This window comes from Nicotiana tabacum, chromosome 4 (genome assembly GCF_000715075.1).
Source record: "Nicotiana tabacum cultivar K326 chromosome 4, ASM71507v2, whole genome shotgun sequence".
NCBI lineage: Eukaryota > Viridiplantae > Streptophyta > Magnoliopsida > Solanales > Solanaceae > Nicotiana > Nicotiana tabacum.
The window spans coordinates 130,685,770-130,757,858 of record NC_134083.1 but is presented as its reverse complement, the minus strand read 5'-3'; the positions used below and the strand labels follow the sequence as shown (position 1 = coordinate 130,757,858).

At 39.8% G+C, this 72,089-nt stretch overlaps 3 protein-coding genes across 3 annotated transcripts; 1 reads left to right on the top strand and 2 right to left on the bottom strand.

Annotated features, from left to right (window-relative positions):
- The first annotated feature begins 21,980 nt into the window (after window positions 1-21,980).
- On the top strand, window positions 21,981-54,556 carry LOC107779180 (actin-like). The gene is made up of 3 exons (XM_075251044.1): window positions 21,981-22,120; window positions 53,665-54,169; window positions 54,491-54,556. The coding sequence occupies exons 1-3, from the start codon at window positions 21,981-21,983 to the stop codon at window positions 54,554-54,556; spliced, it is 711 nt and encodes a 236-aa protein (XP_075107145.1).
- A 2,040-nt stretch (window positions 54,557-56,596) lies between these two features.
- LOC107779181 (protein STIG1) lies at window positions 56,597-57,203 on the bottom strand. Its single transcript, NM_001425819.1, has one exon. It carries the CDS (start codon window positions 57,195-57,197, stop codon window positions 56,757-56,759), a length of 441 nt encoding a protein of 146 aa, NP_001412748.1. The 5' UTR covers window positions 57,198-57,203; the 3' UTR covers window positions 56,597-56,756.
- Window positions 57,204-57,907: 704 nt separating this feature from the next.
- On the bottom strand, window positions 57,908-61,143 carry LOC107779178 (uncharacterized). The gene is made up of 2 exons (XM_016599545.2): window positions 60,617-61,143; window positions 57,908-59,256 (listed from the first exon to the last, which is right to left on the bottom strand). The coding sequence occupies exons 1-2, from the start codon at window positions 60,947-60,949 to the stop codon at window positions 59,167-59,169; spliced, it is 423 nt and encodes a 140-aa protein (XP_016455031.1). The 5' UTR covers window positions 60,950-61,143; the 3' UTR covers window positions 57,908-59,166.
- Window positions 61,144-72,089: the final 10,946 nt, after the last annotated feature.

The window sequence follows — 72,089 nt, the reverse complement described above, 5'->3', positions numbered from 1 at the left end:
GTGACTTGGATGTGATCAACTACCTATTTTTACAGATAGCAACTTGCACTTGATCAGGCAGAATCAACAAAGAATCTAGAGAAGCTAAAGCATTAGTTTTCTTGTATTCCTTCTTAAGCACATACTGAATAGTCACATCACCGAGCCATACCGTCAATGTTTTTATCATAATCATGATATGGGCATAGTTCAAGTTTCTTGACATCGTAACTACCAAAAAGCTGATTGATCACTAACTAGGAGTCACCAAAGACTTGCAATTAAAACGGCTTCATATCGATAGCCATTTCAAGTCCAAGTATTCATACTTGATATTCAGCAACATTGTTGGTGTAGAGTTGTGTCAATGTAAAAGAGTTAGGCAACACCTCTCCTTGAGAAGTTACAAATACTATGCCAACACCAGCTTCATCGCGATGTGTAGAACTATCATAGTACATCTTCCATGAAGGTTGAACTTTAACGACCATTGAATCCTCATCAGGTAGTTCGTCAGTTAGCTCCCAATCATCAAGTATAGGGTGATCTGCCAAGAAGTCCACCAATGCTTGTCCTGTTACAACTTTTTGAGGAATGTACACAATCTCAAATTATTGATATTGGAGGTACCATCTTGCTAATCGGTCGCTAAGGACTAGTTTTGACATCACAAACTTGATGAGATTTGCTTTAGAAATAAGACAAATGACATGATCTTGAAAGTAGTGCTTCAACTTTTGGATTGAGAAGACTAGAACCAAACATAACTTTTTAATTGGCGGATAATTCAGCTCATTTGGTGGCATCATCCTGCTCAAGTAGTAAAGGGAATTTTCTTTCCCCTCGTTATTCTCTTAGGCCAATAACACTCCGACAAACCTTTCTTGTGCCGCAATATATAGTGTTAATGGATTTCTAGGTATATGGGCAGCTAGAACTCGAGGCTTCATCAAGTAAGATTTAATATTCTCAAACGCATTGCTACACACTTGGTCCTATTTGAATAGAGCACCTTCTTCATAAGGCGACTGAACGGTTAGCATCTCTCAGCTAGATTCGAGATGAATCTCCTAAGATAAGCAATATTTACTTGCATACCTTTTAACTCATGAATATTTTGAGGCTCGGGCATTTTCAAAATTGCATCAACTTTGACTTGAGCAATTTCAATCCATCGATGTCGAACAATAAATCCAAGGAACTTGCCGGAAGTAAATCCAAAGGCATATTTCAATGGGTTCATTCTAAGTTGATATCTCCGCAGTAGCTCGAACACCGTCTTCAATTCTTGTAAATGGTCGTTCCTCCTTCTTGACTTCACTACCAAGTTATCAACATAGCATTTGACATTCTAGTGAAAGATGTCATCAGAGTTTGTGTATCAGCTCGCAAGTGGTTGTACAAGACTGCATAGCCCTTTGATAGGTAGCACCAGCTTTCTTCAAGCCAAAAAAACATTACCTTGTAGCAATAAATACTCTTAGGGGTGCAAAATGCAGTAAGCTCTTCATCTTTTGGTGCCGTGCAAATTTGATTATAGCCTGATGAACCGTCTATGATTGACATTGCCTCGTACCCAGTAGTGTCAATCATAAGCTCCGGAATAGGTAGCGATAAATTCATCTTTAGGGCATGCATTGTTGAGATCCCTAAAGTCAACACATACTTGAATTTAGTAATTCTTATTTCTCATAGGGACAATACTTGAAACCCATGTTAGGTCTTTAACTTCACAAATAAAGCAAACTTCAATGAGCTTGTTAACTTCACTTTCAATCAAGGAAACCAAGCCCGGTCTAAAGCTCCTTTGAGCTTGCTTAAGAGGACTAGCGCCATTCTTGATTGCAAGGCGATGGATTGCTACTTTGGGGTCTAAGCCAGGGATTTATTTGTAACTCCAAGAAAAACTATCTCTATACTCTTTGAGTAGCTCAACATAAGCACTTTCCTCATCAATTGCTAGTAGAGCACTCAAATAGGTAGGCATCAATTCTTCATCAGTGCCAAGATTAACTTCTTTCAAGGCATCAATTGTGACTTGACCCCTTCTTCAAGTTATGGCGGAGCATATTCAACATCTTCATCTTCTTGGGGATTACTATTGTTGAAATATATGTGGTAACACCAAGCAATATCCTCTAATTTTTCGTCAACCTCGATTGGAGATGAAATATATTGCTTGCCTTCTACAGTGATGTGATATGAAGATCCCACTCTTTTTTTAATATTTGTCACATTGTTTGGTGTCGACTACGGTGTGTAACTTTTCTTTTAGTACCTACTCACATGAAACTACAAGTTTGCTTTTTTGCCTCATTCTATAAGGAATCAGACTTTGAAATCCTTCGAGATCTTATGGATTCTAGGCAAAGCGGGTGTTCTTATATATTGATAATTTCTCTGGAACTCTTTTCTCTTCTTCAATGGCCCTAACCTCTCAAATACGGAAGTTCTCATTGTTGATTTTCCAATTCAATCAAATATGGAAGACCTATCGGCATATTCATATTCTATAGTTTTATAGTTATTACTTGCCCTTCTTATGGAGCTGCAAACTGGTGAGGGTTGCTTGTATCCCAAACCTTCACGTGGTTGTCTTGTAGTAGCTTCTGATAAAAGCTTTCCTAACTTTGATGGCTCTTTGGGGTTATATCCAGCCTTTGTGAATAGCTTGTAAGCATTAAGAGCAAAACCTTCATCCATACGCTTCATAGGAAGTACCATATTTTGCAAACGATTTTAGGACAGGAACCCTTCATGCAGCTTTGTAGACAACTTTATTGCCTCAATTTGTTTGATCGGAAGAGTTAATCCCTTTAGCAAGTTAGTTTGGAGGTTGGATAATTTTCCTTTCGTTTTTTTAATCTTTGGGACATAACAAAGTACATGAGCTACCTTCTTGCGAGAAAAAATGATGCTCCCTCTATGAGATTTATTCGGATTAGGGTGTGCCACCTTAGCAACGACTTTAACCTTTACCAATAGTCACTTCAGCTTTTTTAGTGGTGAACTTGTCATTTTTGCTCTTTGTGATATCATCAGCTTTTAGCTCCTTCACAGCGTGGCTCTTCAAGTAGAACTTGCATCAGCGAAGTGTGACTCAACCTTGGTGAATGGCTTGTCATCAGCAACTATCTTCTTCTTGACTCCACACTCGTAGTACTTCAAACATTTATCATAGGTGTATGGGATCACTTTATTCTCATGTATCCAAGGCCTTCCAAGCAAGACGGTGTATGAAGTCTATGCATCCATCACATGCAATCATGCACTTAATTGCATACCTCCAATGGTGAACCTTAATTTGATTGCACATATGGCTCTTTGTCCTTCTTGGTTGAATTCTTGAATCATTTGCTTTCTGAGAGTTATTCCACGGGAATGCTAAGTTCCTTCATGGTGCGAATTGGCAAGTAATCACTGAGGATCCTCCATCAATCAAAATTTTATTTATCCTTTCATTGCGCATATAGACAACCATGTATAATGGGCGATTATGAGGTGTATCACCTAGTAGAAGGTCATGATTAGTGAATATGATTTTTTCACACAAGCATTAACTTCATGAAGAATGGACTTGATGCACTTTTTTGTAGATGACGCCAACGGTAAGTCATCACTCTTTTCTCTCCTTTATCAATATTACAACAAGAGACATCGATACCATCATGGAAAATCTTTGTATGGAACCAACTTGGCAAGAACTTCTCTAAGGTCACTAGATGTCGTGGATTTTGAGGGTGGTGCACCTCGACTTTTTCTCTCTTTAGATGCTTAATTGGATATTATTTCCTCGATCTTTTAACCCTCATTTTTTGTGTTGGTTGTTCTATTGATTTTTTTCATGACACCAAATTCCAACCTTCATTATCAGACTGATCAGCTTCTGCTTTGTTGTTCCCTAGTAATCTTCATCGTTGCTTTCTTTAAAACTAAATAATTCATCTGGGCTGAATGAGCCAAAGGTGATAGAGACTTATTTTATACTTGCCTTCTTATCTTGAAGCACGATCTACATTTCACGAGCCAAGTCCATAACTCTTTCCTTAAAGACAAAGTACTTCTCAAGAGGGTGAATCACAAGTCAATGATATTATAATTTGGGTCATTAGATTTCTCAGCTTCACTTGGTTGCTTCATCTCTGGAAGCTTAATTAGCTTTAACTCGAGGGGTTCTTCGAAAATTGCAGGCATATCAGAATCCAGAAATGGGTACTTATTTTCTTGCATTTCTTTTAGAGTCAACTTTTCACTTGGCTTATCTTGAAAAGAAGTGGATTTCATACTGTTCTTTTTGCTCACCTTTGTTGTGAACTGCATAGGTCATGTGTTGACACTCATAGCTTTTTTTCTTTCAGACTTGGGTACGAACTTGTTTCATTTCTTGACTTCTTGCTTGTCGTTCCCTTTGCAAAAGCTCAAAGATAGATATCCTTTCGCTTCCAGTGGAGGCTATGCTCAATTCCATGTCATGGGAACGAGTTGAATATCTTCAAATGTGCTAGGCTTGACACCTTGCAAGATATAGAAAAATCCCCAATGCATACTTTGGATGCACATCTCTATACCAGAAGCTTCATTAAGCCTATCTTTGCAGTTGAAGCTTGCATACCTCCAACGATTGATAAAGTTAATAACTAGTTCATCATTCCATTGACCAGTATTTATAAGTTATAACATGCTCACAATACATCTCGTACTATAAAAGCGGTTGAGGAACTCTTGCTCTAGTTGATCCCAGCTATAAATAGATCCAACCTCAAGATCTGTATACCAATCTAAAGCATTTTCTTTTAGCGAGTGGACAAACTATTTGACGAGGTAATATCTATAAGTTCCAGCATTGTTGCACGTCTCAACAAAATATGCCACATATTTCTTTGGACTTCCTTTGCCATCAAAATATTGAAATTTTGGAGGTTGATAGCCAATAGACACCTTCAACATATCGATTGCAGTGTATGGCTTTGTGTATGTAAGGAAGAACTTGGAAGAAACTTCATACTTATTTTAATAGTCCCTTCAATGAACTCTTTTAGTTGACTGATTGGAATCATCCCTTCAGAAGAGACAAGAATTTCCTTAGTGGATGCTACTTGTCTTGGGGGAGGATCAATCTCTTGAACTTCTGGGAGCTTACCAGGTGCATGGCTGGATTCTCCGTCCATCAAGACTTCTACCCTATTCGTTAACCAATTAATTCGAGCATCTTGACTTTACGTGCACTTGGTCAAGCCAGCTATTCTGTCAAGTTTGCTAATTTCTCCTCCACAGATATTCGTCACCATTGCTTGCATGACTGTTGTGGATAACGGAGAGAAATATAAATTTTCACATATATTGATCCTCGATTGAATCATGCTATGCGGCATAAATGGGCAGGCGTCACTTGAAGTACCATCATCTTCCTTCACAGCATAGTTATGGGGCTAAGCAGAGCTAGAGACTCCTTAATCATTTCAGCAACATTGTTTCCTCCTTTAGGTGGATTCGTAGAGGATTTTGTTCATTTTGAGGATGAAGATCCGAAAACATGAGTTGATGCGGTCGACACTTGAAGTGTCCAGTGGTTCCTCTGATACTTCTTTAAACAAATTTAAGGGCTTTTGAGCTTGATCTTGAATTTGATTTAACCGTCACGAACACCTTGATGGTCGCCACGAACAGTGATTCTATCAAGAACAAGTAGCCTTGATCTTGAACCTTGGATTTGATTTGATTTTTTTCTTGATCTTGAATACTTGAAACTTGTGTTGGAGTGCTTAAATGCTTGAACACTTGCAATTTGTAGAGATTGTGGCTTTTAATCCACAAGCTCCCTAGTGTCTTCTTGTTAGACTTTAGCTTATCCTCACTCAAATGAGAGAAGTGACCTATTTATATAGTGTCACGACCCAAAACCTAACCCGTCGTGATGGAGCCTATCGTGATACTAGGCAAGCCGACCTTTCCAAAACACTTTCAAAATTTAACAGAAATGAATTAAGACATTTATAATAACCGGAGTTTTCATAAAAACGGAGGTAAAATCCAAATAAAACATAAGTGCAAAAAAATAGCCCGACATCGGGGTGTCACTAAGTCATGAGCATCTAATAACTAATCTAGAAAACAGAGTCTACTACAGTCTGTGCCAAATGCCAACACAAGAGAGATAAGATTATAAGAAAGGAGAAACAAGGACTGCGGACGCCAGCAGCTACCTCGTAAGTCTCTGATAATCAGCCCGGGCATGAACTCAGCGACCGCTAGAACCGTACACACCTGGATCTGCACATGAAGTGCAGGGTGTAGCATGAGTACAACCAACTCAGCAAGTAACAGAATTAAACAAGGAACTGAGAAGCAATGACGAACTATAATAATACAGATCATTTCAAAAGCTTTCAGTAAAGAGTGAACATGCTTTCAAATCCGGTGGTATAAGTCAAATCAGTTCGAGCTCAAGTAAAACAGATATGAATCTTCCAGAATTTCACAACGACATTAAATAGCAACTAAGTGCAACAATAAATAAAAGCAAGTACAACCTCTCAAGGCAGCAATCACTCAACTCATCTCATCGGCTCATACTCTCAGCCCTCATTACGCGCTCTCAATAGGTACCTGCGCTCACTAGGGGTGTACAGACTCCGGAGGGGATCCTTCCAGCCCAAGCGCTATATCGTTGCGGCGTGTAGCCCGACCCTATCATATAAGTATCCATAAGGCTCGTTGCGGCGTGCAACCCAATCCACAGTCCATAAGTAGCCATAAGGCTCATTGCGGCGTGCAACCCGATCCATATACCCTCACATAGCTCACAGCTCGGCATTCAGGCCCTATCTTAGTCACTAACCTCTCCAGTCCCTCGGACTCACAGAATATCATAATAATCGACCCAAACAGAGAATACAACAAGTCTCAACAAGAAATGAGAGGGAACAGAGATATAGCAAACAAGTAAGATTGTGACTGAGTACAAGACAACAATTAGCAGTCAACTCAATAAGTATACGACCACTGCGGGTCCCAACAGTGAGGTCATATGGCCTAAGCATGGTTTTGTAACATGAAAGGCAGTCAATTGCTCAAAGATAAAGAAAACAAGTAATAACAATGGCTATTCGACTTTACAGTCTCACGGGACTGATCAAGTCACAATCCCTCACGGTGCACGCTCACACGCCCGTCACCTAGCATGTGCGTCACCTCCAAACTCTCACATCATACCAATCCTCGGGGTTTCATACCCTCAAAACCAGATTTAAAACTATTACTTACCTCAACCGCACAGAAATCCTACTTCGCAATGCCTTTGCCCTTCAAATAAATCACCAAACGCCCTGAATCTAGCCACAAGCAGTACGATATAATTAATATAGGCTAAAAGAATCAATTCTACAAGAGAAACACAAAATTATAAGTAAAAATCTGAAATAGGCTCAAATCGGCCCCAAGGCCCACGTCTCGAAATTTGACAAAAGTCACAAAATATGAACACCCATCCACTCACGAGTCCAACCATACAAGAATTACTCGAATCCAACCTCGAATCATTTTCCAAAACTCAAAAATTTAGCCTATGAAATTTCTACCATTTTCCCCCAAATTTACAACTCCAATCCCTAATTAGATGATAGAGAAAGCCATAGATTCACGAAATTTAGACCAATCCGGGTTAGAATTACTTACCCCAACGTTTTCCTTGAAAATCCTCGAAAAATCGCCTCTCACGAGCTTCTCAAGTCCAAAAATCGAAAATCAAAGTCCAACCCTCGAGCTGGTGTTTTTCTGCCCAGAAATACCGCACTTGCGGTCCTCTTGTAACTTCTGCGATACCGCACCTATGGAAATTCCATCACAGGTGCGGATTTCACTTAAAAATCCTGACCTCGCTCCTGTGGCCTCAAGACCGCATCTGCACCTATCGCAGGTGCGAGAATCCATAACACATGCGGCCATCCTTCGCACCTACGCCCAGCTGCCCGCATCTGTGACACTCGCAGGTGCGGGAAAAATCTTCGCACCTACGGCTCCTGCCCAGCTCCTTCTTGGCCGCATCTGCGGCTCCTTCTTCGCTTATACGGACTCGCAACTGCGGTTCCCACTCCGCAGGTGCGGTTACACCAGTAGCAGCAACTTCAGCTACATTTCCTTAACTCTCATCAAGCCGTTAACCACCTGAAATCATCTCGAGGCCTCCGGAATCTCAACCAATCATACCAGCAAGTAATAAAACCCCATGCAAACTTAGTCGAACCTTCGAATCACTCAAGACAACATCAAAACACCAATTATATCCGGATTCAAGCCTAAAGAACTTATAAAATTTTAACTTCCACAAACGACGCCGAAACCTACCAAACCACGTCCGTTTGACCTCAAAAATTACACACAATTCAAAAATAACACCACGAACCTATTCCAACTTCTGGAAATCCAATCCGACCCCGATATCAAAATTTCCACTGCCAGCCAAAATCGCCAAAGTTCCAACTTTCACCAATTCTAGCCTAATTCTACTACGAACCTCCAAATCATATTCCGGACGCGTTCCTAAGTAAAAAATCACCTAACGGAGCAAACAGAACCATAAAAATTCAAATCCGAGGTCGTTTTCCCACAAGACGACATCCGGTCGAATTTTCCAACTTAAGCTTCCAATTAAGAGACTAAGTGTCTCAATTCACTCCAAAACCACTCCGGGCCCGAACTAACTAACCTGGTAGGATTAATACAGTTGTAAAGAACAAAAGAAGCAGAAATGGGAGAAATGGGGCTATAACTCTCGAAACGACCGACCGGGTCGTTACATCCTCCTCCTCTTAAACAAACGTTTGTCTTCGAACGAGTCTAGAAACATACCTGGAGTCTCAAATAGGTGTGGATATCTGCTCTACATCTCCCGCTCGGTCTCCCAAGTGAACTCCTCCACAGGCTAACCTCTCCACTATACCTTCACTGAAGCTATACCCTTTGACTTCAACTTCCGAACCTGCCGCTCCAAAATGGCCAATGGCTCCACATCATAAGTCATATCACCATCCAACTGAATCGTGCTGAAATCCAAAACATGGGATGAATCACCGATATACTTCTGGAGCATAGAGACATGAAATACTGGATGCACACTCGACAAGCTAGGTGGCAACGCAAGCATGTAAGCCACCTCTCTGATCCTCTGAAGTACCTTAGAAGGACCTATGAACCGAGGGCTCAACTTGCCCCTCTTCCCAAACCTCATAACACCCTTCATGGGTGATACCTTCAGCAGAACTTTCTCCCCGACCATGAAAGACACACCACAGACCTTCCTATCAGCATAGCTCTTCTTTCTAGACTGCGCCGTGCGAAGCTGCTCATGAATCAATTTCACCTTGTCTAATGCATCCTGGACCAAGTCTGTACCCAAGAGCCTAGCCTCACCCGGCTCAAACCATCCCACCGGAGATCTACACCGTCTCTCATATAAAGCCTCATACGGAGCCATCTGAATGCTCAATTGATAACTGTTGTTATATGCAAACTTCGTGAGTAGAAACTGGTTCCATGAACCCCCAAAATCAATGACACAAGCGCGTAACATGTCCTCCAATATTTGGATAGTGCGCTCGGACTGTCCGTCCATCTGAGGGTGAAAGGTTGTGCTCAACTCAACCTGAGTACCCAACTCTCACTGCCCGGCCCTCCAAAACTGCGATGTAAATTGTGTGCCTCTATCCGAAATGATGGAAATCGGGACACCATGAAGCCGAACAATCTCTCGAATGTAAATCCCAGCCAACCGCTCTGAAGAATAAGTAGTACCAACTGGAATGAAGTGTGCGGACTTGGTAAGCCGATCCACAATCACCCAAATAGCATCAAACTTCCTCGAAGTCCGTGGGAACCCAACTACGAAATCCATGGTGATCCGCTCCCACTTCCACTCTAGGATCTATAACCTTTGAAGTAAGCCATCCGGTCTCTGATACTCATACTTAACCTGCTAACAGTTGAGACACCGAGCCACAAACCCAAATATATCCTTCTTCATCCTCCTCCACCAATAGTGTTGTCTCAAATCCTGGTACATCTTCGTGGCACCCAGATGAATGAAATACCGCGAGTTGTGGGCCTCCTCGAGAATCAACTACCAAAGCCCATCTACATTGGGCACACATATACAGCCCTGCATCCTCAACACGCCATCATCACCAATAGTCACATCTCTAGCATCACCTCACCGAACCCTGTCCTGGAGGACAATCAGATAGGGATCATCATACTGACGCTCCCTGATACAATCATAAAGAGAAGACCTAGAGACCACACAAGCCAATACCCGACTCGGCTCCGAAATATCCAATCTGACAAGCTGGCTAGCTAAGGCCTGAACATCCAATGCCAAGGGTCTCTCTGCTGCTGGAAGATATGCTAAACTCCCCAAACTCTCCTCCCGGCGACTCAAGGCATCGGCCACTACATTGGCCTTCCCAGGATGGTATAAAATGGTGATATCATAGTCCTTAAGAAGTTCCAACCACCTCCGCTGATGCAAGTTAAGATCCTTCGATCGCATAAAAGTAATTCAATTCACTACCGAGGCGAACAACCCAAACCCATAAGAGTAGAGAATTTTACCTCGCTCGCGGAAGTACATGCGAGTCAAGAAGACACAGATTCATAGTTCATCAAATATTTCCCAAGTTTTCCAAAGTAAGAGGCTAAATCGGTATCTCTATTCAAATCCTCAATCTCCGTCATAATCAAGAAAATCAATACACATGATATATACAAATAGCACAATTAAAGGCGTGATGTGAATCTAAGTCTACCTGGATATATCATGAATATAGCTATGTACGGACTCTCGTCACCTCGTGCATACGTATCTCCCCACAACAAGTAGCACACAACAATTAACACACCTAAGGGGATAAGTTATCTCTTACAAGGTTAGGCAAGAGACTTACCTTGATTCCAAGTCCTCAATCCGGCTCTTCAACCTCACTAGAGCTCCTCAAACGACGCTGAGGACTCTGAAACTAATCAAGAGTCGTATAAACTAATAAATATATGCTCAAAAGTTCATGATTTAGCTATTAAACTAATTTCCCAACCACATTCGGGAAGTCCATAAAAATCACCCTCGAGCCAACATATGTGGATTCTAAAAATTTTTTAATATAAATATTACCCATGACCTCACGAACTCAAATATATAATTTATTTTCAATTCCATAATCAATTTTGTGGTCAAATCTTATTTTGACCAAACCCTAGGTTCCAACAAAATCCCATAATTTTCCCCTTAATTTCATGTTAAATCTACTCAAAATTCATGTATTTAACTCAAGAATTGATAGGGATCAATTACCTCTTGATGTTGATGAAAATCCCCCACAAAATACGCTCAAAATCATCTAATACCAAGTGGAAAATGAGAGAAAAGACACTAAGTCCAGTATTAAAATTCAAGTCTGCCAGGTGATCCCTTCTTCGCGATCGGGGAAAATGCCTCACAATCGCGAAGGTCAAAATTGCCACTGCCCAAAAACCATACTTGCGTTCGCGGCCGGGTGGTCGCATTTGCGATGCATCACTGCCCGGCCTTCAGCGTTCGCAATCCCCAAGTCTATGGAGAGTTCCCTGCATCTGATTGACTACCAGTTGATAGTCACTTTTAATCATGATTTGCTCTATGGAGAATTCTTGTGCTAGTTCCAAACCTGCAATTACAGCTTCATGCTCTGCTTCATTGTTAGTAATAGGGTAACATTTAATTGCTTGTCTTATACTTTCATGTGAGGGTGAGATTAAGACAATACCTAAACCGGCTCCTTTGACATTTGAAGAGCCATCAGTAAATAAAGTCCACGTACCTGGATTAGCTCTAGTGAAAATTTGTAATTCCTTTTCTACTTCAGGAATTATTTTTGTATTAAAATCTGCGACAAAATCTGCTAAAACTTGAGATTTTATTGTTGTTCTAGGTTGATAAATAATGTCATATTCACTTAGTTCTATTGCCCACTTGGCTAGTCTACCTGACAATTCTTATTTATGCAAAATATTCCTTAATGGATATGCAGTTACTACGGAGATAAGATGGTATTGAAAATATGGTCTCAATTTCCTAGCTGCCATGACTAATGATAAAGCTAGTTTCTCTAGATGAGGATATCTCGTTTCAGCATCTAATAAAGATTTACTAACATAATAAATAGGAAATTGTTTACCTTTGTCCTCCCTTACTAAAACTACACTTACAGCTACTTCTACAACTGCAAGATATACAAATAGTCTTTCTTCATCCCTTGGTTTAGACAGTAGGGGAGGATTTGTTAAGTATGCCTTCAAATCTTTAAGGGCTTGTCAGCATTTCTCAGTCCATTCAAACTGATTTTGCTTCTTCAATACTGAAAAGAATTTAAAGGTTTTCTCTGAAAATCTTGAAATGAATCTTCCTAGAGCTGCAATCCTACCTGTCAATCTTTGTACCTCTTTTTTGCTTGTGAGTATATCAGGTATTTCTTCAATAGCTTTAATCTGTGCAGGATTTACTTCAATTCCTCTATTAGATACGAGAAAGCCTAGAAACTTACCTGAAGCTACACCAAAAGCGCACTTTTCTGGGTTCATTTTCATATTATATCTGCGGAGGATCTCGAAGGTAAATGAAAGGTTGAAAATGATCTTCCGCTTGTGTAGATTTGACCAACATATCATCAATGTACACTTCCATCGTCTTCCCCAGGTGTTCTTGGAACATCTTGGTCACCAACCTCTGATACATGGCTCCAGCATTTTTCAAGCCAAAAGGCATGACTTTGTAACAATAAGTCCCCATGTTTGTAATAAATGAAGTATTTTCTTCGTCTAAGGGGTCCATTTTTATTTGATTATAACCAGAATACGCATCTAGAAAGATTAATAATTCGTGGCCCGTGGTAGCATCAATCAATTGATCTATATGTGGTAAAGGGAATGAATCCTTCAGGCATGCTTTATTTAAGTCAGTGTAATCTACACAAACTCTCCATTTACCGTTCATTTTCGGAACTACCACAGTATTGGCTAACCAATTAGGATATTTTACCTTGCGTATTGAACCTATCTTTAAGAGTTTCTGTACCTCTTCAATGATCACTTGATTTTTGAATGATCCTTGCTTCCTCTTCTTTTGTTTGACAGGTATGAATGATGGATCTTCATTTAATTTATGAGTCATCACCTTTGGAGGTATACCTGTCATATCTGAATGGGACCATGCAAAACAATCCGCGTTAGCTTTTAAATATTCAATTAACTTACCTCTCCTTTCTAGGTTTAACCTTGCTCCGATATGAATTCTTCGATCTGGCCATTGTTCAAATAGTGGAACAACTTCAAGCTTATCGTTGTTTTAATGTTTTCGTTCTCCTCTAGCTCTTGAATTACATCTGGTATGGAGTCCACGTCTATTTGTTTTGATACAATTTTTGTTGAAATTTGATTTACCGCATCTTTCTCACTTGCACCCGCATCTTTTTGACGTGCACTCGTATCTTTTTGACTTAGCTGTATCACCGAATCGATGCTCCTTGAAGTTTGTTGATCTCCTTGAATCTGTTGAATTCCCCATTTTGAAGGGAATTTGATAACCTGATGTAATATAGATGGCACAACATCCATATCATGAATCCACAGCCTCCCAAGAATCACATTATGGGCCATATCTTTGTCTATCACTTGAAATTTTGTTCCTTTGATGACCCCTTCTGCGTATGTGCTTAGTTCAATCTCGCCATTTGTAATAACGGTTGAGTTATCAAACCCAGATAAGGAACGTGCTTTTGGAACTACATGATCGCCCATCAGCATTTCGTTCACCACTCGTAATAGAATGATATTCACAGAGCTACCTGGGTCAATCAAAACTCGTTTTACATTAGTATCATGTATAAGTAAAGATATTACCAGTGCATCGTTGTGAGGAATCATTAATCCATCGGCATCTGCATCATCAAAGGTTATGTTGCCGTCTTCCAGAGCTTGGCGAGTTCGCTTCCCGTGAGTTATTATGAACTTTGTTATTTTTCTCGCGGCTGTATAGGTTACGCCGTTGACTTCTTCTCCGCTGTTTATCACATTTACTGTTCTCTTTGGAGACGGAGGTTTTGGGGGCTCTTGCCTATTTTTCATGTAAGCTTGTTTGCCTTTCTCGTTGAACAATTCCGTCAGATAGTCCTGCTTTAATAAATATTCCACCTCACCTTGTAATAATCTGCAGTCTGATGTTCTATGGCCGTGATCATTATGGAACTCGCACAAAAAGTCTGGGTTTCTTCTATTTGGATTTGATCTCATCTCTTTAGGCCATCATACCTTATCCCACATGCTTATTAAAACAGCGACCAACTCGGAGGTACTCACGTTAAAATTGTAGTCCCCAATCCTTACGGTTGTATTAGCATCTCTGCTACGTTCACCTCGATCTTTTCTGAATCTCGACGATGACGAACTTGAATCTTTATTTGCGAACCTGTGATCAGCCCACACGTTTTCGAATTTGGAATGAGCTTCTCGCCCCGAAGGTCCTATATAAGGCTCGTACCTATTCTTACCGGACCTCTTCTCAGATTCTGACCGCCTCGAACCTGTTTTTTCTTCAACTCATGACTGAGCTATCTTCTTCGATCCGTAACTTGGTACTGTACCTATTATAGACATCATTCCATGTCATGGCAGGGAATTCTCGTAGGCTCTCTTTAAGCCTCCTCTTAGCTTTTGAACTTTTCTCGTTTAAATTGCTTGCAAATGCCATAGCTTCCCAATTGTCAGGTACTCTTGGTAGCAACATTCTTTCACGTTGGAATCTGTCTACGAATTCTCGAAGCAATTTTGTATCTCCTTGCTTTACTTTGAATATATTCTCCATTCTCTTTTCAACTTTTTGTGCACCCGAGTGTGATTTTATAAATAGATCTGCAAGCTCAGCAAAAGAACCAATAGAATTTTCAGGTAAAAGAGAGTACCATGTTAACGCTCCTTTGGTACGTGTTTCCCCAAACTTTTTGACCAGCACAGAGTCAATATCTTGCTTGGTTAAATCATTGCCTTTTACTCCCGTGGTGAATGCAGTAACATGGTCACACGGATCAGTCATTCTATCGTATTTCGGGATGTCAGGTATTTTGAACTTTTTGGGAATTGGTAATTGAGCTGCGCTTGGTCGTTCCATCGTATTTCGGGATGCCTTTCCGCTCACTGCATCTATCATGCTGCTATGTGAGAGTACAAGAATTCATCATAACCCCTGTACTACTAGTAGAATAAACACTTCATTGGCTAGAACCCTTTCACTTAACTTATTTCAGAAGAACCATTGCAATACACAACTAAATTCCCATAACCGAAGAAAATACAAACCTCAAAGTTGTGGTCTAAATCGTCACAACTCTTCCGGGATCCATTTACACATAACAAGGCCATTAGAATCAAATACATCCCAAATCAATCAAATTATGGTGGCTGTCAAGCCCGCATGTATCGCCACAAATCACCCGTATAACTTACACACCGAAAAAACTGATCATTGCCACAATCATGCTGGTTCAAACCATTATCCGACCTAACTTCTTCCAATTTACTCTTGACTTGTCTTAGAAGTAATAATAGCTCCATTCAAAAACATAACGAACTCAATCAGCACTTATCCCGAGTGACCCGAATCACGAGACCACATTGACTCGATCATCATAAACTGTCTCATACCCTCATCAAGAGCACAATAGCATCTCTAACTGGTACACCCATTCTGCAAGACCTTCCGCAAATCTGAAGCTATTTCTCCCATTCCTACAATACTACCTCGTAGACCTGATGATAACATAGAAAATTCCCCGAGTATTCTTCACACTATTCTACAAGATCCCAGTCTTCAGTAACCTAACAAACCCAAAAATCCTTAAATACCGCGCTTACATTCTTGAACCCATTAGAGCCGCTGTGGAGAGTCACCCATTCTGACTTGGTCCCGAATATATAACCTAACTCTAGTGTGCTGATAGCACATGAACACTTCCAAAGAAACAACCGTCTGAATTATTTTCCTTGTACCTCACATCCACAAGAAGCATAAACTCCGAGTCTTCCCAAAACTGCACATGAATCGATAAGGCGAAGTATAACACACATTCATCAAGTTCTCCGCTCGAATTTCCCCTGATGTTTTATTTTCTTAGTCATAGTAACCCACCAATGCACCGATAACCAAAAACGGCACAAGCAGACAACCACACGATCTAATTGTAGATGGTGGGCTCCCCCACTTAGCTTTAAGCTACCATCACATAATGTAGAACCCACAAAGATTCCTCCTTCTCAATTACCATGATCTCACACTGCCAACCCGCCAAATTTTCTCGTAGTCTCTTGTTAAAAGTTTCATTATCATTCCAAATTATTAGCCACAATCGTATATTCGACCTTTTGCCGAGTAGTAAGTAGAACTCTTCGTAGAAACTTTATCAAAATCACACAACCGCTAACCTACTCACAGGAGATAACCCACCTGTGATATTCCAAGTCGACATCCTCCAACGACGCTACACCGGATATAACTACCACGAGTTTAGTAAACTCACCTGAGCCCATGCTCGTCCACCAGCTGTACAAGTCTATTCCTTCCCCATTGACATCAACTGAAAATCCAACAATACCTTCCAAACTCAAAGTCATGTTGCATCCGAAACGATAATCAAATCTTCACACCCCTCTTAATTTTAAGCAAACTCCTTTCTGCCATATTCAATCTTTCTCCATACAATAACCACCATTCCAATTATAATCCGTGGACCTAGTCACTTTCCACCATGCCTCCCAAATCGCTCTAATCTTCCTCAAGGTATGTGGCTATCCTACCATAGAATCCATATACAACTCTGCCACTCCCACTTCGGTCAAACCATCTCCTTTAAGAAACTTCTCGACCTCCGCTTTTCATACTTGAACTGCTAGTAATCCAACCACCGCAAGACACCTCCCGCCATGTCCTTCCTCATACTCCACTGCCCAAATGTTGCCTCAAATCAAATCCATACCTGTAGCACCGGGACTAATGAATTGCTACCAACTCTAAACCTCCTAAAAGATCATCTTTCTCGATCCATCAATACTAAAAACACCAATTCGATTCTAAAACCGCTACTCTCTGCTATCACTGACAACCGCTTCTTAGGCGCCACTTCCCAACATCCTGTCCCGAAGGTAAATCGAAGAAGACCATAACACCGGAGAACCTTAATGCGTTCCAACAAGGACGACGATATCACATCACAAATAAGAATTCTACCACGCTTGAAAATACCAAGTCTCGTCACTTCATCAACCAAGGCCTGAACATCCATAGTCTGATTGCCTTTCCTCTGCTGGAATTAAATACCGAACCTCTAAACCATGCACTGAGAAATCCACCTTTCGAGCCATTCACTGCCTCGACACATAAACCAACACCCTATCATTACACCAACACTGTGCGATAACAATGCATGAACATTATAATAATCTAAGCATAGCCTCAAAACCATAGTAAATACAGATACTAGGCTAAAACGACTGAACACCCTTCTGCAAGGCGACGATAATAGCCTAGCCGAATACGCAGGGAGAAACATCCTGCACCACGTCTGCAATACCACTACAACTCCTCGATGCCCAATTGATAACAAGCGCTCCACGTCGCACAAGATTGAGTAGGAAGGAAATAAAGGCATAAGCCTCAAAGGAATCAAATCGTACAAAGAGGAATCAAGAAGGGAAGTGCTCCTAACAGCACTGTAGCTTCTCGAAGATAAGCACAAACGTCTTTGTACCGATCCGCAAGACTCTACTAGACTTGCTCATGACTCGTGAGACCCAAGTGAATCTAATGCTCTGATACCAAGCTGTCACGACCCAAAATCCATTATAGGTCGTGATGGCGCCTAACGCCATCGTCAGTCAAGCCAACGGTAATTGATCAATTTAATTACTCCGTTCATTACTTTGAAATTATAATTTTTATTAATAAAATAGTATGAAATATAATTTATAGGTAAATAATAATATTTACATGAACTACAATAATGAACAACCCGTAGGAACCCCCAAAACCCCATGTCATAAGTGCATGAGCATCAACTAGGAAATATAATAAAATACAACATCTGTCTGGAATATAAATTAGATAGGAGAATATAAAAAACTCTGATGGAGACTCTGCAAGCTGCAGATCATAACATGGAATGCAACTCACGATGAAGTCCTCACAATAGCCGCGCCTTTGCGCCCAAAAGGCCACCAGACATATATGTACCTACACAATAAGTGCAGCAAGTGTAGCATGAGTACGTAATTAAACACGTACCCAGTAAGTATCTAGCCTAACCCTAGAGAAGTAGTGACGAGGGGTTGACATCGACACTTACTAGTGGTCCAATAAGACAGATACAGTAGAAGTAAACAGATGTGAGTCAGAGTAAATAAATGAAATAACATGTATAAATACGTGGTACAATTCTCCTCTCAGCGATAACTCAAGCTCTCAGCTAGTAGTTACCTCCTCAATCAGAGTATATATATAATGGACCTCACCAGATAGCGTCACAGTTCAAATCAGGAAAACTCACAGATATACTGGCTTTTTGTCAATTATTATGCACGATTTCATAAGAATATTTTATAGAATTGCTGAGGCGTACGACCCGATCCTGTCATAATATGTGCACTGCCGAGGGTCGAATGATACAAACTATAGATACATCTATTATATTGCTGAGGCGAACGGTCCGCTCCCATGAGAGTGTGATACATAATCGTGATGAGGCGAATGGCCCGGTCCCATCATAATGTGCGCGCTGTCGAGGGTCGAACGACACGAACCATAGATATATCCATTATACTACCGAGGTGAAAGGCCCGATCCCACTAGTATAAGAAGCTTTAACGGGTCCTTGACCCCACTCACGAATAGACATGTGAGTTATAAATTCTAAGGGAAATCTTTCGATGAAAATGCATAACGCGGGAGAAATTTGTAAGAGGAGTACAATTATTTCGCGGCTAATCATGAAGCCCATAGAATTTCTACAATAGCAAGTCTATCACTCTACACAAGTCTAGTCTCAAGTCACAACGTAAAATAAAGGAATTTAATAGGCAAGAGACAACTCAAATAGTACAGTTATAGCATGGCGGGAACCTAAGTTTACCCGGACATAACATGAATCTAGCTACGTACGGACTCTCGTCACCTCATGCGTACGTAGCCCCCGTAACAAGTAGCACATAACAAATACATCACCTAGGGGTAGTTTCCCCCTCACAGAGTTAGACAAGAGACTTACCTTGCTTCGAAGTTCCATAACCGGCTCCAACGCCACTCAAACACCTCAAACCGATGTCCGTCTCTCCAAAACTAGTCAAACAAATGTGTAAATCCATAAATATATACTCTATTACCCATAATTAATCAATTTATAACAATTTCCCAACTCCGCTCGAAAAGTCAATAAAGTCAACCTTCGAGTCCACGTGTACGGATTCCGAAAATTTTCGAAGATAATCATTACCCATAACATTACGAACTCAAATATATAATTTATTCCTAATTCCATGTCTAATTTCGTGGTCAAAATCTACAAATACCATTTCTAGGTTTTATTCCAAAAATTTCACAATTTCTACTAATTTCCATATTTAAATCCATAAAATACTAATATTGTCTCCATTTACTTTGCATCTTTCTTCTGGATTTCATGGTGTTCCTATTTATCTTATGATTGTTGTTGTGATACTAATATTGTCTCCCTTTTTGCCCCTTTTATCTTTTTGTTTTTTTGAGCCGAGGGTCTTTCGAAAATAACCTCTCTACTCCTTCGGGGTAGGGGTAAGGTCTGCGTACACACTACCCTCCCTAGACCCCATTAGTGGGATTTTACTGGGTTGTTGTTGTTGTTGTTTTTGTTGTTGTCTAACCCTTGTATTTAACTCACGAGGTGTAGAAATCACTTACCTAAAGTTTGATGATGAAAATGGCACCCAAAATCGCTCCAAAAATGATGTAAAGAAATGATCCAAACCCCCAAAATATAGCTTTTGCCAAGGTATTTACCCTTTGTGATTGCGAAACACAACTTTTCTCAGCTCAAAATTGCCCTTCGCGATCGCGGAAAACCAATCGCGATCGCGAAAAATAAGCTGCCCAAAAGCTCTAGATAGCCTCTAATATAATGGTCATAAAGTTTTGTACAAAACTCTAAATGACAAATGATTTAACTTTCTGAAATCTAGATACCAAGAGCTACAACTTTCATTTTTGGATCATCTCCAAATTCCTTGTAGATTGCAAGATATAAGCTCCCAAAATCAGATCACTAACAACATAAAATCCTTTTACGCTATCGCGAATTTCCTTCTGCGATCGCGATTCACCGCGATCGCGAACAACACTTTTCTCTTCTAGATCACGGCTCTTTCTTCGCGATCGCGAAGAAGGATGCACCAGATCCTAAAAATAGCAGCTCAAACATGGAGAAATGACCCGTAGCCCATCCGAAACACACCTGAGGCCCACGGGGACCCCGTCCAATCATACCAACCATTCCAAAAACATGATGGAAACTTGCTCGAGGCCTCAAATCATAACAAACAACATCCAAACTATGAATCGACGATCAAAACACCTATTTCAACTTTCAAACTTTCAAACTTTATCGAACGCATCCGAATTACACTTAAACATTCCGGAATGATGCCAAACTTTATGTTCTAGTCACAAATCACGATACGAACCTATTCCAAGGCTCGGAATCCCAAACGGACATCAATAAAATCAAAGTTCACTTCAAATCAATCTTAGGAAATTCTAAAACCTTCAAAATGCCAACTTTCCACAATAAGCGCTGAAATACTTCCGGACCACCCTATACTCAATCCGAACATATGCCTAATTGCAAAATCATCTTACGAACCTGTTGGAACCTTCAAATCTCAATTCCGAGATCGTTTACTCAAAAGTCAAACCTTGGTCAACTCTTCCAACTTAAAGCTTCCGAATTGAGAATTTTCCTTCCGAACCAACTCTGAACTTTCCAAAATTCAACCCCAACCACGCGTACAAGTCATAATACATGTAGTAAACCTACGCAAGGCCTCAAACTATCGAACGATGAACTAGAGCTTAAAATAACCGGTCGGGTCGTTACAACTAAGGAAGTCATTCACCTTGTTAGGATATTGATGGAGCAATATAGGGAGAGGAAGAGGGACTTACATATGATATTCATCAACCTAGAAAAGGCTTACGATAAAGTGCCGCGGGAGGTTTTGTGGAGATGATCGGAGGCTAGAGGTACTTGTTACATACATTAGGGTGATTAAGGATATGTATGGTGGAACTAATACCCAGGTTAGGAAAGTAGGAGGGGAATCTGATCACTTTCCAGTTGTGATGGGGTTGCACCAGGGGTCAGCCTTCAGTCCCTTTTTATTTTCTTTAACAATGGACACACTAACGTGACACATTCAAGGAAAGGTGTCGTGGTGCATGTTATTCACGGATGACATTATGTTGATTAATGAGACGCGACGTGGTGTTAGTGCGAGGTTAGAGGTTTAGAGGCAGACATTGGAGTTTAAAGATTTCAAGTTGAACAGGACCAAGACAAAATACTTGGAGTGTAAGTTCAGTGGTGCGATGCATGAAGCGGGCGAGGTTGTGAGGCTGGATTCACAAGTCATTCCTAGGAAAGGAAGTTTTAAATACCTTGGGTCAGTTATACAAGAGGATGAAAAGATTGATGAGGATGTCCCACATCGTATTGGGGTGGGGTGGTTGAAATGGAGGCTTGATTCTGGTGTTTTGTGTGATAAGAAGGTGCCATAAAAAATTAAAGGTAAGTTCTATTGAGCAGTGATTAGACCGACTATGTTATATGGAGCTGAGTATTGGCCAGTTAAGAACTCACATGTCCGAAAGATGAAGGTATATAAAATGAGGATGTTGAGATGGATTTATGGGCATACCAGGATTGATAGAATTAGGAATGAAGCGGGACATGGTGGGTGTAGCTTCTGTGGAGGAAAAGATGCGGGAAGCTAGTCTTAGATGGTTCGAAAATGTAAAGAGGAGAGACACCGATGCACCAGTGAAGAGGTATGAGAGGTTGGCCATGGAGGGCCTAAGAAGAGGTAAGGGTAGGCTGAAGAAGTATTGGGGTGAGGTGATTAGGCAAGACATAGCGATGCTCCACCTTACTGAGGACATAACCATTGATAGAAAGGTGTGGAGGTCGAGGATTCGGGTAGAAGGTTAGGTGGACAAGTGGTGTCACGACCCAAAATTCCAACCAATGAGGGGCCGTGATGGCGCCTAACACCGCTTGCTAGCAAGCCAACACAACATATAATATGCAAAGAAAATCAATAAATAACCAACAACTGAGCAAATAACATAACATGAAACAACTATGTGATAACATAATAAGTTCCAATACTAGTAATTAACGTAAAACCACCCCAAGATTTGGTGTCAGAACTACATAAGCGTCTAGATCCAACTAAATACAAGGTTCTGAAAGAAATACATTATTGTCCGAAATAAAATAAAACCAGTACGATGAAGATAGGAAAGTGACTCTAAGGCCTGCAAATGGGATACAACTTTAACTTGAATCATTATCTGGTATCCGCTAAGTACCTCTCGAGACTCCACTGGTACTAATGTCAATATCTGCGCAAAAAGTGCAGAAGTGTCGAGCCAATATACCCAGTAAGTATCAAGCCTAAGCCCGACAAGGTTAAGACAAGACACTTGCTAAAACCTGTTCAGTTATATATTTAAAACAACGGAATAACAAATAAAGTGTCAAAAGTAACAACAGGGTAGGGACATGTAAAAATGGGCAATAAGCGACACAATAAATAAGAATCACCAAGTAAACTTCTTTCAAAATAAGCTCTAAAATCATCAAGTCAAGTTCACGTTTCAATTATCAAGTCATAATAATAAAATCAACAAATTGCACGGCATGGACCTTCGTATTTTTACTCTATTCCTCACCATATATCATAAATGCAAGTGCACGACATCACCCATTGGGTTGAAGGTTGCCCCAAGAACTTTATGGTAAACTCTTTCTTCTTCCTCAGTTGCTGCAGGTGTTTTTTCAATTCTGGTTTGTAGAGTATTACTTCTCTACAAGAAGATCGTGCATACACCACAGACTTAACTTGTTGCCTGCACACAAAGGAGAAACCCGGGAAGAACAAAAATAAAAGGAAAAATAAAAATAAATTTCTAAATTAGCACTACAAACTATTTCTAACACTATTAATTGCCAATCCCCGACAACGGCCAAAATTTGACAAGCACAAAACACACACTTAAATTGTCCTCGCTAGTCAAAGATAGTATAGTATAATATCGTGTCCACAGGGATTTGATTTAAACAGTATTATGGTAGTTTGTAGCTAGATTGCTATTCAGGAGGATCAACAATTGAGGTGTATATAATTAATAATCTAAAATCTACAGCTATTGAATAATGACAATCGCAACAAAGGTAAGAAAGAGCGTTATCAATAGGAAAAAATATGGGTTGATAGGATAGGTGCAAGATAATTGTTCGGGATCTAACTCTAGATAATTCACTTCTAATGTTCAAGTGAGTCTCTCGAATTCACTTAATTATCAGTACAAATATTTAGTAGAAACTCCTTTATTGATTAAGTCTTAACCTCACAATATGAACAAATTTAAGCTCGGTGAAGATATGCAAGAATTCGTAATGGATTGGTCTTTAGGAGAACCTCTTTCGATTATCCTCTTAACTAGGTTTAATCAAGGATTCAACTAGCCTCTTTCGATTACTTAGAAGAATCTATAAACTCAACCAACAATATAGTGTAAATATATCACAAGTTATGCCTCTTTCAATTACAAGAACAAGTGAACATAGATGCAATAATTAAATCTTCCAAAAACGATTCAAATACATAAAAATAGAGTTATAATCCACAAACAACCATCAATACACCAATTCCATCAAAACCCAAAAAGTTCTACTCCATAGACATGGAGAAGTTCTTCACAAATGAAATAAAAGTAGAGAAAAACATAAATGCAATCCAAACTCGGATTTTGAGTGAGGAAGGAATGATGAAATCCTTGTGCTTGTGTTCTTCAAACTCCTCCTTAGTCTCCTTAGCCTCCTTGGCCTCCCTAGGTCGAAATCTGTCCAAAGGTCTTTCTAAAATGGTGTTTTGGGGTATTTAATCCGCCTCCAAAACAAAAACGGATGAAACTACCCTTTTATTAGCTAAATAGGACTCTTCACAGATAGGAAATGCACAATCGCTCACCTGGGGACTTTCTCGCGCACCTGGTCGCGCATTTTGCACACCGTTCTGCCCGAAGTGCGCGAATAGTGCGCGATCGTGCACTTGGTCGCGCACCTGGGTAGTATCATTTGGGAATTTGGGAAAGTATAAAACATGAAAGTTGTAGCCCTTTTAAATAGATTTTCAAAGATATATTATGGAGCCTAAACGGATTTTCGAGCTAAAGGTTAGGTGCATTTTACTAGACAATGTGCAGTATACCTGCTTGATTCTTCATTGCGTTCTTAAAGTGCACTATTATCCGTTGATCCCCGAACACGATCCTAACTTAATCATTGGGCTTTTACAAAGACTTCAAAGCTCCAAAATAGCGTGAATTTATTCCACAACATCTACATTGATCGGAATCACTCCTACAAGGCATAAAATACACAATTAGTGCAAAACACTAGCGATTAAAGCTCCAACTCAATTAACGTGCAGTAAATTAGAGTGCAATAAGCGACTAAAATACAAGATTATAGCATACCATCATTCCTCCATAGTAGGGTGCTTATTTCAGCAGTTGGTTGTCGTACTCATTTCTTCGGAGTAGCTGTACGGAGTTGATATGTATTAAAGTGTGTATTCATATCCAGGGTGAATACCTTTCCTTCTGATTAAGATCGTGCAATAAAGATGAGTCATAAGTATTTACTTCTAATCCCCATCTTGTTTATATTTATAGTGATGCCTATTACGAGACGTCAGACTGTTGTTCAAGGATTGGGTGAGGAGGTAGGAGTAGGTACTTGTTGGGTGCCACATGCCTACATAGATCAACGTGAAACTCATAATGAGGCTGATACTCAGATATCAGGGACAACAACACTACCCCACGGAACAGAAAAGAGAAACTAATGTACCTCCTATTCCTCCCCCGGTTGCTCATGAGTAGGATTTAGATACGAGGAGTACAGTATAGTTGTTGACTCGATTAGTAGCTTTCTAGGCTTAGCGTTAGACCCCTAGCATTTCAAATAAAATAGTAAGTGCAAGGGTTCAGGACTTCATTAATTTGGACCCCCCGGTATTCACTGGAACATATTCAAATAAAGATCCGCAGAACTTTTTAGATCAGATGCAGCGAACCTTACGAGTTATGCATGCCTCAGATACTGAGTCTGTAGAGCTTGCTTCTTATAGATTGCGAGATATTGTTGTAGTATGGTATGAAACTTGGGAACTATCTAGGGGATCTCTTGCACCACCGACTAGATGGAAAGAGTTTTCTGAGGCATTTTTGCAGTAGTATTTGCCTGTTGAGCTCCGCTGATCCAGGCAAGATAGATTCTTATAATTGGAGTAAGGTAATACGAGTGTTCGGGAATATAATATGTGATTTAACTCCTTCTCTAGATGTTCCCTTTCGGTTCTGGCCGAGATAAGTGATAGAGTACATCGGTTTGTGGGTGGTTTGGGACCACATTTGATTAATGAATGTACCACTGCTTCTCTGAATCTGAATATGGATATTGCTCGTATTCAAGCTTATGCATAGAACTTGGAGAATCGTAAGAGGTAGCAGTGAGCCACTCAAGAGTATGATCGAAGCCAACATAAGAGAGCCCGATCCATATGTGATGCGGGAGAGTCTCGAGGTAAATTTAGGCCCACGATTACCCTACAACCAACTTATACGGTGGCTAATGTACCATCACAGTCCCAGGGCCATCATTGTGATCAGACCACTTATTCCAATCAGGTCCAAAGTTTCTGAGGGCAGAGCTCACTGTATAGTAGGGATTATAGTGAGGTGAGACCCCCCATGCCATATTGTGACCGATGTGGTAAGAATTATTTTGGGCCATTTCGCCAAGGTTCAGATTTATATTATTCGTGTGGGCAACCTGGCCATATCATGCATTTTTGCCTGGTGAGAGGTGGGAGTAGTGTGATGTAACCAAAGGGGTATATAGCAGCTTCTTCATCATCAGTACACCCTCATGACCAAGGCATGTTGATATCGGTTGGAAAAGGTAGAAATAGAGCCGGTGTGTCTAGTTCGAGTGGGCCACAAAATTGCATTTATGCGTTGTCGGGACAACAGAACCTAGAATTACCATCAGATATGGTTACATGTATACTATTTGTATTTTTCATTAATGTGTATACTTTTATAGATCCAACACCACCTAGGATGATTGAAGAGAAGAAAAGAATCCCGAGAGATTGTCTGTAATTCAATATTCGAGGATAAATGTTTCGGGGGGGGGAGGGGGGGGGATGATGATGTCACACCCTGCACCATTTTTTACCCATTTATGAAATTGAAAAAAAAGATAAACATTTTTAGTACAACCAATCAGCCATCGACACTTATGGGGGCGGGGGTATGATAGTGCTTTACTAGATTTGCGCCAGCTTCCCCCACCGAGTGGTCGGGTCGGGTCGGGTCGGGTGACCCAATTGATACTTGGGGCGGTGGGGATTCCTAGACTTGGTATAAAAAGGGAGTAAAGCTTTCTTCCCTTTTATTCTAGGAGATGTCAGTAGTTTTAGCTCATTCAAAAATGCTCTCAAACATTCTAAGAACTTCTGAACGATTTACGACTAAAATCCAAAGTAAACCTGATGAGAATTCAAGAAAAAGGGCTCGTAATCATCTCTATACCATATGTATTCTTGTGATACTGATTTTAAAGATTTATTTGAAAGTAAAGATAATCACTATAGAGGTGAAGAACTCAGAAGTGAAGGTAATTCTTTGAAAAGGTATGTGAGGCATTCTTCCTTCTTGGCATGGCTTGATATAAACGTATTTTCCTATTTGATCCATATGGTGCAAGCTCAAATTGGGTTAAATCCTTCTTGAAAAAAATTTCATGTGTGTTCTCTACTGGTAACATTTCTTGCCCAGCTTAAGATATCTCCGGATAACATCATAAGGTTGTGAAATGTCGTTCATTCTGGGTCAAACTGTGATGTCTCTTATAATTGACTTTGCATTTTACTTTCATATCTATGTATTTATTTTAACTAACCAAGCTCCCAACGGGACCGGGTATGGAACAATGCGTTAAATATTATAACCGATTCCCCGATAGGACCGGGTATAAAATGATGAGTTAGCCGGTAACACCGAGCCCTAAGGAGGCCGGGTACGAATAATGTGTTAAGGTGATGTTACTGAGACCTCCTGAGGCTGGGTACGATGTGATAGAGACACGAGAATCTACTGACCTCTCTTTGAGGTCGGGTATGGTATACGAAGTGATATACCCCAAAGAGAGGTTGAATATCACCTTACGAGATGAGACGTCCCCGAATAGTGACTTTATTATCTTTTATAAAATTTGCATGCATTTATGATTCGAGGTTACCACAGTGTATGTCCTCGGTGACTTGTCTTCGGTACTCAGGTTGAAGTTGTATACTCATATCTTCTATGTTATGTCTTTGGTTTGCAAGTATATTATCCGCTTTACATACTCAATACACCTTTCGTACTGATGCCTCTTTCTTTTGGGGCGTTGTGTTCATGCCCATAGGTACAGGTAGACCCAGTGACATTCCTCCATAGTAGGGTGCTCATTTCAGCGGTTTGTTGTCGTACTCCATTTCTTCGGAGTAGATGTACGGGAGTTGATAAGTATTATAGTGTGTCTTCCTCTTGTTTTGGGTATGGTGGGGCTCTGTCCCAACCAAGTTGTATATATAAGCTACTTCTTGATTCTTTTAATAGTGGAGGAGAATAGCCTCATAAATTGACATCGTTTCTGCTATCATTACATTACCAACAAAAGAAATTAATCTGCAATGGGCATGAAGCAAGTCTTCATTGGTATTCATAACTATCAGTCGTGTCACACCCCAAAATTCGTGATGAAAAATATAAGTATGAACATAGGTTCGCACGGACCTTTGGGCGTCGTGTTCTAGTCCTAAAACATAGGTTCGCACGGGCCTTCGGGCGTCGTGTTCCAGTCCCACCTCCCGAGGTTGGGGTGTGACACGACCGATAGCTATTGTTGTAGGCGAACTCCGCTTGAGGTAAAAACTAATCCCACTGACCCCCAAAATCCATAGAGCATGCCCCGAACATATCCTCCAATATTTGAATATTGCACTCAGACTGTCAGTCTATTCAGGATGAAACGTGATACTCAGCGCAACCCGCGTGCCCAACTCACGCTGTACGAGTTTCCAAAAATGTGATGTGAACTGCGTGCCCCGGTCAGAAATAATGGAAATGGGCACATCGTGCAGGCAGATAATCTCCCAGATGTAAATCTGAGCCAACCGCTCTGAAGAATAGGAAGTCATCACCGAAATAAAGTGTGCAAACTTAGTCAACTGGTCCACAATAACCTAGACTGTGTTATACTTCCTCAAGGTCTATGGTAAGTCTACCACAAAATCCATAGTGATGCGCTTCTACTTTCACTCCCGTATCTCCAATCTCTGTATCAATCCACCTAGTTTCTGATGCCCATACTTCACATGTTGACAATTCAATCACCGAGAGACATAATCAACAATATCTTTCTTCATCCTCCACCACCAATAGTGATGTTTCAAGTCATAGTACATCTTCGTGACACCTGGGTGGATAGAATAGCGTGAATTGTGAGCCTTCTCAAGCACCATCATATCCAATCACAACCTCCTTAGCATCACCTCGCTGCACCATGTCTTTCAACACCAACAAGTGAGTATCATCAAATTGGTGAGCCTTGATATGCTCCAACAACGATGACCATGTCACAATACAAGCAAGAAATCGGCTAGGCTCTGAAACATCCAACCTTATGAAATGATTAGCCAAAGCCTGAACATCAATGGCTAGTAGCCTCTCCACTACCGATAAATATGTCAAACTGCCCATGTTCTGTGCCTTCCTACTCAATGCATTGGCCACTACTTGAACAGGTGCTTGAGACTTCGATGGTCGGTATAGACCCTACATGGAACGTCGTACAGATAGTGCCTCCAAATCTTCAGTGCGTGAACAATGGTTGCTAACTCTAAATCATGCACAAGGTAATTCTTCTCATGAACCTTCAACCTATCGAGATGCGTAGGCAATCACCCTACTGTCATGCATCAATATCGCGCCAAGCCCAATACGCGATGCATCATAATACATAGTGTAAGATCACAAACCTGTAGGTAACACCAATACTGGGGATGTAGTAAATACAGTTTGAGCTTCTGAAAGCTCACCTAACAATCATTAGAACATCCGAAAAGAGCACCCTTATCGGTCAACTTGGTCAATGGGGCTGAGATAGATGAAAATCCCTCGACGAACCGGCGATAATACCCCGCCAAACATAGGAAGCTCTAAATCTCTATAGCAAAAGTAGGTCTAGGACAATTCTGAACTACCTAAATCTTTTTATGATCCACAATGATGCCCTCGAAAGATACAACATGCCCCAAAAAGGCAACCGAGTCTAACCAGAACTCGCACTTCGAACACTTGGCATATAACTGACGATCCTTCAGAGTCTGAACTACGATTCGTAGGTGCTGCTCATGCTCTTCTTGATTGCGAAGTAAACCAAAATATCATCAATGAAGATGATCACGAAGGAATCCAGATATGGCTTGATAACCGAGTTCATCAAATCCATAAAAGTTGTTGGGGCATTAGTCAAGCCAAATGACATCACCAAGAACTCGCAGTGACCATGCCCTGATATTCACCTGATGGTAGCCTGACCTCAAATCAATTTTGGAAAACAACTTGGCCCCGTGAAGCTGGTCAAATAAAGCATCAGTCCTCGACAACCAATATTTATTATTGATAGTGACCTTGTTCAATTGCCGCTAATCTATGCACATCCTTATCAATCTGTCATTCTTCTTCACAAACAACACCGTTTCACCCCCAAGACGAAACACTAGGTCTAATGAATCCCTTGTCAAGCAAATCCTGCAACTATTCCTTCAATTTTATCAACACAACTGGGGCCATATGGTATGGTGAAATAGAAATGGGCTGAGTGCCCAGAACCAAGTCAATGCAAAAGTAGATATCTCTTCGGGTGGCATACCTGGTAAGTCTGTAGGAAACACCTCTGGAAACTTTCTCACCAGCAAAATCAAATCCATAGAAGGCACCTCGACACTAGAATCCTGAATATAAGCCAAATACGCCAGACACCCCTTCTCGACCATATGTAGAGCATTCACATATGAAATGACTCTGCTAGTGGAGTGACCAGGAGTCCCTCTCCACTCCAATCGAGAAAACCCCGACATAGATAATGTCACAGTCTTGGCGTGACAATCCAAGATAGTGTGATAGGGTGACAGCCAATCCATGCCCAGAATCACATCAAAATCTACCATATCAAGTAATAGAAGGTCAACTCTAGTCTCATAGCTTCCAATAGCGACCAAACAACAGTGATAGACTTGGTCCACCAGAATAGGATCCCCAGCGGGCATAGACACAAAAACATGAGCACTAAAAGAATCACGAGACATATCCAAATATAAAGTAAAATAGGATGACACATACGAATAAGTGGAACCCGGATCAAATAAAACTGATGCATCTCTATGGCAAACCAGAACAATACCTATAATGAGTGTATTAGACGACTCCGCCTCAAGTCTAGCTAGAAATGTATAGCAACGGAGCTGAGCCCCACCAATATGACCTCCACCTCTCAGACGGCCTCCCTGGCTGGCCTCCACCCCTAATAGCCTGACCACCGCCCAGGGCTGCCTGACCCCTTCCTCTAGCTGGCTGAGTGGACGGTAGGACAATTGGTGCTAGAATCATGGCACTAGTACCCTGCTGTGGCATACTACTCTGAAGACTAGGACAATACCTCCTGATAAGATCCATACCTCCACACTCAAAGCACTCTCTCTACTGACGTGGCTGCTAAATCTGAGACTGAACATGACGGTCTGGATAACCACTGTGATAGCTTTAAAATGGTGGTGCACCGATGGGGGTTGAAGGTGCATTGTAGGCTAGATGCTCAGGACAAGACCCATAAGAACCACGACTGCCCGAAGCACCATGTGATACCTGAAGCACTGACTGAACCAGCCTGATAGGATGGCCTCTACCAAATGAACCCCTGCCTCTAGATGAGGCACCACCAAAATCACAGAAATGACGAGGCCTCTTCTCAGATGCCGCCTATCTACCCTGACGACGAATCCTTTCGATTCGCCTAGCGATCTCCATAACTCGAGTGAAAGAAATATCATCCTCAGTCTCTCTGGTCATTTGTATCCTGATGTCATAAGTAAGTTCATCTATAAATCTCCTTACCCTCTCCCTCTCAGTAGGGATCAAGTGACTGCACGGCGAGATAAATCCATGAATCTAATCTTATACTAGGTAATAGTCATGCTACCTTGCTAGAGGCGCTCAAACTGATTGCGAAAGTCATCTCTTTGAGTGAAGGGGATGAACTTCTCCAAGAATAGCTGTGAGAATAGAGCCCAAGTGAGTGGAGGTGAACCTGCTGGTCTGCCCCAAATATACTCCTACCACCACCTCTTGGCAGAGCCATGCATCTGAAATTACTAGAAGTCGACTCTATTGGACGCCGCTATACCCATCTTATGCAATACCTCATGGCAACGGTCCAAGAAATCCTGGGGGTCCTCAAAAGGCATACCACCAAAACGAATAGGAAATAACTTGGTAAACTTGTCCAACATCTTCAGCCCATCGGACGACATCATGGATCCCTCCTCGAATTGTGTAGCCATAACATGCTGAATTGCTCCAACTTGTGGAAATATCGGGGTATGATATCCGTGAACCACCTGCTTTGGAGTGTGAGTACCGGGAGTCTGGGCTCCTCCCCCAGCCTGAGAGATAGCTGGTGCTATAGTATATACACCAGCCTGGGCCACGCTCTCCATAAGGCCTACTAGGTGGACTAGGGCATTCTGAAGTACTAGGGTAGCAACGAATTCCTTTGGGACTTGAGTTGGTCCAACTGGCGGCCAGAACATGGATGCCCTCCTCTTGCTTAATCTAAGGCTCTGCAATAGGCAATTTTGCGTGTGCTCTAGGCTGAACTCTGCCTCTGGCTCTACCTCGGCGCTAGCCCTTGACCCTAGTAGTGGCAGCAGCCTAGGGCTCCGACTCCTGATCAACTATTGATATCGTACGTGTCCTCACCATCTGTGAGAGAATAAAAATAGAATGATTCAAACTGAATGATGGAATAAAGTCACACAATAGAGAAAGAAAGAGAGTAATATTTGCTAAAGCCTTACATCCTCTAGAAGATAAGTACAGACATCTCTGTACCAATCCCCCAGACTCTACTAAGCTTGTTCATGACTCATGAGACCTACACAACCAAGTATTTTAATACCAACTTGTCACGACCCAAAATCCCAACCAATGAGGGGTTGTGATGGCAGCTAACACCGCTTTCTAGGCAAGCCAACACAAGAGATAATATGCAAAGAAAAGCAATAAATAACCAATATTTGAGCAAATAACATAACATGGAACAACTATGTGATAACATAATAAATTCCAATACCAATAACTAACGTAAAACCAAACCACCCCAAGATTTGGTGTCATAAGTACATGAGCATCTAGATCTAACTAAATACAAGGTTCTAAAAGAAATACAACATTGTCTGAAATAAAATGGAACGAGTACGATGAAGATAGGAAAGTGACTCTAAAACCTGTGAACGAGATGCAACTTTACCTTGAATCACTGTCTGGTATCCGCTAAGTACCTCTCGGGACTCCGCTGGTACCAATGTCAAAATCTGTACAAGAATTATAGTATGAGTACAACTGACCCAATATATCCAGTAAGTATTGAGCCTAACGTCAAAGACAAGACACCTACTAAAACCTGTGCAGTTATATACTTAAAGAAATAGAATAACAAATAAAGTATCAAAAGTAACAACATGGTAGGGACATGTAAAAAGGGGCAATAAGCAGAACAACAAATAAGAATCGCCTAGTAAACCTCTTTCAAAATAAGCTCTGAAACCATCAAGTCAAGTTCACGTTTCAATTATCAAATCAAAATAATAAAATCAACAAATTGCACGGCATTTTTCTTTGTACATTTACTCTCTTCCTTACCATATATCATAAATGCAAGTGCACGATATCACCCTTTATGCTTTATTCTCATCCTCACATGATCATAATAAAATTCATATGCACGGCATCACCCTTCATGCTTTTAACCTCACTTTCACTCAATCAATGATATCAATATGCAAATGAGGCATGACAACACCCTTTGTGCTTTTCACTCTTCCTCACCAAGAAATAACAACACAAATATCAAGCAGGGTGGGAAGTAAATACAATTCAACAATAGTATTGAATTCCACTCGTCATACGAGAATCTTTTCACAATTAGAGACAACAACAAATCTCAAGTTCCACATTCTCAACACCCAATATCACAACAATTCAATATAAGAAATAACTAGAAAGCAACTAGTCAAAGAATTGGCAATCTATCTAAGGCATTGTAGGCATAGTAAAGGAAATAATACGGTACAATTTAGACATATTTTCCACCCGCATGCGTATCCCAATGGCCATCACATATGCACTCATCACCTCGCATATACGCCGCCCACAAAACATAGTTCATATAGCAAGTAGAATCAATTCTATCTTAATTCCCTCAAATCAAAGTTAACCACGACACATACCTTTTTCCCCAACAAAATCACAATCAACCATGGCTTACCCTTTCAGACAAGCCTCCAAACCAACTGAACCTAGTCAATTATCGTTCAAATAATTTAGAATAAACTTTAGAAACTACCCACGAATGAAAAAGATTTAATTTGATCATTTTTGAAAGAAAAAAAGTCAACAAAAGTCAATCCCGGTCTCGCTTGGTCGAAATTCGAGACTCGAATCAAATCCTTATTACCCACTCACCCCCGAGCTCGATTATATAATTTGTTTCGAAATCCGACCTCAATTTGAGGTCTAGATCTTAATTTTACAAAATCCCTAAATTCTACCCAAAATCCCTAATTTCTACATTGGAATTCATGGATTTGATGTTGAAATTCATGGAAAAGCAATTAAAATTGATTGAAAACTAGTTAAAGATGTTTACCAATGAATTTGGGAAGAGAAAGCTCTCAAGATATCGCCTCTATGGAGTCTAGGGTTGAAAAATGGTGTAAAATAAGCTAAGTCCCGATTTTTCCAACTTTTACCCAGCTGTAGATGTCATAATTGCAACACTTGTTCGCAATTGCGATGTTGTCACGACCCCAAATTCCCTCTGTATGGAGTCGTGATGGCATCTAGTCTCTAAAACTAGGTAAGCCTATCAACATGTGGAAAAAATTGAAATTACAACTTAAAAATCTCAAAACTTCAACAACCACATAAATAAAATCTGTAACTCAAAATGTACAACTCCCAAAACCTAGTGAAGTATAAGTCACAAGCTCTAGTAATAATTCTGAACAATCCTATACATCAATGTCTAAGACAGTGTAATGAAATAAGGAAAAACAGGATAGAAGGGGACTCCGAGGCCTGCGGATGCGGGCAGGTGTACCTTGAAGTCTCCAAAGCAACCTCAACTCACTAATGTCGGGACTGATAGGAAGTACCTAGATCTGCACAAAAAGATGTGCAAAAGCGTAGTATGAGTACACCACAGCCGCACCCAGTAAGTGCCAAGCCTAACCTCGGTAGAGTAGTGATGAGGTGAGGTCAAGGCCCTACTGGAGATAATTTGAAACAAGATGAAAGATATAACGATATAATGATAATGACAATAGAAATGAAATAATAAGAAATTTACGGAAAGTTAACAAAACGGAATCAAGACAGTTAATACAACACAGAAGGAAACAAGGATTTACATATTAAGGAAAGAAACAACCAATGCAAATACATCAAACAGAAGAAGATCAACAAGGGCTACTACCGAGGTACTGCCTCGTAGTCCCAAATCATAAAAGTAACTCACAATTTTTTCTTATATCACCGCGGGAGCCTTTACATTTAGTTTTGAAAATAAATTTTTCTGAAATAGCACCCCGCATTTTAGCCCACCTTATCACACTGCATGGCTTCTAGTAGTTCCCCTACTAGCCAGCATATCAAGCCCACCTTATCTCACCGCATGCGTTTCAACACCCAACATTATACCACGGCATGCGTATCAATATCACATCGTATCACAATTCGCACCTCAAGTGCCCAATATCACAACTTGCCAGAAAAGCCAACAATAACATAATTTCACAATAAGGAGCCCACGGCTCAACTACATTGTACACAAAGTCTCAACAATAACAACCAGAGAGTAACTCAATAAAATGATATTTCACAACTTACACTTTGCCTCAATAGAAACCACGACCTTTGCAACTCAATACCAAACTCAATAACAAGATATTCCAAGAATAGTAATTTCAAGTAAAGAATTCACAGTTAAATAATGAGTACAGAAAAAAAGAAAGCAAGTAATTCAACTAAACATGTAGGACAAGTTGCAAATAATAGATAAGACAAGTAGACATGTGAAATTAGACTAAATATGGTAACTATAACATGTTAAAGCAACTCAATTAAGCATAAAAGGAAACTACATAGCTAAAAACTGGAATTTCAACATTTAGCCCGTGTACACACTCGTAAACTTGCATACACGGTTTTCACATATCATAATTATCACAACAATACCAAATCCTAAGGGAAATTTCTCCTACACAAGGTTAGACGAGTCACTTACCTCAAACAACGCTAAATCAATCAACTAAAAGGCCTTTCTCTCGATTTTCCAATTCCGAACGGCTCAAATCTAGCCAAAACAATTTCATACTATAAATATAACTATAGGAAACTAATTTAAACAATGAAATTACGATCTTTGCAAAGAATTGAAAAATCGACCCAAAAAGTCACTCCGAGCTCGCATCTCGGAACCCGACCAAAATTACAAAAACCCAACACCCATTCGATATCGAGTCCAACCATACAAGAATTATTCAAATTCGACCTCATTTCGCCTTTCAAAACTTAAAAATTTGGCCTAAGGAGTTTCTACCAATTTTTTCCAATTTCCAACTCCAAAGCATCAATTAAATGATTAAATTAACAATAAGTTCATGTGAATTAATCAAAAATGAGTGAGAATTCCTTACCCCGATGTTCTCTCTGAAAAGCCCTCAAAATTTTGCCTCAAACCGAGCTCTCTATGTCCCAAAATGAATTATGATTCAAACCCTCGATTTTCCCCTTTTTTGCCCAGCGACTTCCGCTTTTGCATCCCTTGGGTCGCTTCTACGACGCCGCACCTGCGGAAAAACCATCGCATGTGCAAAAAACACTTAAGTCCTCAATTTCTGCTTCTGCGGACCATTGATCGCACCAGAGAGCCCGCTCTTGCGGAGTATTCTCTGCTTCTGCGAAGGATGACCAAGCAGCCTCTCTTCCGCATCTGCGACCATATCTCTACACATGCAGATGCGCAGATGCGGTCCACTCCTCGCACCTGCGATACCAGTTGGGCTAAGCCATATTCATACCTGTGATCACCAGCTTGATTTTGCGAGCCCGCACCTGCGGTCAATCCCTCCGCAGGTGCGATGACACCAGAACAGCTCAGCTTCAGCAGAACACTAAGTCCAAAAAATTATCCGATTTCCATCTGATTCACAATCGGGGCTCCCGGTAGCCTATCTGAATATACCAACAAGTCCCAAAACACATGATAGGCCTACTCAAGGCCAAAAATCATGTCAAACAACACAAATTCTACGAGTCGCAACCCAAATTCATGCCTAACCAATTATGAACTTCCAAATTTCGAACCCGATGCTGATTCATACCAAATCAACTCCGATTGACTTCAAATTTTGCACACATGTCATAAATGACATTACGGACCTATTCCAACTTCCAGAATCAGAATCCGACCCCGATATCAATAAAGTCCACTCCCGGTCAAACTTTCCAAAATCTTCCAACTTTCCAACTTCCGCCAATTTATGCTGAAATGACCTAGGGACCTCCAAATCAACAGCCGGGCACTCTCCTAAGAAAAAACTCACCCTACGGGGATATTGGAATTGTCAAACACTATTCTGGAGTCATCGTCACACAAGTCAAACTATGGTCAACTCTTACGACTTAATCTTCCAACTTAACCTTCCAACTTAGGGACTATGTGTCCCACTTCACTCCGAAACTCACCCGAAACCAAAACCAACCACCCCGGAAAGATACATAACCACAATATAGCATAAAGGAAGCAAACTCTAGGGGAGCGGGGCTAAAATACTCAAAATGACCAGTCGGGTCGTTACATCCTCCTCCTCTTAAAATAAACGTTCATCTCGAATGAGTATAGAGACATACCTGAAGTGGTGAAAAGATGAGGATAACGACTATGCATATCATGCTCGGTCTCCCAAGTCACCTCCTCGATTAGGTGACCCCTCTACTGAACCTTAACTGAAGTAATGTTCTTAGACCTTAACTTTCGAACCTGCCTGTCCAAAATGGCCACTGGCTCCTCAGCATAAGATAAATCCTTGTCCAACTGGACTGAGCTGAAATCCAACACATGAGACGGATTGCCGTGATACTTCCGAAGCATAGAAACATGGAATACTGGATGAACTGCAGCTAGACTGGGTGGTAGTGCAAGTCTGTAAGCCACCTCTCCAACCCTCTCAAGAATCTCAAAAGGTCTGATATACCTAGGGCTCAACTTGCCCTTCTTACCGAACCTCATAACACCCTTCATGGGCAAAACCTGGAGCAAGACCCGCTCCCCAACCATGAATGCAATGTCGTGAACCTTCCGATCCGCATAACACTTCTGTCTGGATTGGGCTGTATGAATTCGATCTTGAATCAATTTAACCTTTTCCAAAGCATCTTGAACCAAGTCTGTACCCAATAGCCTAGCCTTACCCGGCTCAAACCAACCTACTAGAGACCGACACCGTCTACCATACAAAGAAACATACGGGGCCATCTGAATGCTCGATTGGTAACTGTTGTTGTAGGAAAACTCCGCAAGCGGGAACTGATCCCAAGAACACCCAAACTCCATCACACATGCACGAAGCATAACCTCCAATATCTAAATAGTGCGCTCTGACTGTCCATCCGTCTAAGGATGAAAGGTTGTATTTGTTACATCTCGCATTTTCGTATGTTAAAGTTTCATCATAAGTTGATCGAAGTAAAGTTCGGGAATGAGATTATTTTGAGATTATAAGCATTATGCTATTTCAAACAAGTAATCAGTAACTTCGTGAAGGTGAGAGGTAAGCAAATCAAAGAAAAGGAATTTCGTCAAAGTTTGACATTTTGGGATAAAATGCGGCCCGATCTAAAATACCCGATATTTATGGACTAGTTCCATACAAGGTACCACATGACCATAATAGTAAGGTGTACAAAGTATATTAAAAGCGAGTAGTATTTTAAGTAATTTGAGATAATTCCTAATTATGTACATAATTGGGTAATTATTATTATTAGTGGGAGATTATCACTTAATTAAGGTGATTGGTGGTTAATTATTGGATAAGGATAACTATCAACATGGCAACCCTTGTATTAAGAGATGGTGACTCTTAAAGTCACATAAAAGGTGGCATCTTAAGAGGTATTTGAGTGGCTAAAGTAGGCCTTACCAAGTGGGGCCCACACAACTATAAAAAGGGACTTTCCTAAGATTCATTCATTCATTTTCTACAAATGAATTCATACGAATCAGTTATTACAACTTCAAAATTTCACACGATATATTATACTGTGTAATAGCAACGAGATTTGCAATTCTAAGAGAGCACGGTACAATCTTTCTCAAGAACATCAAATGGATATTTTTCTTACTCCGATCTGCCGTTACATGTTGTCGCAATTGACGTGTGTTAGAAGGATTGTCGAGAGAATCGGCTCAGGTATGTTAAGGATAAGCCCTTCCTTCATTTTGGCATGATCTCGTAATTATATTTGTTTGATAACGAGGCATAAAGAGAAGTTCATACTACCAAATTTATATACATTATCCTAGTCTCATAAATTACAGTATTGTCCTTATCGGGACTTCATATTTAATTGAGTATTATCTTCTTCCAGTCAAGAGAGTAGAGAGCCTATATATACAATATTACAGTATTTTTATTACCATCGAGCTATAATCGCAGATGGTAAGTTATATACCGAGCCTATAGTGGCCGAGTGCCTATGAGCGAGCCCAGTTGGTCGAGATACAAAGCCTAGTCTGGCCGAGCGCCTATGAACGAGCCTACTACGGCAGAGCAGTTATATATATACCGAGCCTTGTAAGGCCGAACAACTATTTTACTTACTATATTGAGAGAGTTGAGTCAGTATCAGCAGGTGAGCATATCTTCAGATTATCTTCGACTCCCAGTTACATTCAGTTATTATATTATCAGTTCAGTTTCAGCTTTCAGTATATTTCTTTACATACTCGGTACATTATTTCGTATTGACGTCCCTTTTCTAGGGGCGCTGCATTTCATGCGTGCAGGTTCAGACATACAGACGGGTATACCTCCTCATTAGGTGTTGCCCGAGTTCAGCTTGATCGGTAAGCTCCATGCCCTTCAGAGTTGCCGGGTCTAGAGCTTTATGTACATCTTGTGTATATATGTATATATGATATGAGTAGGTTGGGGCCCTGTTCCGATCACAGTATATCCATCAATAGAGGCTTGTAGACATATCCTGTCAGTTAGTGCGGTATTTTGGGCTTGTAAGCCTTTTATGTATATTTTGTTGGTCTGCCAGTTGTAGTAGTTATGACAGCCTTGTCAGCCCAGCATTATATTGATGTTTAGTCAGCATTTGCAATTGTCTTGCAATGTGGCCCATGGCCAAAGTATGACATTATATGTTCAAAATCCCTTAGTCGCAAGTTGGTAGGCAAGGATAGGTGAGGCGCCGGGTGCCGGTCTCGCCCTATCCTAGGGAGTCTACAAGCCATGTCTAGTAGAGTCTTATTTATGGGTGTGTTGTGCACCACACTTATAAGCAGGAGGCTACAGGGCAATTAGGACTATCACTCTTTCTTCTTACTCAAGATCGTGTGGTAGAGCTCATTCATAGAAATTCAAATTCCTAAATTCTATTATATTCATAATACAACGATACCGACATCTAGAAAGACGGTTGGTAAGGGATTGAATATGGTTGTGGAAGAATTGAGTCAGAGGAACTCGATTTTGCATCATGCTTATGATGAGTAAATGTAAGATCTGCAGCAGAATATGTGGATACTAAGACGTTCAAGCTTCTTGATAAGGAGTCTTAAGGCAAGAATATCTATCCACTACTATGGTGAAAAGCAATGAGAGATTTAGAAGATAGATACAAATTTCACTAAGTAAAAGAAGCAAGGTGAAGAAGGGTACGAGGTACCTAGTTAGTAAATATGAACATTATCTACAATTCAGGAAGAGAGATATAAGCATTTTGAGTTACCTTCAACAGTAACATAGGTATGCACAATTGGCCACACCCAGATGGTGCACTCTATGGGGGCTAACAGGTGTAGTTTATGGGAAGGACGAGATATCAGGATCCGGCTTGGGTTAGAGTAACCCAAAATGGTGAATGGATTGTTTGCATTAGTTGACATTTTCGAAGGATATAGCAAATGTACTAATAGATCTCCTTGTGGGACACCCAGATGGTGCAATCTAGAATAGTACAGCTAGATATGAATACTAGAATGTTCAAAGACAGGCACTGGAATCCTGAAAAGAATAAATATTACCTTAGTATGGCTCCCGTCCCTAGTAGAGCGAGAATGCTAGGCAACCCGAAGAGCCAATGGATGAAGCAATGGGAGCTAAAATCAAAAGAATGTCTTGTTGAAGTTTTCAAAAGAAAGTGATAGGCAGAAATATTAGTGGGGAATAAGGAGAGAGATAAGGAAGCATTATGAGTAAGGTGTGATACATGGATGAAAACGGTAGATCAAAAAATAATGACAGTATAATAGAGTCTATAGTCAGGTGAAGGAAGAAACGAGAGGTGATAGGCCTTGAGACAACAAAAGAGTATAGGCCATAAAGTCATATCCTTATTTCGAGAAATAAGTTCGTGACTCTAACGTGATTACCAGAGGGAAAAGCTGGCCCTTCAGAGTAATAGAAATCAGTATGGGCTGGCGAAGATAAACTAAACATGGATTAGGGACTGAGTGATTTAATAATGGTCGACATCATGAGAATTTCAGATTTCGTTCCGGCGATAATAGAATAGACAACAGAAGAGGATTCATGAAAGATTCAGAGAATGGTCATTCAGGAAGAAACTTCCCTAAAGAAAGCAATGTGAGCAAAGTTAAGCTTAAGGGACTATATGTGCTAGTTACACTAAGTGTCACCCTCACGAGTAAGGAAATTTCATTATCCTTGATACAGAAAGATTACCGCAAGGCAAGCAAGGGTCATCGATGATATGAAAAGACGCCAAAGAGGAAAAGGTAAAACATCTATAGGTAGATCCTTATGGATACAACTCTTAGTACTCCCCTAAGGGGGGGGGATATGGGTGATGTGGCATTAAGTCAGAATTAAGTGGTTCTCGTAACTATGGAATGGTGAAGGAAGAATGCAAAAAGAAATGAGAAAGGAACGAGATTGAACTTATCCAAATCCTACAGATATGCTACGATTCCAGAACATTATGCAAGCACGACGTCAAGGAGAGGAAGTAAGGGTTCCAGCCCGGGATATTTTTGATAAATAAGGAGCCAGTGCGAGACGTAAGTTAAGACAAAGGAAATAACCCAAGAAAGAATATGCGGAATATTGATATGAGAATGGGCCAACGAGTAGTTAGTATTTGATTCAGGAAGAGCCTAGTCATGGCCAGACAAGAGGTTACAGACAAATCAACAGATCGTGCAAGATAAACGTAGTGAACCCCAACATGGGAAATTCAGTCTCGCAGATATGACATCGTGACCCTTGAGGAATATTCAGATAGGAGTTGGGGTAGTTAAAGGCACCGTATGAGTGTTACGAAAATAAAAGAGAGTCCTGCTGGGAAGACAGTCAAAACTTCAGTTCAGAAGCAACCGTACGAGCACATAAGCATGGAGGTAAGTAACTAAGGATAATTATAGGTGAGTACGACCATAATAAATAAACGATATGATAACCTCGTAGCCCTGCAAGAATCAAAGGGTCCTCCCTAAGTACTATAATGAAAGACTAGCTGAGGAAGTAAGGAAGGAGGCTTCAACCTAAGCACAGTGACCCAAAGAGTAAATGGTATTGTAACAAAAAGTCTCATAAAAACATTATATGCACTCCATAAGAAAGTGGCACCTATCGTGGCTAATGAACGGGAAGAAGAAAAAAAATCAAAAGGTGATATTCAAGATTATATGGGTCGTATGGAATTCTAATATGTGTGGGCACTAAGATAAGCCAAGTATTCATGCAACAAGTGGCAGGACGACCAGGAAAAGCAATTGCTTGCATTTAAAGAAAGTTGAGAAAGAACGAAAGGAATTATTCGATTAATGATCCAGAGTTAGTTACGTGATGAACGCACTTAAGAGTTCGGAGTATTATCCATGTAGCATATGTGTTGACAATCATACAGCCATAGAAGACTCCGGTATAAGTTAAAAGAAAAAATTGAGTCCAATACCTAAACAACAGATTGAATTATTAGAAGATTGTATCATGGATATTCCAAAGCGCCCATGAAAGGCTAAAATAATAACTAATACCATGAGCCGCATATCAGAAGATAGCTTAAGCCTACATAAAGGCTGATCAGAAGGAAGAGGAAACTAAAGAGTTACCTCAACGAAGTAAATCAGGAGTCTAATTATTGGACCCAGAAACTTATAGAAACCGATATTGAGAACATAGCAGAGTCACTCTTAATATCAGAGGTAAAAGAGAGATAGTACAACAACCATATTCTATAATGGCTCTACAAGAAAGCCAGTTAGAAGAGTACCATGATCATAAGAAGTCAGTATGAAGCTCCCACCGGATTGTGTATGCACTAGAGGTGCAAGTATTATAATAGAGCTTCAAGTTGTGGATGTAAATTATACCTATGTGGAAGGGAGGTCGTGACAGAAATAAAAGATGTGATGCAAAATTTTAAGGCAAGTAAGGTAAAGGTGAGCAATGTACGAGATACTCAAGTGCAGAAGGTTGTGAATAGTCCATACTTCGGATAGAAGACTAGAAGCACTGGGATTTAGTATCCAGGAATGATAGCGGCATCATCAGTGGAATATCATCCAGCCTATGGTTTCTAGGTATCGAGAGGACTAGTTAAGAGAGTAAAGAAGAGTTAGAGACGATGCGATGTCTCTCTTGATGTTCCAAAATAACACAAGGAAATATATGGTACAAGCAAGTTGAAGGAAGGTTGCGAGTAGTATAAATAGATATGTGTAGGTTGCAAGCTAAAGTATGGTAAAGCGACAAGGTTTTAGAAAGATATGAGTAAGGATAAGAAACGACAAGTGAGAAGGTGACGAAAAGGGATAAGTCCTTGGAATTAAGCCCATGAGAACAAGAATTATAGAAAGTTCAGTATAGCCTGAATATACTCAAGGGAGTCTAAGACTAGTAGAATTTAAAAGAGATAGAATACTGCCCTGGTAATAGAATAAGGGTATAATTGTGATAGATAAATGATGACGTTTAGGCCTTCGATTGAGTAATGATTTGATGAATTGTAAAGGAATAAAATACCCTCATAAGGAGAATCACATTGGGATGCTATGAAATATGGCTATTGAAGTATAGTATCGCCCCTAGGTGGATCAATCTAATCACTTCAGATGTTTCCCCAATGAGACGTGAGCCCTAGTGACAATATATTACGTAAGAAATTTCAAGTTATCAGTGGTAAATTGTAGATCAATATTGAGATGAATCAACAATGGATGGACGAAAGTCACAAAGTATGAGATGAGCTTAGGCCACCATTCTTAAGATGAATAGTAATGAGGAAGCATTAAAGGACTTAGATTTATACATATAGGTTAAGCACGAGAGTAACCTGGAGTTTGGTAGCAGACCTTAATAACGATAAATCAAAGTAAGAGTTATGGCAGTAAATTCATACGGATGAATAACCGGACCTATGAAATAAGGTATAATGATATTCGTAAGTTCAACAAAGTACCGAGCAAAAAACTTTAGTATACTCATAGATGCCCAAAGGGACATCTTATCAAGCTCTGTATATGTTTACAAAGTGAAGCCTAGAGATTGGCTAAAAGCTGAATGAAAAAAAAGAGAAAAGAGTCGCATAGGCACACTTACAAGGTCAGAGTCGTATAGGCTACATGACAGAAGGTAGCGACAACTACGAGATTGGAAGGATTCCGACTACAAGTCGTGGTGTAAGAAAGAGGCCTAAAGGGGGGGATGCCCTGGCCTTTGCATTTATTCACAAAATAGTTGCCTAGATGGCAAGGAGAGTACTAAAGTATTCGGAAGACATAGGTTATAAAAATGATAAGTGCATCAGTCAATATTCGAGGACGAATGTTCCAAAGGGGGGAATGATGTTACGTCCCGCATTTTTGTATGTTAAAGTTTTGTAGTAACTTAATCGAAGTAAAGTTCAGGAATGAAATTATTTTGAGATTATAAGCATTATGCTATTTCAAACAAGTAATTAGTAACTTCGTGAAGGTGAGAGGTAAGCAAATCGAAGAAAAGGAATTTCGTCAAAGTTTGACATTTTGGGATAAAATGCGGCCCGAGCTAAAATACCCGATATTTATGGACTAGTGCCATACAAGGTACCACATGACCATAATAGTAAGGTGTATAAAGTATGTTAAAAGCGAGTAGTATTTTAAGTAATTTGAGATAATTCCTAATTATGTGGATTATTGGGTAATTATTATTATTAGTGGGAGATTATCACTTAATTAAGGTGATTGGTGGTTAATTATTGGATAAGGATAACTATCAATGTGGCAGCCCTTGTATTAAGAGATGGTGACTCTTAAAGTCACATAAAAGGTGGCATCTTAAGAGGTATTTGAGTGGCTAAAGTAGGCCTTACCAAATAGGGCCCACACAACTATAAAAAAGGACTTTCCTAAGATTCATTCATTCATTTTCTAGGAATGAATTCATACGAATCAGTTATTACAACTTCAAAATTTCACACGATATATTATACTGTGTAATAGCAACGAGATTTGCAATTCTAAGAGAGCACGGTACAATCTTTCTCAAGAACATCAAATGGATTTTTTTCTTACTCCGATCTGCCGTTACATGTTGTCGCAATTGACGTGTGTTAGAAGGATTATCGAGAGAGTCGGCTCAGGTATGTTTAGGCTAAGCCCTTCCTTCATTTTGGCATGATCTCGTAATTACATGTGTTTGATAACGAGGCATAAAGAGAAGTTCATACTACCGAATTTATATACATTATCCTAGTCTCATAAATTACAGTATTGTCCTTATCGGGACTTCATATTTATTGAGTATTGTCTTCTTCCAGTCAAGAGAGCAGAGAGCCTATATATACAGTATTACAGTATTTTTATTACCATCAAGCTATAATCGATGGGCAGGCCCCTATTGGGCAACCTCTGATCAGATGGTAAGTTATATACCGAGCCTACTGTGGTCGAGCGCCTATGAGCGAGCCCAGTTGGTCGAGATACAGAGCCTAGTCTGGCCGAGCGCCTATGAGCGAGCCTACTACGGTAGATATATATATATATATATATATATATATATATATATATATATATATATATATATATATATATATATATATATATATATATATATATATATATATATATATATATATATATATATATATATATATATATATATATATATATATATATATATATATATATATATATATATATATATATATATATAGCCTTGTAAGGCCGGACAACTATTTTACTTACTATATTGAGAGAGTTGAGTCAGTATCAGCAGGTGAGCATATCTTCAGATTATCTTTGACTCCCAGTTACATTCAGTTATTATATTATCAGTTCAGTTTCAGCTTTCAGTATATTGCCTTACATACTCGGTACATTATTTCGTACTGACGTCCCTTTTCTGGGGGCATTGCATTTCATGCGTATGCAGGTTCAGACAGACAGACGGGTAGACCTCCTCATTAGGTGTTGCCCGAGTTCAGCTTGATCGGTAAGCTCCATGCCCTTCGGAGTTGCCAGGTCTAGAGCTTTATGTACTTCTTGTGTATATATGTATATATGATATAAGTAGGTTGGGGCCCTATTCCGATCACAATATATCCATCAGTATAGGCTTGTAGACATATCCTGTCAGTTAGTGCAGTATTTTGGGCTTGTAGGCCTTTTATGTATATTTTGTTGGTCTGCCAGCTGTAGTAGTTATGACGGCCTTGTCGGCCCAGCATAATATTGATGTTTAATTAGAATTCGCAATTGTCTTGAAATGTGGCCCATGGCCAAAGTATGACATTATATGTTCAGAATACCTTAGTCGCAAGTTGGTACGCAAGGATGGGTGAGGAACCGGGTTCCGGTCTCGCCCCCCAAGTTCGGGGCATGACAGTATTCAGCTCTACCCGCGTGCCTAACTCATGCTAGATGGCTCTCCATAATTGCGATATAAACTGCGTACCCTAGTCAGAGATGATAGATACCGGCACGCCATGAAGCCTAACAATCTCGCGAATATAAACCTGAGCCAACTGCTCTGAAGAATAAGTAGTGAACACTGGACTGAAATGAGTTGACTTGGTCAATCTATACACAATTACCCATACTGCATCGAACTTCCTCCGAGTTTGTGGGAGCCCAACGACAAAATCCATAGTGATCCGCTTCCATTTCCACTCTGGAATCTCTAACCTCTGAAGCAATCCATCAGGCCACTGATGCGCATACTTCGCCTGATGACAGTTTAGGCACCGAGCTACATGTTCCACTATGCCTTTCTTTATCCCCTCCACCAATAGTTCTGCCTCAAGTCCTGATACATCTTGGCGGCACCTGGATGAATGGAATACCGCGAATTGTGAGCCTCCTAGAGAATCAACTCACGCAAGCCATCTACATTAGGCACACATAGCCTTCCCTATATCCGTAATACATCGTCATCCCTAATAGTGACCTCCTTGGCATCACGGTGGTAAACTGTGTCCTTGAGGACAAGCAGATGGGGGTAGTCATATTGACGCTCTCTGATACGATCATAAAGAGAAGACCGAGATACCACACAATCCAAAACTTGACTCGGCTCAGAAATATCCAATCTAACAAAACTGGTTGGCCAAGGCCTGAACATCCAAGGCTAGTGGCCTCTATACTACCAGTAAGTATGCTAAACTGCCCAAGACCGGAGCACCCCAAGGAGATACACTAGGCATAATCAATACACATGTGCATAGAACCATCCTTCTTCCTTACAAACAAGACCGGAGCACCCCAAGGAGATACACTAGGCCGAATGAAACCCTTATCCAGCAACTCCTACAACTGCTCCTTTAACTTCTTCAACTCTGGTGGGGCCATACGATATGGAGGAATAGAAATGGGCTGAGTTCCCGGTAACAAATCAATACCAAAGTCGACATCCCTGTCAGGCGGCATGCCCGTAAGATCCACCGGGAATACATCTGGATAATCCCTCACTACCGGAACTGACTCCACGGTAGGACTATCAACACTGACATCTATTACATATGCTAGATACGCATCACACCCCTTCACATCTATCTGCTGAGCCTTTAGAAATGAGATAACCCGACTAGGAACATAATCTAAAGTAATTCTCCACTCTAGCCACGGCTGACCTGGTATAGCCAATGTCACCGTCTTGGCGTGATAGTCAAGAATAGCATGATGGGGCGACGGCCAATCCATGCCCAAAATAACATCAAAAGCTAGCATACTGAGCAATAATAAATTGGCTCTGGTCTCAAAACCACTAAGAACAACTAAGCACGACCGACGCACACGGTCAACAACAAGGGAAACTCCCACAGGTGTGGACACATAGACTGGAGAACTCACGGAATCCCGGAATACACCCAAATATGGAGCAAAGTAAGATGACACATAGGAATAAGTGGATCCTAGATCAAATAAGACTGATGCATCTCTATGACAAATCGGAACAATACTTGTTATAACTGAGTCGGATGCAACTGCCTCCGTCCAAGCAGGAAGAGCATAATATCTGGCCTGGCCTCCCCCTCTAGGGTGACCTCTACCCGCTCGACCTCCACCTCTAGTTGGCTGTGCAGGTGGAGTGGCAACTGGTGCGGTAACCATGGAATGAGAAGCCTGAGGACCTGGTGGAATACGTGGAGCATGAGTAGTCTATGGAGGTGCATCCCTCCTGAGTCTGGGACAATCCCTCACCATATGATGAGTGTCACCACACTCAAAATAAGCTCTCAGAGGATGTGGCTGTTGTGGTTGGCTCGGGCCTGATCGGCTGGACTGACCACTGAAAACATCACGTGCATGAGGTGTACTAGAAAATGGCGGTGCATAATAGGGAGCCTGACGCCTAGGAGTGGCGGGAATACCACTGAAAGCTGGAAGTGCTGAATGAATAGGGCGGCTCACATAGCCCCTACCATGACTAGTTGCAACTGGGGCACGGGCACCACTATATGTGCCAGAATCCCGAGGCCTCTTGGCCTCCCTCTCCTCTCTCTCCCGGTCCCACATACCCCTTAATCTCCTAGCGATCTCCACTACATGTTGGTATGCGATGTCCATCTCCAACTCTCTAACAGTAGTAACCAAGGCTGGTGCATGCCTAGACAAATCACTGAACCAGACCACATACTCCGATACGGTCATAGAACCCTGGCGTAATTGCTCAAACTCTGCGCGCCATGCATATCTGAGACACTGGGGAACAAACTCCCCCAAGAACATGTTTGAGAACTAAGCCCAAGTGAGTGAAGTTGCCTCGTCCGGACTACCCAACTCATATGCTCACCACCGTTGATAAGTCGCTCCCTTAAGCTGGAACGTAGTGAACGCAACTCCACTAGACTCTACAATACCTATAGTACGGAGGATACGGTGGAAATTCTCAAGAAAACCCTAGGCATCCTCTGAAGCCAAGCCACTGAAAGTAGGTGGGTGATACTTCTTGTACCTCTCGAGCCTGAGTTGCTCCCCCTCAGAAGGTGCTACCCTAGCCTCGGGCTGAACTGGGCGATCGGGTGCACTGGTATGACCTCTGGGACCTGGTCAACCTAAACCCGCTGCTCTGGGATACGGGCGGCAGGAGCAAGTGGGATTAACCCTGCCTGAGCTAAAGTACCGAACATGCTCAGAAACTGGGTGAGAGTCTCCCGAAGTGCTAGGGAAGTAACAGGCATCTCAGGTGTCTGCTCTCCAGTTGGAGCTACTGGTGGCTCTTCTCTAGCAGCTCGTGTAGGTGCTTTGGCTGCACCACATGGACGTCCTCGGCCTCTACCCCAGCCCCAGCCTCTCACGGCTCTAGCAGGGGCGCGGGTGTCTGGTCATCTAATCCGGTTGTACGTGTCCTCATCATCTATACGAGAATAGAAAGACAGAAATTTAGAATCCCGAAGTCAATAATTTCGCATGATAAGGAATCAAAGAAGTGAAGCTTTTCCTAACAATTCCATAGCCTCCCGAAGATAAGTACAGACGTCTCCGTACCGATCCGCGAGACTCTACTAAACCTGCTTGTGACTCATAACACCTATGAACCTAGAGCTCTGATACCAATTTATCACGGCCCCAAATTCTCTCAGTAGGAAGTCGTAATGGTACCTAGTCTCTAAAACTAGGTAATCCTATCAACATGGGGAAAAAATTGAAATAATAACTTAAAAATCTCAAAACTTCAACAATCGTATAAATAAAATATGTAACTCAGAATGTACAACTCCCAAAACCTGGTGAAGTATAAGTCACAAGCTCTAGTAACAATTCTGAACAATCTTATACATCACTGTCTAAGATAGTGTAATGAAATAAGGAAAAACAGGATAGAAAGAGACTCTGAGGTATGCGGACGCGGGCAGGTGTACCTTGAAGTCTCCAAAGTAACCTCAGCTCGCTAATGCCAGGACTGATAGGAAGTACCTGGATCTGTACAAAAAGATGTGCAGAAGCGTAGTGTGAGTACACCACAGTCGTACCGAGTAAGTGCCAAGCCTAACCTCGATAGAGTAGTGATTAAGTCAGGTCAAGGCCCTACTGAAGATAATATGAAACAAGACGAAAGATATAACGATATAATGATGATGACAATGGAAATGAAATAATAAGAAATTTACGGAAAGTTAACAACACGGAATCAAGACAATTAATACAACACAGAATGAAACAAGGATTTACATGTTAAGGAAACAAACAACCAAGGCAAATACAGCAAATAGAGGAAGATTAACAAGGGCCACTACCGAGGTACCGCCTCGTAGTCCCAAATCATAAAAGTAACTCACAATATTTTCTTATATCACTGCGGGAGCCTTTATATTTAGTTTTGAAAATAATTTTTTCTGAAATAGCACCCCGTGTTTTAGCCCACCTTATCACACCGTATGGCTTCTAGTAGTTCCCTTACTAGCTAGCATATCAAGCCCACCTTATCTCAAACAAGATATTCCAAGAATAGCAATTTCAAGTAAAGAATTCACAGTTAAATAATGAGTACAGAATAAAAGGAAGCAAGTAATTCAACTAAACATGTAGGACAAGTTGCAAATAAGAGATAAGACAAGTAGACATGTGAAATTAGACTAAATATGGTAACTATAACATGTTAAAACAACTCAATTAAGCATGAAAGGAAACTACATAGCTAAAAACCAAAATTTTAATATTTAGCCCGTGTACACACTCGTCAACTTGCGTACATGGCCTTCACATATCACAATTATCACAACAATACCAAATCTTAAGGGAAATTTCTCCCACACAAGGTTAGACAAGTCACTTACCTCAAACAATGCTAAATCAATCAACTAGAAGGCCTTTCCCTCAATTTTCCAACTCCGAACGACTCTAATCTAGCCAAAACAATTTCATACTCTAAATATAACTATAGGAAACTAATTTAAACAATGAAATTACGATCTTTGCAAAGAATTGAAAAATCGACCCAAAACGTCACTCCGAGCTCGCGTCTCGGAACCCGATCAAAATTATAAAAACCCAACACCCATTCGATATCGAGTCCAACCATACAAGAATTATTCAAATCCAACTTCATTTCGCCTTTCAAAACTCAAAACTTTAGCCTAAGGAGTTTCTACCAATATTTTCTAATTTTCAACTCCAAAGCACCAATTAAATAATGAAATTAACAATAGGTTCATGTCAATTAATCAAAAATGAGTGATAACTGCTTAACCTAATGTTCTCTCTGAAAATCCTTCGAAATTTCGCCTCAAACCGAGCTCTCTATGTCCCAAAAGGAATTATGATTCAAACCCTCAAATTTTCCTTTTTCTGCCCAGCGACTTCCGCTTCTGCGGCCCTTGGGTCGCTTCTTCTACGCCGCACCAGCGGAAAAACCATCGCATGTGTGAAAAACACTTAAGTCCTCAATTTCCGCTTCTGCGGACCATGGCTCGCACCAGCGAGCCCGCTCCTGCGGAGTATTCTCCTCTTTTGCGAAGGACGACCAAGCAATCCCTCTTCCGCATCTGCGACCACATCTCCGCACTCGTGGATGCGCAGATGCGGTCCACTTATCGCACCCGCGATCCCAGCTGGGCTAAGCTATTTTCGCACCTGCGATTACCAGCTCGCTTTTGCGAGCCCGCACCTATGGTCAATCCCTCCGCAGGTGCGATGACACCAAAAAAGCCCAGCTTTAGTAGAACTCTAAGTCTAAAAAATGATCTGACTCATACCCGGGGCCCCCGGGGCCCTGTCCGAATATACCAACAAGTCCCAAAACACATGACAACCCTACTCGAGCTCAAAAGTTACGTCAAACAACACAAATTCTACGAATCGCAACCCAAATTCATGCCTAACCAATTATGAACTTCCAAATTTCTAACCCGATGCCGATTCATACCAAATCAACTCCGATTGAATTTAAATTTTGCACACAAGTCATAAATGAAATTACGGACCTATTTCAACTTCCGAAATAGGAATCCGCCCCTGATATAATAAATTTTACTCCCGGTCAAACATTTCAAAATCTTCCAACTTTCCAACTTTTGCTAATTTACTCCAAAACGACCTACGGACCTCCAAATTAACAATCGGACACGCTCCTAAGACCAAAATCACCCTATGAGATATTGGAACCGTCAAAACTCCATTCCAGAGTCATCTTCACACAAGTCAAACTATGGTCAACTCTTACGACTTAACCTTCCAACTTAGGGACTATGTGTCCCGCTTCACTCTGAAACTCACCCGAAACCAAAACCAACCACCCCGGCAAGTTACATAACTACAATGTAGCATAGAGGAAGAAAAATCTAGGGGATCGGGGCTAAAATACTCAAAAGTACCGCCCGGTCGATACATATGTTCACAAAAGCGAATTACCGCTCGCAAAAGCGAAAAACTACCCACCCTCATGATATCGCATTTGCGACACAATGGTCGTATTTGCGATTGTACCTTACTCGCAAAAGCGAGACATTCTTCGCAATTGCGAAGACCATCCAACCCAGCTTCAAGTCGCATTTGCGACCTTCCCATCGCAAAAGCGAATACCCCCAACTCGCATTTGCGACAGCCGCTTCGCATTTGCGAAGATCACAGCCCCTCCCTAGATATCGCATTTGCGAGTCCGATTTCGCAAAAGCGGGACTCGCAATTGTGAATAGGTGATCACAATTGCGGGACTTGCAGACCTGAAACACTAGACTCATCCGAGTCTCTCGGGCTCCAATCCGAACATGTACACAAGTGTAATAATATCTTACAAACTCGCTCGCTCACTCAAATCATCAAAATAACATCAAACATCAAGAATCGATCATCAAACTCAAGGATTTCAACTTACAACTTAAAACACTAATTCGAGGTCGTTTACCAAAAACATTGACCGTGGTCAACTCTACCCTCATTTTAAGTGAAAAATCACGTTTTCTTCAAAATTTCTCATAAAAGCTTTCTGAAAAGCAACACGAACCACGCACGCAAGTCATATAATACCAAATAGAGTTATGAGAGATCTTGAAACATAAAAATAAGGCTATTATTCAAAACGACCTATCGGGTCGTTACAAGTGGGTAGAAGTTTTCAGATTTTACATGTATGAAAAATGAGGCCAAGCCTTTAAATTTATAGACGAAGAAGGGTGAGATGGAGATGTGCAATCCAAAAGGTGCTTCTTTCATTTCTCATTCACACCCTTTAAAGAAAAACCCAAGAGATTCTCTCGGAGAGAGGCTACTCTTTCACCACTACGGCTGAGCGGGAAATTGTTAGAGATATGAAGGAGAAGCTGGCTTACATTGCTCTTGACTACGAACAAGAACATGAAACAGCAAAGACTAGCTCATCTGTGGAGAAGAACTATGAGCTGCCTGATGGACAGGTTATCACCATTGCCCGTGCTGAGAGATTCCGCTGTCCAGAAGTGCTATACCAACCCTCGATGATTGGAATGGAAGCTGCTGGCATTCACGAAACCACATACAATTCCATAATGAAATGTGACGTCGATATCAGAAAGGATATACGGAAATATTGTCCTCATATGGTTCCACAAAGTTGGCAGGAATTGCTGATCGATAGGATGAGCAAGGAAATTACAGCATTAGCCCCAACTAGTATGAAGATCAAGGTTGTTGCCTCACCTGAGAGGAAGTATAGTGTATGGATCGGAGGATCTATTTTGGCTTCCCTCAGCACATTCCAGCAGGTATGCAAATTTGCAGAAATGTTTTAACACTTCTTGCGCGCTTTATCTCTAAAAAGATGCAAATTGAGCTATTGCACTGTCTCATTGTATAGCCGAAAGTGTTAAGCTCACAGAAATTAAGATAATAGATTCCTTTGGCTGTAATAGCAAACTCCTTAATTGGCTTATTTGCTATGGTTGAGAAATGCTGATTACCTGAGAACTAATGCTGACTAGTAATTTCTATGCAAAATGTTGATCGATTTAAGCTGAAAGGTGATTATACATTTGTTGAGATGGTGCAAGACATTTCTTATATCTATTTATTTTTCCTGAGTGCAGATGTGGATAGCAAAGGCAGAGTACGATGAATCTGGGCCTTCAATTGTTCACAGAAAATGCTTCTAAATATAGCTGCTCAGAAAGAAAACAGTTCATTATAAATTCATTTTTTTCATAAATGTTTTCGTGTAGAAGAGCGTATGTCAAATGTTATTGTGATTTGAATTCGATAAGAGTTTCTAACGAATGATTATTATATTATTACTCAACAACAAACCACTGAGAGTGGAGTGTACGCAAATCTTATGTTATATTAGTTTGTGTTTGATGGAACTATTTGAAAAGAGGTTATTTTGTCCCTCATTTAAAAAATAAAGAAAGCAAGAAATGTTTAAAAGCACTTCTTTGTCTTATACAGTTTGAAAATTGTAAATGATGTTTTGGAGGAAAATTCAAATTTGACTATATTATTAATAGTCCAGATTTGGCACTTGAGCACTTGGGGCGATTAATTGGGCTTTGGGCCAATTAAGTAGTCCATAATTAATATTTTAGTCACATATAATTTCATTAATTAATTAAAAATATTTTTAAATTAATATCAGGAAAAACGCTTTTTGACAATCTTTTTTTTAAAATTCAAAAAAGGTGACCATTGATTTTAAAAGGTACCTATTTATGAAGAGACGGTGTATTAATTTCAATAGACTCCTAGAGGTATTATAAATACCCATATCATTTCCAAAACGAAATACATCTTCACATTTTCATCTCTTTCTTTTCTACTTATTTTCTAAAACTCACAAATATTATGTTCTTGTGGGAAATTCGAGTTAATTGCTGAAACTCGAATTTCAATGACTTTGTAAATCCCGGAGGAATTCTGCTATTATCCCCGCAGCAACAAAGTGGGAAGCTTAAATTTCTTAAGGACAGTGATTACGCTATCGAAGCCAGCTTATTTCATCCCATTATTTTTCTAACACCTTACCCCTACCTTATGAAGGTAGAGGGGTTATTTTTAATAGACCCCCGGCTCGAGAAAGAAACTAACAAAAAGTAGAAACAACAAGTAGTGACCATAGTAAGCAAATGTGATATATAAATTGAAAGGACAGAGACAACATATAGTAAAAGAAATCTGTAGATACGAAGAAACGAAAATACGAGACTAATACTAATGTTACCGGCGTGAAAACGCTTAACCACCACCTTAATGCTCAATAAGGGTGTTCACAAAAACCCGAAAAATCGAACCAAACCGATCAAAAAAATTGTTACTTTTTTGGTTTGATTTGGTTTGGGTTTTGAATTTAAAAATCGATCAAATTTGGTTTGGTTTTGCTTTTAATAAAAATATAGCCGGAAAAACTCGAACAAAACTGACTATAAAAGTAGCTATTTAAAATTTATTATTATAATTATATTTTTATTAAAAACAATCTTAAGATTTATGGTACATGGTAATCGTTTTTACTTTTTGTCTAATTCTTTGCCATTATAATAATCTATTTTTTTGCCTTCCCTAGACCATATGTGAATGCGGAATATTTTGTGCACCGGTCTGCCCCCCTCACCCCCTTTTATTTTGCCTTTAAATTATAGTTCGATTGGTAGTTTCCTTTGCTAAGTACAAGAATCTATTTCATGTTTAAAATAATCTATTTTTAATTGAGTTCTTAAATTATTCATTGCTATTTCAACTATCATCAATATAATCTTGTTAAATGATAGATTTCTCAAAGAGCAATTGGTTTGATAGGGTTACATTGAAAATGTGGTCGTCAGAATATGTGTTTTGTAGTGTATGTCTCATATTAATGGAAACGCCGATAAATAACCGAAAAATCGACAAAAACCTAATCGATAAAAAATTGACTTAATTAATTTGGTTTGGTTTCAATATATGAAAAACCGACTTACTTGGTGTGGTTTTTTTTATAGGAAAAAATCGATCCAAACCGAACCATGAAACCCCGCTATTTCTCAACCTCGATACCCTCCTCAAGGGTAATGGTTGACAATTTCTTTATCCAAATATGTAATTTCCTTCATTTCCCTTAAATCTTTTTGCCCCTTATAGCTTTTTCAGTCTTCAAAGCAGATCACGCGAAATTTACCATGTCTAAAAACAAGATGGTGCAACACACAAAACTATGTATTCCAAGTCACCTTAAATAGATTACTAGCCATAACTTACTACAAACAACACAGAATGCAAATCTCCAACGTTATTAGAGTAACATTTCACCCTAGGGACAGGGGAGTTAGTTATTTGACAGGCTTACACAGACTCTGGTTATTACTAGACATAGGGAAAATATACTTAGGCATAGTCACAAAACCCAAATGAACACTTCTGACCAGGAGAGCAAACATTAGAACACTTGCCACAATTGCCATTGTCTTTCTGGATGTCCACACAGATCCCACCACAGCATCTCGTTCCAAGGTTACAGACAAGGCCACAGGAGCCACAGTTGAACCTGTTGGTGGACACATCAACACAACTGTAGTTGAAACAACATGTATTGCGTTCCGATAATCTCTTGCAAGTTTTGCAGATCAAGTTGTAGTCGGTAGAATTTGTCGAGTATTCTCCTAGCTTTCTGGGAGGAGGAAATGCACCTTTTCGCGCAGAAAGAGCAACATCGGTGTAAGAGTTTGTAGTTGCATTTCTACGGTTTGTCTCGGGTATAGACATTGTGGTAATTGGTGTGCTAGAAAGAGTGAGGATGATGAGAATGAGAAGGTTGATAAAAGCCATAATTTGATACTGGTGGTTTCTGCTGAGCTTCAACAAGGTTTTATAGCTATACAAGATGGTATCAGAACATAATGTCAAATGCTAAAATCTGAAACAACATGACTTGTTTTTTCGATCATAACTAGAACCCCAAGAATTTGGGGGGTAATCTGCAATAAGTCAAAGTTGTATTCCCCAACTGTCTATTACAGTTGCCTGTAAGTTGGTGAGGAACATAAATGGAGCTTTGATAAATGTCAAAACCTATGCAGCTTAGAGTTTGAACTTGTTAGTTCAGATCTTGGATTTACAATTCCAGCCCAAAATTATTTGTTCTTGGAAGCTTGAACCTAAACCAAAATAAGGTGATTTAATACTTATAAGGAGATATAATGAGTCTTTTTTTCTACTATGCCCTGAAGTTTTTGCTAACAAGAATGTACAAAAAAGGATATTTAAACAGAGATTAATAGTAAAAAGTTACAGCCCTAGGGTCATTATGCATAATTCTGATTGTCTTTTGATTGTTTAGGAGATCTTACTGCATGTTACAAACAAAATCATTAATTTGAGTTAAAAATAATTTTAATCACACAATTTCATAGACAAAATTATACTTTCCTCAAATCTACAGTGCCTTTCACTTGCCTATATTAGCTTTGCTATATCGTTTAGTTGAACATGATTATGACAACTTGAAGTTTGCATATTTGCATTATATGAACAGGTTGAATCAGCAATGCTCCAATTATATTGAATGAATGAATCAGTTACCAAGAGGAAAATCCTAATAGAACTAAAATGGCGAGTTGCATGGTCTGAACTGATATAGGAGACGGGATGAGCTTCTTTTTCTTCTTACTGCTACAATCGCTTGGAATTATGAGAAGTCTCCCTTGAATATTGAATCACTGATATAAAGCAAAAAGATAATCAATACGAAAGTCGCCCATAAGATGTACAGCAAAATATTTTGTAGCTTCAATCCTTCCCATGTTCGAGTACTCAGAATAACATGATTAGGTTAAGTCTTTCGCCACTTTGGTCCTCGGTAAGCTTTCAAAGTATGTTTTCACTGCTAGAAGACTCCTTCCTGTCAACTTGACACCTATTCACATGGTTGAGCTAGTCAACAGACAAGGATTCAATTAAGCATCATGAAAACTGATAGGCAGCATTGTGATTCTTCCTTTGAATGATTGTGAAGATTCCGCTTCAACCACCTTGACATTACAGTTTACAGGATTATGTAGGTCCAGTGCGCATTATATGTGTGGTGAAATCAAGCGATAATACTCTTCATTCCTCAGATGTAGCTTCTGGACTATCTGTACTAGCTAGATCCACTAACACAGATTGTTATATAAGCCCTCTAGCTGCTTTAGGTGAATCCAAATGTTATCCCCTAAATTTGGGGATCATCATTTTCTCTCGACTAGTTCATTGCTGTTGTTGTTAGCTTCTCTGTACTTATTTCTCCACACAGATCTCACCCGCAGATATATTATTACCATAACTCACAATCACATTCAGTGTTTTCTTTTTCCTTTTGAGCATCTGCAAACATATACAGCTCGGGGCGAGGGAATTAAAGGCCCGAACAGTTCAGAATTGTTATATACTCAAGAATGAACCCTTCAGTGAAAGTCAGATACATTCTACTCGAGGATGAAATTTCACCAAAATTGACAATATTCAATGTCATAACTTCTCATTCTTTGTTTTTCTCTTATCAAATTACAGAAACATGGAAGTAAGAGAATGAAATAACAACGCAACATTACATATCAAAAGCAACAGCTTGACAAAATAAGAAATACAGAAAACCGTTAGAGAGATATGTTACTGACATAAATAATGTAGTTACTATTTCTTACCATGGACAGAAGAATATAGTGAGTCGATGTTACTTAGAAGCCAAAGCAAAATCTTTGCCTTCTAACAAGTCAGAATGGAATGAACTTCCATTTGAAGTGCATAACAACTTTACCTAATACGTATCACTTATCAGACGCCTGTGCCGGTTGTAATGTTTCTCAATGAAGACCTTGGAAGCTCCTTCAACAGTTCTGCGCCATGTCTATACATATGAAAAGAGAAACAAAAAGGTGATTTTAGAACAAATCCATCAGTTTAAGTTTACAATTGCAGATGTGAATAGGTAAAACTAACTGATGAAATAAGGATTGTCTCTTTTGCACAAGACGATCATTAAGCTCTGCAGGCACGTACTGACGATTGTCTCATGTAGACTCTGCCGAATACAAGTGATTCGAAGCCTTGGAAGAATGAGACTTATCGATATTGTTCAGTATATATCTACAGAATGATAATGCACATTTAACATATGGTTTCAAGGCCTTTAGTGTCATTGACTAGCAAAATGACAATGAGAATAGCTTTCATTTCATAAGCCTTATTTTCATTCTTGCTGCAGTCTCTACACCTACATCATCTGGGCAAAATAGAACACTTCTGTGATAAAGTATCATTCTTGCACCGAGCAAATCAAAGGCAAATTCAGGATTTAATATCTGTGGGTTCAACTTTTAAGGCTCTTAGCATTGAACCTATTATAATTTTATATACTTATTTGTTGCCATTTTAGTATATTTTTACACATAAGTTTATACTTCACGTTAAAAGTGTTGGGTTCAGATGGACCCGGCACTGGATCCGCCTTTGGAGCCAATCACGAGTTGAATGTAATGCAGGAGCACAGCCCATATACTGAATGTGCTGAAGAATCTTTATTAAATGGCCGTATTTGACGGATTCAACCAACCTGCTACGTACTTCTATTGGGACTGACAACCGAGACACATTGTTTATGCTGATGCAAATCCAGATTACTTTCTTTTCAATGTAGTTAATATATCAGATTCAAATGCAATGTCAATAATTGCCAATCGATTTCAAGTCTCCTTCTAATGCAACAATTCCACGGCTAGTGGTGGATGTAGAGTGTTAGTTATCGCCTTATCGGTTCATCCAAATCCAGTAACTTTGACTCGGACCATGTATATGTATTAAAAGATTCCCTAAATGAGTACATTTACTTGATTTCGGATCTAGTAAATCAAATGAGTTGCGGTAGAATTCCAAACTCACACTCATAAAATTCAAATTCTGGATTCGCCTTTTTGTTTTCCTACCGGGTAGTAGCAAAGTTTCTCATGCCAATAGGAAATTACTTATTTCTTGGACCATTTCCTTAACCATGTATATCTCTGCTTAAATGATAAATTTCCAATTCTTATCACATAAATAAAGCAAGCAAATTTTAGTTTGCCCCAGTAGTCAATCTTCTCCCATCTCCCCCCAGACTCAAGACAGGCTAAGACAATCCCCACCAATATACCACAAATTTAATGAAGAATCTAATATATAAACTAGTACAGCAAAAGTATTAGAATGTCAAGAAGTTGTGGAAAGCTAACCTTCTCAATAGTACCCAAAAAGGATCTGTTCCTGAAATCCCTAGCTCTACTCTTAGTTTTTCCAATTCCTAAACGCCGAATCAATGCCACGGATCGTTGAGAACCAACAGGAGGTAGAAGGGACTTCCTCTCACCCAAAACAGTAGTAGTGCTGCTCCCATCGGCAGTGGGTTGTATTCTTTTCCTGCGTTTAGCTAACCCGAGTTCCTTCTTAGCTAAAGCTTTATCTTCTGATTCAGAACCCATCTCTGCAAACTTCCTTAGAAGCTGATCTGATGATGCTTTTGTTACATGTTGAACTGTAGCAGCAGCAGCATTTTCCTTTGTTTCCATTTATGATGATTATAAAAAAAAAGAGACAAATAAATTTGATAGGAAAATAGACAACAAGAAGAAGAAAACCAAGAATCAAGAAAATGAAAGAGAGAGATTATTTGGAGATTTAATTTGTTTTCAGTACGAAAGTGATGTAAATTGTGGAAGACGAGGTTAATGCCTAATATGTGGGAAGAATGGACCGTTGGAAGAGAATAATGGATTTGAATAATATAATGTAAGAAGGGGAGAAATAGCCGTTGGGATAAGCAAAACCTATACTTGCATTATTTAACTACTGTGGTGAAGTTATTAAACATTGGTGTATTTGTTTTGCTTAACGAGATATAAGTTGACTGGTCAATAAGTTGCGCCAAATGGATAATATTTCCAACCATGTACAGTTAAAGTAAATGTAAAAAAGAAGTGTGACCTTGGAAAAGAAAACTACATCTGTGACCCAAAAAAAAGAAAAAAACAGAATTAACTTTTATACCACAATTATGAAATTATTTATCTCATTTACAAGGTGGGATATATAATTCAAATTATTATCTTAGGATAACCTAATTTTGAACCAAACGATCCCCAGGAGGTGGATAGGTAATACTAGTTATAATTAAGGTTGTCCAACGGGACGGCCGTCCCATCCCATATCCCGTCCCAACCCACTTAAATCTAAACGGGATGAAGCCATGTTAAACGGTACATGGGATGGGACGGGATGTCCATTTCGTCCCGTTTATCCCGTTTCCGTCTTGTCCTGTCCTGTCCCGTCCCGCCTGTCTCACGTATTTTTTAATTTTTTTTTTTAAATATAGCCGTTGGGCAACGACCTCCATTGCAAATTTAGTCGTTCCCAATGGCTATAAACGGCAATATTTGCCCCCCTCCCCCCAAACTTTAAATATAACCCCTAAGTTTATTAAATTATACTTTGGCCCTATTTTTAACTATAAATACTATATCCTTCTTCATTTTTTCCCACAAAAATCAATCATTCTCTCTCAAATTTCTTACATTCTATCTATATTATTCTCTCAATTTTCTCACAATCAAGTGATCAACTAAGTTTCAAGTATTTTGGCAAATATTTGGAGCAACTTTCAAGTTTCAAATTAATTCGTCAAGTATTTGGAACAATTTTTTTGGGCAATTTCTTCAAGTTTTAATATTTAATCACGATGCACTCATTCCATCTCCTAATTTTAATATATAATTTTTGTGTATCATTTTAGTGCTTAATTTTTATGTTTACTTTACGTGTTCTATTTTCGTATTTCATTTGTGTGTTTAATTTTTGTGTTAACTTTTTAAATTTAATTTCGTATTTAAATTATGGCACCTAAAAATGTATTTGGCCTATTTAAAAAAAGTAGTAAAAAATATAGTAAAGGTGATAGTAGTAGTAATCATAATCCTAATCCTAGTCTTAATCCTAATCATTCTCCTAGAATTAGAAAACATATAGATGAAATGACTCATGTTCATGAAACTTTATTTTCTCAACCCCTTCATGTTATAATATTAATTTCGGAGAACAACTAGATCATGAAACTTTACAAAGATAATTTGAAAATGATATTTTTATTGAGGAAGAAGAATTAGATGAAGCACCCACTAGAAGAATTAGTTGTAAAAGATGGTATTAATTTATTTTCTTATCTTAATCAAGGATTGGAAAGTATTAAAGACGAAGAAGGCAACAAACAACTTTTGGCATGGTGGAGGAAGCGTGGCAAGGCTTTTCCAACACTTTTAATAATGGCCCGAGATATCCTGGCTATTCAAGCATCATCAGTAGCATCGGAGAGTGCTTTTAGCGCGGCAACATTTCAAATCGGAGATCATAGACATTCATTAATGGAGGACAGCCTAGAGATTTCCATTTTATTTAGAGATTGGATTAATTCAGAAAGAAGAAATCTTGGTTTTGAAAAATTAACCACTAGGGAAGAAGAAGAATACAATGAGATACTTAGAACTGGGAGCGATGACGGCATGGAACTCATGGAATATCAATCAACATTGCCAATTCCAGAACAATGTCCGAGAGAAATTATAGATAAGTTACGACGAAACTATATAGGAGCTTACAAATATTAGTATGATAATTTGTAACTGGCTACTAAGAGGCGTAGTTCAAACAGAATCCTTCCTAGAAGGTGGTTGCGTAGATTAGGTGTTCTTCAAAAGAATTATATTTATATGTGAAATTTAAAAGTTCTATTAATAAAATAATACTCTATTATAATTAATAATATATTTTATTACAAGTCTTTTGTTTTAATATTTTATAATTCTTTACTTAGTTTCCTAATTTTATTATAATTTATTAAGTTTTAAATTTACTAAATAAGTCAAAAAACTAGCCATTGCAAACTTTAAAAACTTAGTCATTGTCAAAAAATTAGTTGTTGCCAAACTTAATGCTTAAATAATTAAATTTTGTTTTTTTTTAAAACGGTCTACTTAAGGCCCGCGAAACCGTCATGTCCCGTCCCGTTTGTTAGCGGGATGGGATGGGCCTACCGTTTCGTCCTGTTTAGGCCCGTCCTGCCACCGTCCCGGCTAAATGTCGTCTCGTCCCGTCCCGTTTATTTGGTCTTGTCCCGTCCCGTCCCGTTTATTTGGTCTCGTCCCTTCCCGTCCTGTTGGACAGCCTTAGTTATAATCAAAGGATTATAATATTAGAATAACTTTATTTTGAACCATACGATCCCTAAGAGTTGATGTACAACCCTATTTGTGAATATGCTTGGTTTAAGTTGGACATATGGATAATTACATCTTAATCCATTCTATTAAGCCTGTCAGGTGCCACATCAGATTTTTCGAAGAAAAATATATTTTTGGGCCAAGTTTATACTTTATATTTTATTTATCTAGGCCTTAATTAGATGACTTTTATGTTTAAGAAAACAAATGACTTTTGTGTGATAAGCCTTTACTTGAATGACCATGGGCAAAATGTTCCCAAATAACTTTTGTTCTGCCCCTAATTAATTAATTAATGCATATACAAGTTACCATTGCTCATATCCAAATTTAAGTTATATCTGCGCTCGATTTTACGCGATATAATCATATTTAATGTTTCTTTTATAACTTTTACCGCTCCAAGAACATCAAGTGTAGGTCTTAAGGCATTACGTTCAGTCACATTTATATTTGGTGAATATAATTAGATTTATGAAAGTTTACATAGGAGCAAATGAAAATATTGCTTCCAACTCTGTGTTGGGTTCATTCCGAGGTCACTAACTAATCATTCTTAAGAAGATAATCTTGAGATTTAAGGAAGAAAATACTTTTTTACTATTACAGGGCAGATTAATTAAATACATGCATGAGCAATCACATTGTATTGAGTAAAATTTACAGATGACAAGTAGATGCTTCCCGAATAGACACGTGGTAGTGAAGAGAAGTGGAAGATGAGTAAGCAAATAGCTTACATCGAAAATAGGTATGTGACCGGTATGTATAAGTCCCGAAGGCATCTTGAACGGAGACGAGAATTTGAAAGTAAGATACCGGTTAGAAAAGTCAACATTAAAGGAGCAACCGTTATAGAAAATAGCATTTATTGTCAATCGTTATGCATCTATCAAGAAGGGGTTTTACTCACCTTGAAAAGGAGCATAATTTGAGGATCTTATCCCCTCTAATTTAGCTATAAATACTGAAATTTGTACTCATTGAAGGATACGAAATACTTGTAAGAAAAAAGGCTGATAGTATTCTCTCATCCTATAAAGTTTTATTTTACTACTATTAAGATTCTCGCATTGTTCTTGTCTCCAGAGAGATCAATTTGAAGCTCAGGCTTGTCTTTTCTTCAATTATTTTTATTTTACTCGCTTTGCTTTTTGTTATTTAATTTTACTGGGCTATAAATCACGTTACAGATTTAATTGTACCGTTTTACGGGTAAACAGTTTGGCATTTACCCAGGGACATAGACAATCACGGTATTACTTTGATATATTCCTCTTTTACTAACGTACTTTGAAGTGTTTCTATAGTAAGCAAAAAATAACTATGGCACTCAATGATGTCAACAACTCGCTCAATGCTAGAACAAACAACGGCAACGAGCATGTGGATGATTTCCATGGTGGGGATCAGCAGGATGATTCAACAAGTGAAACCCGTATCGACGTGAATGAGACAACTCTGAACCGGAAAGAATAAAATACTCGGCATGCATGGAGTCCTACCGCTGATGATATGGATGATGAACCCGTTGCTGATACGGTAAAAGTTTTGAGAGCACAGCAATGAGAAATCATGAATCATCTCTCAATACATGAAGAAATAATGACTGAACTCCACCAAGCGCTATGGGTTGCTTCAAATAATTCCAACGGTGGAGTTCGAGCTCCTCTTGGGGTGCCTATAAATCAGACGGCGCCAAGAACCGATAACATCACTTCAAGGGAGGAGTTCAGATCGAATAATAACCAAGCAGGTAGTGCAGGCAGTGGATCCGAAAATGATAACAACACAGATGATCCTTTTAAGACCGAGCTCATGAGGTTCATTAGGGAAATGTATGCTCGAATAGATCAAAATGCTAAAGAATTTCATACTCTGATGGATCATATCCGGGGGCAACCCCGGTCCTGAAGGACCTGGACTCAAAGAAGTATATTCAGTTGTCGTTCAAACCAAGTGCGGCCCTGGAGTTGATTCCAAAGAGATTCAAGATGCCAGATATTCCAAAATACGATGGAACATTGATATTCAGCTTAATGTATGCATATTTTGATGTATATTGCCTCACATTGTACTACTGTATCGTAGATTTTGGATTTGTAATATAATAATTTGTGCTAAGTTGTGGTATTTCTATGTGTAGGAATCATTCGGATGCGATTTGGGACGAAAGTGTGCGAATTGGAGCGAAAATGGGAAGAAAAGGCAAAACTGCACATTTGAAGGCCACAGGCAGCGCGGGTGGCGCACAAAACAGAAAGTAGGAAAGTTGAGCGCCAGAGCCAGCGCCCCATGCTGCCCTGGACGCTCAAAATGGTAACATGTCCTATTTCGACTAGGACTCAGTTATTTCGACCCAAAATGTCCCCAACTCATATAAAAGCCAACCTAAACCTATTTTGAGGGGGAGGACGTGACTTTGGGAGAAAAATAAAAGTACGAAACACTTGGGAGCACGGATTTGATCAATTCTTACATTCTTCTTCTAGTATTCATTGATTTTATGTTTGAAAACATTATCTTTGATGATTGTATGAACATGAATGGCTAAGAACCCTATTGCTTTGGGGTCATGGGTGCTACATGAATATTGACGTTTGAAGTTTAAATTGATGAGCATGATTTTATCATATTGGGTTATTTATTTAATTCTATTTTTAATTATTTTGCTGAGTCGATAATAGTGAAATACTATCTACGAATCTAGAGTTGAACTCTAAAGTGAGAATTCTAGATTGCAGATAGAATTAAATAGAGCAAGTTCTTGAACCTGGGCATCGGGAAACGGATTCGCAATTAGGATAGAAATATACCTAATTGCCTTGCTTTGTTGGACTACAGGAAGTATAAATGCATTCTTGTTAGTCTTAATTCCATAGACATATAGGTATTAAGTTAGCTTGATTAGGCGAGTAAGAACTCGATAGATTCTTATGAGTAATATCAACCCTGTCAATCAACAATTCAGATAAATTAATTAGTCATTTAACCCAAGAACGCAACAAGATTGTTAGCTAGCCTATGACCCTGGAACACTCTCTCCTACTAAAGTTTTATTCGAAATTGCGTAAGTGTTGTGGTTGATTTCTAGTTATTTCATTACTTGATAGTCTCTTAGGTAGTAAATTAGTCACTTACATATTTTGTGAGAAATCTCTTGAATCGATAGGTTATTTAAGTTTGAATCTGTCAAAATTTAATCATAAGCCTCCGTGGGAACGATACTCTACTCACTACTATATTACTTGACGACACGTATACTTGCATGCGTGTGTTTGGTCTCAACAAGTTTTTGGCGTTATTGTCGGGGACTTAGAAATTAGCTACTTGTATGAGTTAAGCTTTTATTAGTTATTTGTTCAAGTTTTAATTTTTAGTTTATCATGTTTATGTTAACGCGGGCTCTTCTCTTGAATATGGAGAAGAAGAAGCACAAACAACCTCCTTCCTCTTGATCCTGAAATTGAACGAACACTTCATAGAGTGAGGAGGGAAGTCGAAGCTATAACAAGAATAGAAAGAGAGTTGGACATTGTAGTTCAACCACAGCCAATAGAGATGGCAGGTAATGAAGAGCGTCCAGTGATAGAAGCTGTAAGGCCTAATCTTGCGAATATGACTCAGGCTATTGTGAAACCTAATATCATTGGTCACTTTGAACTCTAACGGTACATGGTACAGCTGATTCAGTCCACAGGGCAATATGTGGGTCTATCTCATGAAGACCCGCAGAGGCACATTCAAAACTTCCTGGAAATTACAGACACTTACAATTATCCGAACATTTCCAAGGACTATGTCAGGATGACACTGTTTCCCTTTCCACTATTGGGGTAAACTAAGTAATGGTTGCAAAAGGAACCTACAAACTCAATCCACACTTGGGATGATCTAGCAAAGAAATTCTTAATCAAGTTTTCCCTACTAAGAAGACAAAGTCGCTGAGGAGACAGATTCTTGGGTTCCAACAACGGGATGGCGAGACTCTTCGTCAAGCTTGGGAAAGATACAAGAAGCTACTCAGAGACTGCCCGCATCATTGTGAGACTGATGAGGTGTTGGGTCATACTTTCATTGATGGGATGGACGAGACATCAAAGATGAATCTTGATTCAGCTTGTAAGGGTAGTTGCATGGCAATGCCGTATAGTGAAATCCATCTCCTGCTAAACAACTTCACTGCTAATGATCATAATTGGCAAGGATATGGGGAATCACGAAGAGCAATTAAAAAGATAGCAGTCGGTGTAATTGAGCTTGATGACTTTTTATCCATGAGAGCAGATATAGCAAAATTGGCAAATCAGATGAATATAATGACAATGCACCAAACACAACAGATGCAACATGTACAACATATATCTACTTGTTGCGAATTATGTGGTGACAGTCACACGAGTGACATGTGCCCCACGAATCCTGAATCTATCTACTATGTAGGGCAATAGAGTACAGGTCCGGTAAATCAGCTTGCACAATATGGGAACACTTACAATCCAAATTGGAAGAATCATCCTAACTTCTCCTAAAGTGGAAATCAACCGACTCCGAATCATTATAGACCTCAAGGAAATTTTAATCAACCTCAGAAGCCACCCCCAACAAGTAGAGGAGAGCACAAATGATTTGTTGAAGAAGTTGCTGCTCGACAATCAACAACTCAGGACCAATTTCAGAAATCTTGAGAGACAAATAGAGCAGTTAGTGTCAAATCAAAATACTAGACCTGCAGGCACTCTTCCCGGTGATACATAGAAGAACCATCAAGTTAATGCAGTTACACTCAGAAACGGGAAGGACTTAGAAGAAGTGCCAAAGAAGAGAAAGGATAAGCCTATACCTAAGTGGGAGTTGATCCCTAAAGCAACACATGAGTCAAAGAAAGATGATGCAAGTTCAGAGCCAATGAATGTTGCAAGGCCGCCACCACCATTCATTGGATCTGAACTTGCATCCCACCCTTCTCCCAAAGATTGCATAAGAAGAATGATGATCGCATGTTCAACAAATTTCTCTCTATGTTGAGCCAGGTTCAATTGAATATTCCATTGGTGGATGTACTTCGAGAAATTCCAAAAGTATGCAAAGTACATCAAAGATATAGTGGCTCACAAGAAGAGATTGACTGAATTCGAGTCAGTCGCACTTACTGAGGAGTGCACTTCAAGGGTCCAAAACAAGCTTCCTCGAAAGTTTAAGGATCTTGGCAGCTTCACCATCCCTGTGAGGCTTGGTAATATTGATGTGGGTCATGCTCTTTGTGATTTGGAGGCGAGCATAAATCTGATGCCCTTGTCTGTGTTCAAGCAATTGGTTCTGGGAGCTCCAAGACCAACCACTGAGATGTTACAACTAGCGGATAGATCCATAGCCTACCCTGAATGAGTGATTGAAGATGTGTTGTTGCAAATTAGGAAATTCATCTTCCCAGCGGACTTCATTATCCTAGATTATGAGACTGGTGAACAAGTTCCAATCATATTGGGACGACCTCTCTTGGCTACAGGTTAATAAAGTGAGAGAGAGAAAAATTATTATGAGGGTGGACAACGAGGAAGCAGTTTTTAATGTCTACAAGGCGATCCAACTTCCCCGCCATTATGAGGAGCTCTCTATGATATCTGTTGTGGAGGTGGATGAGCAATGTATTGACACGAGTGTATATCTAGACGATTCTCTAGAGAAAGTACTCATGTTGTTCAATAGCTTGGAAATTGATGAAGAGGTTGAGGAGATGATGCATATACTAGATGCATCATGTGGTTACATGCAGGGATTAAACCCCTTTGAGCCCATAAATAGACCAAGTGGGCCTCTTCCAAAGCCGTCGATTGAAGAAGATCCAAAATTGAAACTTAAACCCTTGCCCTCTCACCTTCAATATGCTTATTTGGGTGGTTCTGACACTTTACTTGTTATTGTTTCTTCTCACTTGTCTAAATTGTAGAAAGAAAAGCTATTAAGAGTACTACGTGAGCACAAGCGAGTAATTGGGTGGACAATATCTGACATTAGAGGCATTAGTCCAGCTTTCTGCATGCATAAAATCCTCATGGTAGAAGGGCACAAGCCAAGTAAATCCAATCATGAAAGAGGTGGTAAGAAAAGAAGTGATTAAGTGGCTTGACGCATGTATTATATTTCCAATCTCTGATAAAAAATAGATAAGCCCAGTCCAATGTGTGCCTAAGAAAGTGGGCATGACTGTAGTGGTTAATTAAAATAATGACCTGATTCCCACAAGAACTGTGACTGGGTGGAGAATTTGCATAGATTATAGAAAACTAAACAATGCCACCCGAAAGGACCATTTCCCCCTTCCCTTTATTGATCAAATGCTTGATAGATTAGCCGGGCAGGAATACTACTATTTCCTAGATGTCTATTCGGGTATAATCAGATTGATATAGCCCCAAAGGACCAAGAAAACACTACATTTATGTGTCCCTATGGCACTTATGCGTTTAAGAGAATGCCCTTTGGTGTCTGTAATGCACCTGCGACTTTTCAAATGTGTATGATGGCTATTTTTACTGACATGGTTGAAAGATTTGTGGAAGTGTTCATGGATGATTTTTCTGTGTTTGGGCGTTCTTTTGATAATTGTTTAATGAACCTTGATAAAGTACTTTCTAGGTGTGAAGAGACAAACTTGGTACTAAACTGGGAAAAGTTCCATATTATGGTACGTGAAGGTATAGTCTTGGGGCATAAGGTGTCCAAAAATGGTTTGCAGGTAGACAAAGCAGATGTTGAGGCGATTGAAAAACTGCCCCCACCGACATCCATCAAGGGCATTCGTGGTTTCTTGGGCCATGCAGGTTTTTATCGTCGTTTCATTAAAGATTTTTCAAAAATTTCTTCTCCTCTATGCAATCTTCTTGAGAAAGATATCCCGTTCAAGTTTGATGATGCATGTATGAAAGCATTTGAGGAGCTGAAGTGAAGATTGGTGACTGCACCAATTATCATTGCCCAAGATTGGGCGCAGCCATTTGAGTTGATGTACGATGCAAGTGACATAGCAATAGGAGTTGTTCTGGGGCAGAAGAGGGAGAAAATCTTTCACTCCATTTATTACGCAAGCAAAACTCTGAATCCAGCCCAGATGAACTACACTGTTACTCAAAAAGAGTTGCTTGCAGTGGTGTGGGCGTTTGACAAGTTTAGATCTTATCTCGTGGGAACCAAAGTCATCGTCTACACTGATCACTCAGCTATAAGGTATTTGTTTGAAAAGAGAGACGCCAAGCAAAGGCTAATTCGATGGGTCCTCCTCTTGCAAGAATTTGACTTGGAGATCCAAGATCGAAAAAGAACAGAGAATCAAGTGGTTGATCACTTGTCTAGATTAGAAAATCTGAACCATGTAGCTAAGGGGGGGTCGATCCAAGAAACATTTCCGGATATTGGAAATCACCTCGAGTGAAACTCCATGGTATGCAGATTACGTGAATTTTATTGCAAGTGGGGTGACACCACCAGAATTGACACCCAATAATAGAAGAAGGTTTCTACATGATATGAGGCTCTACATTTGGGATGAGCCATTCCTATATAGCAGTGCGCATATCAGTTGGTATGAAGGTGTGTCTATGAGGAGGAGATGAATGCAATATTGCATGACTGTCATGCTTCTCCATATGGAGGTCATCACGGTAGGGATAGAACTTCCCAAAAAGTGCTCCAATCGGGTTTCTATTGGCCAAAATTGTTTAAGAATGCACACGACTTTGTTAAAAAGTGTGATATGTGTCAAAGAACCGGAACAATCATGAAGAAGCACGAGATGCCCTTGTAAAATATTTTGGCACTAGAGCTATTTGATGTTTGGGAGATTGATTTCATGGGACAGGTCCCATACTCTAATGGTCACAGGTACATCTTGGTGGCGGTTGACTATGTGTCTAAGTGGGTGGAGGCCATTGTTCTTCCTACTAATGACGCAAAGGTAGTGATAAACTTTGTAAAGAAGCACATCTTCACACGCTTTGGGACTCCAGGGGTGCTGATAAGTGACAGAGGAACTCACTTCTATAACAAATTAGTGAATAATGCTTTAGCAAAGTATGGAAGCACAAGGTTACCATCGCCTATCACCCCCAAACGAGTGGTCAAGTGGAAGTGTCAAACATAGAGGTGAAGCAGATTCTGTAGAAAACGGTAAGTGAAAATAGGAAAGACTGGGCCGGAAAGCTTGACGACACATTATGGGCATATCGAACTACATACAAGACCCCCATAGGTAGTTTTCCGTATAAGTTGGTTTATGGGAAGGCGTGCCACTTGCCAGTCGAGCTTGAACACAAAGCCTATTGGGTGATTAAAAATCTAAATATGGATAAGGACTTAGCCGATGAGAAGAGGTTGTTACAACTCAACGAGCATGATGAGTTTCAGTTGCACGCGTATGAAAATGCGAAATTGTATAAAGAAA

What these genes read in the sequence shown, in the direction of transcription:
- LOC107779180 (XM_075251044.1), top strand. Translation starts at nt 21,981, where the DNA reads ATGGGCATACCAGGATTGATAGAATTAGGAATGAAGCGGGACATGGTG. An exon ending in ACCGATGCACCAGTGAAGAG is followed by an intron (nt 22,121 to 53,664) that starts GTATGAGAGGTT and finishes CACCCTTTAAAG; the next exon opens with AAAAACCCAAGAGATTCTCT. An exon ending in CCCTCAGCACATTCCAGCAG is followed by an intron (nt 54,170 to 54,490) that starts GTATGCAAATTT and finishes TCCTGAGTGCAG; the next exon opens with ATGTGGATAGCAAAGGCAGA.
- LOC107779181 (NM_001425819.1), bottom strand. Translation starts at nt 57,197, where the DNA reads ATGGCTTTTATCAACCTTCTCATTCTCATCATCCTCACTCTTTCTAGC.
- LOC107779178 (XM_016599545.2), bottom strand. Translation starts at nt 60,949, where the DNA reads ATGGAAACAAAGGAAAATGCTGCTGCTGCTACAGTTCAACATGTAACA. An exon ending in TTTTGGGTACTATTGAGAAG is followed by an intron (nt 59,257 to 60,616) that starts GTTAGCTTTCCA and finishes TCATATGTATAG; the next exon opens with ACATGGCGCAGAACTGTTGA.